This window comes from Ranitomeya imitator, chromosome 5 (genome assembly GCF_032444005.1).
Source record: "Ranitomeya imitator isolate aRanImi1 chromosome 5, aRanImi1.pri, whole genome shotgun sequence".
NCBI classification, from domain to species: domain Eukaryota; kingdom Metazoa; phylum Chordata; class Amphibia; order Anura; family Dendrobatidae; genus Ranitomeya; species Ranitomeya imitator.
In genome coordinates, this window is record NC_091286.1 from 226,479,659 (window position 1) to 226,551,747 (window position 72,089).

Genomic DNA, 72,089 nt, shown 5'->3' on the forward strand with positions numbered 1-72,089 from the left:
CTGCGCCTTCATTGATATGATGGAATCAAGAGATTTAAAGTTAAGGGGGAAAAAAAGCGTACCTACGCCTGTAATCTTTTCACACGCTCCTCTAACATCCCTTCACACTCCCTCCCCTTTTCAAATAAGTCCCCCCCATCCACCCACTCATCATACAGTACCACTATCCTAGCCAAAGTTATAGCAAAAGTATTAGTGGAAACGCGATGATTTTCCGAACTGTGACCGAATTTTGCAGACTTTGACTAAAAACACTTGTGAAGGTGAACACAAATCCGAATGTGCTACATTCATGCCAAATTTGAGACTGGCGAATATTTTCCAAACACGCTTACTCATCTCTACTTCTGGATCTCTAAATTGGACACATGGTCTGAGCTTTCCCTTTATGCCTTGGAGGGGATTGCCCTGCGGCAAGTGTACTGTCTGAACGTGTGTTTAGTATTGCAGGGCATGTGATCACAGACAGGTGCATCAGCCTGTCCACAACCAACTTTGAGAAGCTAACATTCATTAGAATGGACGAGGCGTGGATCCCACAGAACTTGTCCATACCTTTGAATGACTAGACAAGCCACACCCAGCCAATATTAGCTCTATTTGCCAATTGTTAAATTTGGGTGCCTCCTCCCCAAATAAAAAAACAAACAAACTGATTTTAGGTTCATTCTATATTCTTTTAATTCAGTTCTCTAAAAAATGTAAATATCATTCAAAAAGCACAAAGTGTTGATTACTCTCCCCTTGCCTCTTCTACCTACACAGCCATGTCCACCTCTTCCTCCACTTGGACCTATGCCTTTTGGTTCTACTAAATTGAAACAGTTAGTTTTGGTAATTCAGATTCATGTTATTTACAGTGATCTGTAGTGAGAAATGTTTGTATTTATTGATTTTACTCACTTATGTAGCACCATTAATTTTTCAGCACTTTACATGCAGTATCATCACTGTCCCCATTGGGGTTCACAACCTAGATTACCTATCAGAATGTCTTTAGAGTGTGCGAGGAAACCGGAGTACCTGAAGGAAACCTGCGCAAAAGAAGGGAGAACATACAAATTAATTGCAAATGTACTTGACAGGATTTCAACCCAGGACCCCAGCGTTGCAAGGCTGTAGTGCTAACTAGAGATAAGTGAACATTGTCGGCTCCTTCCTTATTCGGCAAGCTATAGTACTTACCGAAGAAGCTGCAGTGGGAATACCTGGAGAGCTCTTGATAATCAGGTGTCCAGTGCCTCAGCTGCATGTGTTGCGGCTGTGTGACATGTCATGATTCCAATGGCAGGGAATCACAAAAGGACAAGCACCAACGAGCTCTAGGGTGATGGAACCTGAGCTGACCGCGACCCTAAACCTGAACACACAAATAACAATAGCCGGGGAACGTGCCTACGTTGATCTTAGACGTCTCGCACCAGCCGAAGATCTAACTTCCCCTATTAGAAGAAACACAGACCTCTCTTGCCTCCAGAGAAATACCCCACAGAAATAGCAGCCCCCCACATATAATGACGGTGAAATGAGAGGAAGGCACATACACAGTATGAAAACAGATTCAGCAAAATGAGGCCCGCTAAAACTAGATAGCAGAGGATATAAAAGTAAACTGCGCGGTCAGCAAAAAACCCTTCAAAAAACCATCCTGTAATTACTTGAACTCATGTTCCAACTCATGGAACATGAGGAGCAATTACAGCCCATTAAAGCAACCAGCAGCAAAGAGACAATTATATGCAAGCTGGACAAGAGAAAAATAAAGCAAAACGTGGAACAAGAAAGTCAAAACTTAGCTTGTCCTAAAGATTACTGAAGCCAGAAGTTGAGGTAACAAAACACTCTGATAACCTTGATAGCCGGCGGGGAAATGACAAGAAAGCCCGGTTAAATAGGAAACTCCCAAATCCTAATAGAACAGGTGGACACCAGAGACAGCAGAACACAAATCACCCAGTACCATCAGTAACCACCAGAGGGAGCCCAAAAACAGAACTCACAACAGTACCCCCCCTTGAGGAGGGGTCACCGAACCCTCACGAGAACCACCAGGGCAACCAGGATGAGCCCTATGAAAAGCGCGGACCAAATCATCAGCATGAACATCAGAGGCAACCACCCAAGAATTATCCTCCTGACCATAACCCTTCCACTTGACCAAATATTGGAGTTTCCGTCTGGAAACACGAGAATCCAAGATCTTCTCCACAACATACTCCAATTCTCCCTCCACCAGCACCGGAGCAGGAGGCTCAAGCGAAGGAACAACAGGTACCTCATACCTCCGCAACAACGACCGATGGAACACATTATGAATAGCAAACGATGCCGGGAGATCCAAACGAAACGACACAGGGTTAAGAATTTCCAAGATCCTATAAGGACCGATGAACCGAGGCTTGAACTTAGGAGAAGAGACCTTCATAGGAACAAAACGAGAAGACAACCACACCAAGTCCCCAACACGAAGTCGAGGACCCACGCGGCGACGGCGATTAGCAAACTGCTGAGCCTTCTCCTGGGACAACTTCAAATTGTCCACCACATGACTCCAAATCCGATGCAACCCATCCACCACCATGTCCACTCCAGGATAATCAGAAGGCTCCACCTGACCAGAGGAAAAACGAGGATGAAACCCCGAATTACAAAAGAAAGGAGAAACCAAGGTAGCAGAACTAGCCCGATTATTAAGGGCAAACTCGGCCAGCGGCAAAAAGGTAACCCAGTCATCCTGATCAGCAGAAGCAAAACACCTCAAATAAGTTTCCAAGGTCTGATTAGTTCGCTCCGTCTGGCCATTCGTCTGAGGATGGAATGCAGACGAAAAGGACAAATCAATGCCCATCTTAGCACAGAACGTCCGTCAAAATCTAGACACAAACTGGGATCCCCTGTCAGAAACGATGTTCTCCGGAATCCCATGCAAACGAACCACGTTCTGGAAAAACAGAGGGACCAACTCAGAGGAGGAAGGCAACTTAGGCAAGGGTACAAGATGAACCATTTTAGAAAAGCGGTCACACACAACCCAGATGACAGACATTTTTTGAGAGACAGGGAGATCCGAAATAAAGTCCATGGAAATGTGCGTCCAAGGCCTCTTCGGGATAGGCAAAGGTGACAACAATCCACTGGCTCGAGAACAGCAAGGCTTAGCCCGAGCACAAACCTCACAAGACTGCACAAAAGAACGCACATCCCTCGACAAGGAAGGCCACCAAAAAGACCTGGCCACCAAGTCTCTAGTACCAAATATTCCAGGATGACCTGCCAACGCAGAAGAATGGACCTCGGAGATGACTCTACTGGTCCAACTATCCGGAACAAACAGTCTCTCAGGCGGACAACGATCAGGTTTACCCACCTGAAACTCCTGCAAAGCACGTCGCAAGTCTGGGGAGACGGCCGACAAAATCACCCCATCCCTAAGGATACCAGTGGGCTCAGAATTTCCAGGGGAGTCAGGCACAAAACTCCTAGAAAGAGCATCCGCCTTCACATTCTTTGAACCTGGCAGGTATGAAACCACAAAATTGAAACGAGAGAAAAACAGTGACCAACGAGCCTGTCTAGGATTCAGACGCCTGGCAGACTCAAGGTAAATCAGATTTTTGTGATCAGTCAAGACCACCACACGATGTCTAGCACCCTCCAGCCAATGACGCCACTCCTCAAATGCCCACTTCATGGCCAAAAGTTCCCGATTACCCACATCATAATTCCGCTCAGCGGGCGAAAATTTTCTAGAAAAGAACGCACATGGCTTCATCACCGAGCAATCGGAGCTTCTCTGTGACAAAACCGCCCCCGCTCCAATCTCGGAAACATCAACCTCAACTTGGAAAGGAAGCGAAACATCAGGCTGACGCAACACAGGAGCAGAAGAAAACCGGCGTTTAAGTTCCCGAAAGGCCTCCACAGCCGCAGGAGACCAATCAGCAACATCAGCACCCTTCTTAGTCAAATCCGTCAAAGGCTTAACAACACTAGAAAAATTAGTTATAAAACGACGATAGAAATTAGCAAAGCCTAAGAACTTCTGCAGACTCTTAAGAGATGCAGGCTGCGTCCACTCACAAATAGCCCGAACCTTGACGGGATCCATCTCAATAGTAGAAGGGGAAAAAATATACCCCAAGAAAGAAATCTTCTGGACTCCAAAGAGACACTTTGAGCCCTTTACAAACAAGGAATTAGCCCGCAGGACCTGAAACACCTTCCTGACCTGCTGAACATGAGACTCCCAGTCATCAGAAAAAAACAAAATATCATCCAAATACACAATCATAAATTTATCCAGATATTCACGGAAAATATCGTGCATAAAGGACTGGAAGACTGAAGGAGCATTAGAAAGTCCGAAAGGCATTACCAAATACTCAAAATGGCCCTCTGGCGTATTAAATGCGGTCTTCCACTCATCACCCTGCTTTATTCGTATAAGATTATACGCACCCCGAAGATCAATCTTAGTGAACCATTTAGCCCCCTTAATGCGAGCAAACAAATCAGTCAACAAAGGCAAAGGATACTGATATTTTACGGTAATCTTATTCAAAAGACGATAATCTATACAAGGCCTCAAGGACCCATCTTTTTTGGCCACGAAAAAAAAACCTGCTACCAAAGGGGACGAAGATGGACGGATATGTCCCTTTTCCAAGGACTCCTTAACATAATCCCGCATAGCAGTATGCTCTGGCACTGACAGATTGAACAAACGACCTTTAGGAAATTTACTACCAGGAATTAAATCTATAGCACAATCGCAATCCCTGTGAGGAGGAAGCGAACTGAGCTTAGGCTCCTCAAAAACATCCCGATAATCAGACAAAAATACAGGAACCTCAGAAGGAGTAGATGAAGCGATAGAAATCGGAGGTGCATCATCATGAACCCCCTGACATCCCCAGCTTAACACAGACATTGTTTTCCAGTCAAGGACTGGATTATGAGTTTGTAACCATGGCAGACCAAGTACTAGAACATCATGTAAATTATACAATACCAGGAAGAGAATCACCTCCTGATGAACGGGAGTCATACGCATGGTCACTTGTGTCCAGTACTGAGGTTTATTCATAGCTAAAGGTGTAGAGTCAATTCCCTTCAAAGGAATAGGGACTTCCAGAGGCTCAAGACTAAACCCACATCGCTTGGCAAATGACCAATCCATAAGACTCAGGGCAGCACCTGAATCTACATAGGCATCGACGGAAATGGATGATAATGAGCAAATCAGAGTCACAGACAGAATGAACTTAGACTGTAACGTACTAATGGCAACAGACTTATCAACCTTTTTTGTGCGTTTAGAGCATGCTGATATAACATGAGCTGAATCACCACAATAAAAGCACAACCCATTTTTCCGCCTATAGTTTTGCCGTTCACTTCTAGACTGAACTCTATCACATTGCATTGTCTCAAGTGCCTGTTCAGAAGACACCGCCAAATGGGGCACAGGTTTGCGCTCCCGTAAACGCCGATCAATCTGAATAGCCATAGTCATAGACTCATTCAGACCCGTAGGCGCAGGGAACCCCACCATAACATCTTTAACGGCCTCAGAAAGGCCATCTCTGAACTTTGCAGCCAGGGCGCACTCATTCCACTGAGTAAGCACTGACCATTTCCGAAATTTTTGACAATATATTTCTGCTTCATCTTGCCCCTGAGAGAGAGCTAATAAAGCTTTTTCAGCCTGAATCTCCTGGTTAGGTTCCTCATAGAGCAAACCCAATGCCAGAAAAAACGCATCCACATTAAGCAACGCAGGATCCCCTGGTGCCAATGCAAATGCCCAATTTTGAGGGTCACCCCGCAGGAAAGATATAATAATCTTAACCTGCTGAGCAGGGTCTCCAGAAGAGCGAGATTTCAAAGAAAGGAACAGCTTGCAATTGTTCCTAAAATTCAGAAAACTAGATCTATCTCCAGCAAAGAACTCTGGAATAGGAATTCTAGGTTCAGACATAGGAGCATGTACAACAAAATCTTGTATATTTTGAACCTTAGCAGCAAGATTATTCAAGCTGGAAGCTAAACTCTGAACGTCCATGATAAACAGCTAAGGTCAGAGCCATTTAAGGATTAAGAGGAGGAAAAAAAAAAATCAGCCTGGCTGCAATTAAGGCTAGGCAGCAACCTCAGAGGAGAGAAAAAAAAAAAAAAACGAGCTCTAGGGTGATGGAACCTGAGCTGACCGCGACCCTAAACCTGAACACACAAATAACAATAGCCGGGGAACGTGCCTACGTTGATCTTAGACGTCTCGCACCAGCCGAAGATCTAACTTCCCCTATTAGAAGAAACACAGACCTCTCTTGCCTCCAGAGAAATACCCCACAGAAATAGCAGCCCCCCACATATAATGACGGTGAAATGAGAGGAAGGCACATACACAGTATGAAAACAGATTCAGCAAAATGAGGCCCGCTAAAACTAGATAGCAGAGGATACAAAAGTAAACTGCGCGGTCAGCAAAAAACCCTTCAAAAAACCATCCTGTAATTACTTGAACTCATGTTCCAACTCATGGAACATGAGGAGCAATTACAGCCCATTAAAGCAACCAGCAGCAAAGAGACAATTATATGCAAGCTGGACAAGACAAAAATAAAGCAAAACGTGGAACAAGAAAATCAAAACTTAGCTTGTCCTGAAGATTACTGAAGCCAGAAGCTGAGGTAACAAAACACTCTGATAACCTTGATAGCCGGCGGGGAAAGGACAAGAAAGCCCGGTTAAATAGGAAACTCCCAAATCCTAATAGAACAGGTGGACACCAGAGACAGCAGAACACAAATCACCCAGTACCATCAGTAACCACCAGAGGGAGCCCAAAAACAGAACTCACAACAGTGACAGTCACAACACACAGGCTCTCCATGCATGTGTTGTGACTGTCACACAGCTATATGACACATGAAGCTGCTGCGCCGGACACCAGATAATCGGGAGTGCTCGAGGTAGCTGGGTTCACGCTGCAGCTTCTTCGATAAGAGCTATAGCTTGCCGAATAAGGAGGGAGCCGACGATATACGCTCATGTCTAGTGCAAACCATTGAGTCACCCTGCAGGCAAAAATAACTAATTTAATTCACTATTTCACTGTACTATTCGTATGTGCACCTTAGTGGTGGGAGACTTTAATGCATGCTGCTAGAGCTGGAATTACATGGCTTTTCCCACCAGGTTTGCCCTCCAACAGATGCTCATTAAAGGATTTAACTGCTCATTAAAATAAAAGAGCCTCGAAATTGTCATGGTTGGCTATTGTGTTTAGCAACATCAAATTCTGACTTGGTTGGGAAGTGGTTAATTTGTTTACTATTGCCTTCCTTGGATGTCTTATCCATTTTTCAGGCTGCCACCATGGATGTGTTTATTAGACTGACTTTCTGGAATAGACCTGTTTCTCCATTACTTGTGATCGACATGGAATGGAGCCCGTATAGTACAAGTGGATGATTGGGAGGGAGAGTGGCTCACTGTGCGGGCAGGTCCAGAAATAGCAGGTGGAGAAAAAACACCCCTTGCACAGCAAGGGTAAGGTGAATGGTCTCCAGAGAACACTACGGCTGCCCTGCCTCATCAACCAACAAACTCAAGGTAATGCACAGGGTCGCTCGGAAGAGGGTATGGGGTCCTATGCGATGCCTCTGTCAGGTTTTCCATTAACTCCTTTACCGGTTTATAACTTTACAGCAATCTGTAGCCAGAAATTAACCCCTTCCTGACCTGTGGCGCCACTTAGGCGTCATGAAAGTCTGTGCCAATCCGACCTGTGACGCCTATGTGGCGTCATGGCAGGATCGCGTTCCTGCAGATCGGGTAAAAGGGTTAATTGAAATTTCACTTGACCTGCAGGGTCAGAAGGAGTGGTACTTCAGCCTAGGGGGGTGGCTTCGCCCCCGTGGCTACAATCGCTCTGATTGGCTGTTGAAAGTAAAACAGTCAATCCGAGCAATTGTAATATTTCACCAATGAAAATTGGTGAAATATTACAATCCAGCCATGGCTGATGTTGCAATATCATCGGCCATGGCTGGAGACCCCAATCTCACCCCACCACCGACTGACAGTCGTCGCTGACCCCGCCAGTGTTTCCTACCCTCCTTTATGTCCTCTGCTGCCCTCCTTTCCCCTCCTCTCCCCTCCTCTCCCCTCCTCTCCCCTTCTTCCTGTCTGGTGCCCCCCCACTGTCTGATCCCACCCCCCGTACCTTCGGGTTCCCTCCTGGTGTCCCTCTGGCTTCTAGGATGGGAGCCGTTATCTTCCAAAATGGCAGGCACACTCGTAGTGCGCCCGCCGAATCTGCCGGCCGGCAGATTTGTTCATTCATTTTGATCATTGTGATAGATCATATCACAGTGTTCAAATAAAAAAAATAGTAAATAACCCCCACTTTATCACCCCCATAGGTAGGGAACATAATAAAATAAAGAAAATATATTTATTTTTGTTTTTCCACTAGGGTTATGGTTAGAACTAGGGTTAGGGTTAGGTTTGCAATTAGTGTTAGGGTTGCAATTAGGGTTATGGTTAGAATTAGAGTTAGGGTTAGAATTAGGCTATATGCACACGGTGTGGATTCGACTGTGGATCCACAGCCGATTGGCCGCTGCAGAATCGTAGCAATTTTTCATCACGTTTACAGTACCATGTAAACCTATGGAAAACCAAATCCGCTGTGACCATGGTGCAGAAAATACCACTTGATATTTTCTGGAGCATGTCAATTCTTTGTGGGGTTTCTGTAGCATTTTACACCTATTCCTGTATAGAAATCTGCTGGGGAAATCCGCACAAAAAACACTGGAAATCCACGGTAAATCCAAAGCTAAAACGCAGTGCGTTTTACCTGTGGAATTTTCAAAAACGGTGCTGAAAAATCCGCACACAAATAGGCAACGTGGGCACATAGCCTTAGTGTTAGGGTTGGAATTAGCGTTAAGAATAGAGTTAGGGATGTGTTGGGGTTAGGGTTAGGCTTGCGGTTAGGGTTATGGTTGGGATTAGGGTTAGGGGTGTGTTGGGGTTAGGGTTGGGATTAGGGTCATGGTTAGAGTTGGTATTAGGGATAGGGATGTGTTGGGGTTAGTGTTGGAGTTAGAATTGAGTGGTTTCCACTGTTTAGGCACATCAGGGATCTCCAATTATTGATTACAGCCAATCTTGCGTTCAAAAAGTCAAATGGTGCTCCCTCCCTTCCGAACCCCGACGTGTGCCCAAACAGTGGTTTACTCCCACATATGGGGTACCAGCATACTCATGACAAACTGGACAACAACTTTTGGGGTCCAATTTCTCCTGACACCCTTGTGAAAATAAAAAATTGTGGGCTAAAAAAATCATTTTTGAGAAAAGAAAAATGATTTTTTATTTTCACGGCTCTGCGTTATAAACTTCTGTGAAGCACTTGGGGGTTCAAAGTGTTCACCACACATCTAGATACATTCCTTGGGGGGGTCTAGTTTCCAAAATGGGGAAACTTGTGGGGGGTTTCTACTGTTTAGGCACATCAGGGGCTCTGCAAACACAATGTGACGCCCACAGACCATTCCACCAAAGTCTGCATTTCAAAACGTCACTACTTCCCTTCTGTGCCCCGACATGTGTTCAAATAGTGGTTTACCCCCACAAATGGGGTATCAGCGTACTCAGGACAAACTGGACAACAACTGTTGGGGTCGAATTTCTCCTGTTATTCTTGTGAAAATAAAAAATGTTGGCTAAAAAAATATTTTTGAGGAAAGAAAAATTATTTTTTATTTTCACTGCTCTGCTTTATAAACTTTTGTGAAGCACTTGGGGGGTTGAAAGTGTTCACCACACACCTAGATAAGTTCATGGGGGTCTAGTTTCCAAAATGGGGTCACTTGTGGGGGGTTTGTACTGTTTAGGCACATCAAGGGCTGTGCAAATGCAACGTGATGCCTGCTAACCATTCCATCAAAGTCTGCATTTCAAAACATCACTGCTTCCCTTCCGAGCCTCGACGTGTGCCCAAATAGTGGTTTACCCCCACATATGGGGTATCAACATACTCAGGACAAACTGGAAAACAACTTTTGGGGTCCAATTTCTCCTGGTTCCCTTTGTGAAAATAAGAAATTGCTGGCTAAAAACTCATTTTTGAGGAAAGAAAAATTATTTTTTTATTTTCACGGCTCTGCGTTATAAACTTCTGTGAAGCACTTGAGGGATCAAAGTGCTCACCACACATCTAGATAAGTTCCTTTGGGGGTCTAGTTTCCAAAATGGGGTCACTTGTGGGAGAGCTCCAATGTTTAGGCACACAGAGGCTCTTCAAACCCGACATGGTATCTGCTAACGATTGGAGCTAATTTTTCATTCAAAAAGTCAAATGGTGCTCCTTCCCTTCCGAGCCTTGCTGTGTGCCCAAATAGTGGTTTACCCCCACATGTGAGGTATCAGTGTACTCAGGAGAAATTGCCCAACAAATTTTAGTATCCATTTTATCCTGTTGCCAATGTGAAAATAAAAACATTGAGGCTAATCGAACTCTTTTGTGAAAAAAAAGTACTTTTTCATTTTTATGGATCAATTTGTGAAGCATCTCTTGGTTTAAAGTGCTCACTATGCATCTAGATAAGTTTCTTGGGGGTCTAGTTTCCAAAATGCGGTCAATTATGGGGGAGTTCCAATCTTTAGGCGCACAGGGGCTCTCCAAACATGACATGTGTCCGCTAAAGATTGGAGCCAACTTTTCATTCAAAAAGTCAAATGGCGCTCCTTCCTTTCTAAGCCCTGTCATGCGCCCAAACAGTGGTTCCTCCCCACATATGGGGTATCGGCGTACTCAGGACAAATTGGACAACAACTTTTGAGGTCCAGTTTCTTCTTTTACCCTTGGTAAAATAAAAAAATTGTTGCTAAATATCATTTTTGTGACTAAAAAGTTAAATGTTTATTTTTTCCTTCCATGTTGCTTCTGCTGCTGTGAAACACCTGAAGGGTTAATAAACTTCTTGAATGTGGTTTTTGGCACCTTGAGGGGTGCAGTTTTTAGAATGGTGTAACTTTTCAGTATTTTTAGCCATATTGACCCCTCAAACTGACTTCAAATGTGAGGTGGTCTCTAAAAAAATGGTTTTGTAAATTTTGCTGTAAAAATGACAAATCGCTGGTCAAATTTCAACCCTTAGGGTATGTGCACATGCTGCGGATTTTGCTGCAGTTTCCCATGCGTTTACAGTATAATGTAAACCTATGGGAAACGAAATCCGCAGTGCACATGCTGCGGAAAAAAACGTGCGGAAACGCAGCGGTTTACATTCCGCAGCATGTCAATTCTTTGTGCGTATTCTGCTGCGGGTTTACACCTGCTCCAATAGAAAACTGCAGGTGTAAACCCCCAGCGGAATCTGCAATAGAAATCGTGAAAAATCCACAGCAAAAACCAGAGCGGTTTTGCACTGCGGATTTATCAAATCCGCTGCGGAAAAATCCGCAGCCCTCACAGATATGTGTGCACATACCCTTATAACTTCCTAGCAAAAAAATTTTTTTTTCCAAAATTGTGCTAATGTAAAGAATACATGTGGGAAATGTTATTTATTAACTACTAGCTGAAGAGCCCGGCGTTGCCTGGGCATAGTAAATATCTGTGGTTAGTTATAGCACCTCACTTCTCTTATTTTCCCATCACGCCTCTCATTTTACCAATCACATCTTTCATTTTCACCCTCATATCTCTCATTTTCTCCCTTACACCTCTCATTCCCCCCTAACACTTGTCATTTCGACCTCACATCTGTCATTTTCCGATCACTCCACTATTTTCCCTCACTCCTCTCATTTTGCAATCACACCTTTTCATTTTCACCTCACACCTCTCATTTTCACCTCAGTATATACATGTTTGTCATCTCCATTATATATAGTATACACCTGTATGTCATCTCCTGTATATAGTATATACCTGTATGTCATCTCCCCTGTATATAGTATATACCTGCTGTGTGTCATCTCCCCTGTATATAGTATATGTTAGGTCTCGAGTTCCTGCTTCTGCACAGGGGGAATCTCGAGCCATCTCCGCTGCGGTCTCCCATTCTTATCCAGCCGCAGTGGAGTCTGCTCAGCAGGGACGTCGGTCCCAGCGTCTTGCTCAGTCTCACTCTGTACAGAGAGTTACTGCTGCTTCTTCAGCTTCTGCCATTAAAGCCAGTGCTGGTCAGCAGCAAGCGGACTTCTCTGGGACTAAGTCCTTGTCTGCACACTCTGAGCATGCCCAGGGCAAGATCTCCCGTTGGAGATCGAGGGTCATGTGCTCAGGCTCTGCAGCACATTCCATTGGTCCTCTTGGCAGGTCGTGGAAGGGCAAAGTTTCTGTGGCCACTTCCTGTGCTGCAACTATATAAACTGCGCATGACCGCACGGCCATGCGCTAGTGTACAATTGTTAATGTGTGTATGTTGTGAGTGCAAGTCGTCCTTGGATACCCCTACCCTATTGAATGTCTGTTCGCGGAAGGTGTATGGTTGCTATCTAGCGCCCGACTTATCCTACAGCACTAATCACACATTACAGCGTCCAGTTGCTGTGACCGCTAGTACGGCGCCGTGAACTTCCTCTGTGCTTTCCTTACCTAAGCCTGGGTGGTTAGTGGCGTTCGTCAGTGCGGCACCACATGCACTCTTGTGCCTTAATATTGTTGTTTAGTTTCCTTACACACCCAGTTGTGGTGTTGTGCCAGCAAGGGTCTAATCGGAGTTCAATCCTAGTTGGGGTTGAGTTCGCTGACTACTTGTTCGCGCTCTATGTGCGGTACCGCGGTCCTGTGACGCAACAGGATCGCTTCCTTCACGCTGGGTGAAGTTTAACCCACGTGTGTATACTTATGAGTACCGCCATATAGTCCGTCATTACTTGGCAGCATGTTCCATCTCTACACGGTGGACCCCGGGCTGCGAACGCACCATACTCTATCTGTCTTATCATTTGGTGCGTTCCGCTAGCCCTAACATTACACTAGCGCCAGGGTCTGGCTAGTAATGACGGACAAACAGCAATCCTTGCGGTATATCCAGCAGCTGGAGGGTAGGTTGGCGGCTCTTGAGAGCGCAACCTCAGCTGTGGATGTTACCGCAGTAGCTGTACAGGCTGCTAGCGTGGCTGCAGCAACCCTGTCCATTGCCACCCCTGCTCCGACATTTTCTCGCCTACCGCTGCCAGAAAAATTTTCTGGTGATAGCAAATTTTGTAGGGGATTTGTGAGTCAGTGCTCTATTCACCTCGAGCTCCTGGCTGCACGTTTTCCCACAGAGCGGGCTAAGGTGGGATATATAGTGTCTCTCTTGTCGGACAGGGCGTTGGAATGGGCTACGCCGCTGTGGGAGCGTGGCGATCATGTGGTGCAGAGTGCTCCGCTGTTTCTGAGCACTCTGAAACAGGTCTTTTTAGGACCTCAAGTCACCCATGATACTGCACTCCAACTGCTGGCATTAACTCAGGGTGAGTCCTTGGTCAGTCATTTTGCCATCCAATTCCGCACTTTAGCTTCTGAGCTGGATTGGTCGGATAAAGCTCTTATCCCCATATTTTGGAGGGGCCTGGCTGACCACGTTAAGGACGCTCTGGCCACTAGGGAGGTTCCTGCCACACTGGAGGAGTTAATAACTGTCTCCTCTCGAATTGACCTCCGTTTTAACGAGCGGAGGTTAGAGCGAGCCCAGTGTAGGCAGAGGTTTCGGCTGGCTCCTACCTTCGCCAAACCTCTGGAATCTCCAGTCCTGGTTCCTGAGTCACATGAGGCCAGGGAAGTGTCACAAGCGGGATCTAAGTCCCGGACCGCTTGTGCACTCAAGGTCTGTCATGTTTGCCAGCAGTCAGGACATCTAGCCACCAGATGTTCTCAGCGGTCGAGGAAACGTCAGCGTCTAGTGGTAGTAGGTGGAGGTGCACTAGACACGTCGACGTTTGCCTCTAAATTGTCCTTTAAGGGGACAATTACTATAGGCTCATTCTCCCACTCAGTAGAGCTCTACGTGGATTCTGGGGCGGAGGGCAATTTTATGTCTTCTGCCTTCGCCCAACGTCACGCAATACCCCTGGTTATGCTAGCTCAACCAGTAATGGTACGAGTGGTGAATGGGTCGACACTGCCCTCACAGATAACACACCAGACCATCCCTTTTACTCTGTCCATGTCGCCATCTCATCAGGAGATTATATCTCTGCTCGTCATTCCTGAGGGAATTGATGAGGTCCTGTTGGGAATACCTTGGCTACGGTACCACTCTCCTCATATCGAGTGGTCCTCTGGCAGAATCCTGGGATGGGGCGAATCTTGTGGGGGTAGGTGTCAGAGGGAGTGCGTTCAGGTTGCTACTACAGAGGTACCCGCAGATCTTTCCTCTCTCCCCAAGCAGTATTGGTCTTATGCAGACGTGTTCTCCAAAAAGACGGCGGAGATCCTTCCGCCCCATCGCCCCTATGACTGTCCTATTGATCTCTTGCCTGGTGCTGAGCCTCCCCGGGGTCGAGTCTATCCGCTATCTCTCCCGGAGACGGAGGCAATGTCACAGTACATCCAGGAAAATCTGGCAAGAGGATTCATTAGGAAGTCAGTGTCACCTGCTGGGGCAGGGTTCTTCTTCGTGCAGAAGAAGAATGGGGAATTGCATCCATGCATAGACTACAGGGGTCTTAATGCCATCACCGTTAAAAATAAGTATCCTTTGCCCTTGATATCTGAGCTCTTCGATAGGCTTCGGGGAGCAAAGGTATTTACTAAACTAGATCTGCGGGGTGCTTACAACCTGATTCGCATCCGTGAGGGGGACGAATGGAAGACGGCTTTTAACACCAGGGATGGGCACTATGAATATCTGGTGATGCCCTTCGGGCTCTGTAATGCCCCAGCCGTTTTCCAAGACTTTGTGAACGATATCTTCCGGGATATGCTTTCCACCTCGGTCGTAGTCTATCTGGATGATATTCTCATCTACTCTCCAGATATTGACTTCCACCGGAGAGATGTTTGCAAAGTCTTCGACCTCCTACGGGCAAACTCCCTCTATGCCAAGTTGGAGAAGTGTATGTTTGAGCAGGAGTCCTTACCTTTCCTGGGCTACATCATGTCTGCCCAGGGATTGGCTATGGATCCTGCCAAACTACAGGCTGTGATGGACTGGCAGGAACCCCATTCTCTTAAAGCGGTGCAGCGCTTTATGGGGTTCATTAATTATTATCGCCAGTTCATTCTGCACTTCTCAACTTTGGTAGCTCCCTTGGTTGCCCTCACCAAGAAGGGGGCGAATCCCAAATTGTGGTCTGAGGAGGTCTCCAAGGCCTTTAACTCTATAAAGTCACACTTCGCTAGCGCTCCCATCCTACATCGCCCCGATGTTGATAAGCCATTTATCATGGAGGTGGATGCCTCTTCTGTTGGTGCTGGAGCAGTCCTCTTCCAAAAGGATGCTCAAGGTCGGAAGCATCCTTGCTTCTTTTTCTCCAAGACCTTCTCACCAGCAGAGAGGAATTATTCCATCGGGGACAGGGAGTTGCTAGCCATGAAGTTGGCTTTCTCGGAGTGGAGACATCTCTTGGAGGGAGCACGTTTTCCCTTCCAAGTCTTCACAGACCATAAAAATTTGGTGTACCTGCAGACAGCCCAGTGGTTGAATTCTCGCCAGGCCAGATGGTCCTTATTCTTCTCCCGGTTTCATTTCACCCTCCATTTTCTTTCTGGGGAGAAGAACATTCGGGCCGACGTTCTCTCTCGCTCCGTTGTGTCATCAGCGGAGGAGGAGCCTCGGCTTATTGTCCCCACCGAGAGCTTGAGAACTGTGGCCCCGGTTTCGCTAGAGTCTGTGCCCCCGGGCAAGACTTTTGTACCATCCAGTTTGCGACCGGAGGTTCTCTCTTGGGCACACTCGTCCAGGGTGGGTGGACATTTTGGTACCAAAAGGACATCTGAGTTACTGGCGAGGACGTACTGGTGGCCGCATATGGCTCGTGATGTCGCAGAGTATGTTCGGGCGTGTGTCTCTTGCGCCAAGAACAAGACTCCTCGGCAACGGCCAGCTGGTTTGCTTTATCCTCTGCCGGTGGTGGACAGGCCCTGGGAGATGGTCGGGATGGACTTTGTGGTGGGCTTACCCAAGTCTCGTAACTGCACCATTATCTGGGTGATCACCGACCATTTTTCCAAAATGGTGCACTTGGTGCCTCTTCCACGGCTACCTTCTGCACGGGCGTTGGCTATCTTGTTCATCAAACATATCTTTCGCCTACACGGTATGCCAGACAAAATTGCTAGTGACCGGGGTCCCCAGTTTGCGTCTCGATTCTGGAGAGAGCTTTGTCGTCTACTCAGTATTGAGTTGAATCTCTCTTCGGCATATCATCCCGAGACGAATGGGTTGGTAGAGAGGGCCAACCAGACCTTGGTCACATATTTACGACATTTTGTTTCTGCCAGGCAGGATGACTGGGCATCCTTGCTACCGTGGGCAGAGTTTGCACTTAACAATGCCGTAGCCGACTCCACCGGTCAGACTCCATTCCTCCTAAATTACGGCCAGCATCCGCGTGTTCCTGTGCCCATGCCTGTGTCTTCTGCTGACTCCTGGGTGGCAGACTGGGCTGTGGAGGCACGGGACATTTGGGACCGCACGCAGGATGCCATTCGGGCCTCCAAGGAGAGAATGAGGTCCTCCGCCGATGTTCATCGGCGCCCCGCTCTGACCTTTGCTCCTGGCGACTTGGTGTGGCTCTCCGCCCGTAACATCAGGCTGCGAGTTGAGTCCACTAAGTTTGCTCCTCGCTACTTGGGTCCCTTCAAGGTTCTCGAACAGGTTAACCCTGTGGTCTACCGTCTGGCCCTTCCTCCACGCTTGGGTATCACCGACACCTTTCATGTGTCCCTCTTGAAACCCGTATACATGTCCTGGTTTTCCGAGTCATCTGCCGGGACATCGGGTTCGTCTACGGACGATTACGAGGTGAACGCTATTTTGAGGTGCAAGGTGGTACGCGGCAAAAAGTTCTATCTGGTGGATTGGAAGGGTTATGGCCCAGAGGACAGGTCATGGGAGCCTGCTGAAAACATTCGGGCCCCACAGCTCATTGCTGCCTTCGAGCGTAGCAAGGCCCAAGGAGGGGGGGGCCCTAGGGGGGGGGGTAATGTTAGGTCTCGAGTTCCCGCTTCTGCACAGGGGGAATCTCGAGCCATCTCCGCTGCGGTCTCTCATTCTTATCCAGCCGCAGTGGAGTCTGCTCAGCAGGGACGTCGGTCCCAGCGTCTTGCTCAGTCTCACTCTGTACAGAGAGTTACTGCTGCTTCTTCAGCTTCTGCCATTAAAGCCAGTGCTGGTCAGCAGCGAGCGGACTTCTCTGGGACTAAGTCCTTGTCTGCACACTCTGAGCATGCCCAGGGCAAGATCTCCCGTTGGAGATCGAGGGTCATGTGCTCAGGCTCTGCAGCACATTCCATTGGTCCTCTTGGCAGGTCTTGGAAGGGCAAAGTTTCTGTGGCCACTTCCTGTGCTGCAACTATATAAACTGCGCATGACCGCACGGCCATGCGCTAGTGTACAATTGTTAATGTGTGTATGTTGTGAGTGCAAGTCGTCCTTGGATACCCCTACCCTATTGAATGTCTGTTCGCGGAAGGTGTATGGTTGCTATCTAGCGCCCGACTTATCCTACAGCACTAATCACACATTACAGCGTCCAGTTGCTGTGACCGCTAGTACGGCGCCGTGCACTTCCTCTGTGCTTTCCTTACCCAAGTCTGGGTGGTTAGTGGCGTTCGTCAGTGCGGCACCGCATGCACTCTTGTGCCTTAATATTGTTGTTTAGTTTCCTTACACACCCAGTTGCGGTGTTGTGCCAGCAAGGGTCTAATCGGACTTCAATCCTAGTTGGGGTTGAGTTCGCTGACTACTTGCTCGCGCTCTATGTGCGGTACCGCGGTCCTGTGACGCAACAGGATCGCTTCCTTCACGCTGGGTGAAGTTTAACCCACGTGTGTATACTTATGAGTACCGCCATATAGTCCGTCATTACTTGGCAGCAGGTTCCATCTCTGCACGGTGGACCCCGGGCTGCGAACGCACCATACTCTATCTGTCTTATCATTTGGTGCATTCCGCTAGCCCTAACAGTATATATCTGTGTGTCATTTCCTCCTGTATATAGTATATATAAAAAGACCTGGGTGTATGGGTGGATGACAAACTCATATTCAGTGCCAGTGTCAGGCAGCTGCTACAAAGGCAAATAAAATAATGGGATGCATTAAAAGAGGCATAGATGCTCATGAGGAGAACATAATTTTACCTCTATACAAGTCACTAGTTCGACCACACTTAGAATACTGTGCACAGTTCTCGTCTCCGGTGTATAAGAAAGACATAGCTGAACTAGAGAGGGTGCAGAGAAGAGCAACCAAGGTTATTAGAGGACTGGGGGGTCTGCAATACCATGATAGGTTATTACACTTGGGGCTATTTAGTTTGGAAAAACGAAGGCTAAGGGGTGATCTTATGTTAATGTATAAATATATGAGGGGACAGTACAAAGACCTTTCTGATGATCTTTTTAATCATAGACCTGAAACCGGGACAAGGGGGCATCCTCTGCGTTTGGAGGAAAAATGGTTTAAGCATAATAACCGATGAGGATTCTTTACTGTGAGAGCAGTGAGACTATGGAACTCTCTGCCGTATGATGTTGTAATGAGTGATTCATTACTTAAATTTAAGAGGGGACTGGATACCTTTCTGGAAAAGTATAATGTTACAGGGTATATACACTAGATTCCTTGATAGGGCGTTGATCCAGGGAACTAGTCTGATTGCCGTATGTGGAGTCGGGAAGGAATTTTTTTCCCCAATGTGGAGCTTACTCTTTGCCACATGGGTTTTTTTTTGCCTTCCTCTGGATCAACATGTTAGGGCATGTTAGGTTAGGCTATGGGTTGAACTAGATGGACTTATAGTCTTCCTTCAACCTTAATAACTATGTAACTATGTAACTATGTAACTATATACCTGTATGTCATCTTCTATATAGCATATACCTGTATGTCATCTCCTCCTGTATATAGTATATACCTATAGGTCATCTGCTCCTGTATATAGTATATACCTGTGTGTCATCTCCTCATGTATATAGTATATACCTGTAGGTCATCTGCTCCTGTTTATAGTATATACCTGTGTGTCATCTCCTCCTGTATATAGTATATACCTGTAGGTCATCTGCTCCTGTATATAGTATATACCTGTGTGTCATCTCCTCCTGTATATAGTATATACCTGTATGTCATCTCCCCTGTATATAGTATATACCTGTATGTCATCTCCTCCTGTATATAGTATATATCTGTGTGTCATCTCCTCCTGTATATAGTATATATATGTGTGTCATCTCCTCCTGTATATAGTATATACCTGTGTGCCATCTCTCCTGTATATAGTATATACCTGTGTGTCATCTCCTCCTGTATTAGACCGCATTCACACGTTATTTGGTCAGTATTTTTACCTCAGTATTTGTAAGCTAACTTGGCAGCCTGATAAATCCCCAGCCAACAGGAAGCCCTCCCCCTGGCAGTATATATTAGCTCACACATACACATAATAGACAGGTCATGTGACTGACAGCTGCCGTATTTCCTATATGGTACATTTGTTGCTCTTGTAGTTTGTCTGCTTATTAATCAGATTTTTATTTTTGAAGGATAATACCAGACTTGTGTGTGTTTTAGGGCGAGTTTCGTTTGTCAAGTTGTGTGTGTTGAGTTGCGTGTGGCGACATGCATGTAGCGACTTTTGTGAGATGAGTTTTGTGTGGCAACATGCGTGTAGCAACTTTTTGTGTGTCAAGTTGCATGTGACAGGTTAGTGTAGCAAGTTTTGCGCATGGCGAGTTTTGCGCGTGGTGAGTTTTATGTGTAGTACCTTTTGAGTATGTGCAAGTTTTGTGTGAGGCAACTTTTGCATGTGTTGCAACTTTTGTGCATGTGGCAATTTTTCCGCGTGTGCAAGTGCTGCGTGTGGCGAGTTTTCCATGAGGTGAGTTTTGCACTTGTGGCGAGTTTTGCGTGAGCCTAGTTTTTGCATGTGGCGAGTTTTGCGCGTGGCGAGTTTTGAGCGGCGACTTTTGTGTTTCGACTTTTATGTGGTGAGGTTGGTGTATGTGTGGTGAAATGTGTGCTGAGGGTGATATGTGTTCAAGCACATTTTGTGTGTGTGTTTATAATTTTCATAATTTTTGACAAAATTCCATTTTTTTTCACAAATAACCGCAAAAATTATAGACCTAATTTTACCAATAACATGAAGGCCAATATGTCACGAAAAAAAATCTCAAAATCGCCACAATCCGTTGAAGCATTCCTGAGTTATTACCTCATAAAGGGCAGTTTCACTATACAATGCAGGTGTACACGACCATTGTGGTACAGAACCTCATCATCAAAATAATCTGCGGTAATCTGCCCCCTCCCACCTCCCATAGGGGTGGAGCTGCATATTCATTACTGTAATAAGCGGCACCACGTGACCGCTCAAACAGGAAGAGCTGCGACGCTGAGAGGATGTAAGCTGTTGTGAGTTCTGTTTTTGTGCTCCCTCTGGTGGTTACTGATGGTACTGGGTGACTTGTCTTTCCTGGGTCTCTGGGTTCCACCTGTTCCATCAGGATATGGGAGTTTCCTATTTAACCTGGCTTTGCTGGCATTTCCTCGCCGGTTATCAATGTATCCAGTGTGTCTTGTTACCTCTGCTCCCTGCTCCTAGAACCTTCTGGTCAAGCTAAGTTTGGATTTTCCTGTTTTGGTGTTTTGCTTTATTTGGTTTTTAGTCCAGCCTGCAGATATGTGATTCTTGCTGCTGGTTGCTCTAGTGGGCTGAAATTGCTCCTCATGTACCATGAGTTGGCACATGAGTTCAAGTAATTTCAGGATGGTTTTTTGAAGGGTTTTTCGCTGACCGCGCAGTTCACTTTTGTATCCTCTGCTATCTAGCTTTAGCGGGCCTCATTTTGCTGAAACTGTTTTCATACTGCGTATGTGCTTTCCTCTCATTTCACCGTCATTATATGTGGGGGGCTGCTATTTCTGTGGGGGATTTCTCTGGAGGCAAGAGAGGTCTGTGTTTCTTCTAATAGGGGAAGTTAGATCTTCGGCTGGAGCGAGACGTCTAGGATCATCGTAGGCACGTTCCCCGGCTACTTTTATTTGTGTGTTAGGTTCAGGGTCGCGGTCAGCTCAGGTTCCATCGCCCTAGAGCTTGTTTGTATCTGTGCTTGTCCTTTAGTGATCCCCTGCCATTGGGATCATGACAGTATAACCGGCCCACAAAGTGTTAATTGTATTGGCTGAAGTAGGAGGATAAGTAGTCTAAGGAAGTTTTTTTTTTTTCTTTCTCTTTCCCTCAGAGTTTGCTGCCTAGCCTTATTGCAGCCTGGTTACTTCCTCCTCCTCTTAATCTTTGAATGGCTCTGATCCCAGCTGTTTATCATGGACGTCCAGAGTTTGGCTTCCAGCCTGAATAATCTTGCCACTAAGGTTCAAAATATACAGGATTTTGTTGTACATGCTCCTATGTCTGAACCTAGAATTCCTGTCCCAGAGTTTTTTTCTGGAGATAGATCTCGTTTTCTGAATTTCAGGAACAATTGCAAGTTGTTTCTTTCTTTGAAATCTCGCTCCTCTGGAGACCCTGCTCAGCAAGTCAAGATAATTATATCTTTCCTGCGGGGTGACCCTCAGGATTGGGCATTTGCATTGGCACCAGGGGACCCTGCGTTGCTTAATGCGGATGCGTTTTTTCTGGCATTGGGTTTGCTCTATGAGGAACCTAACCAAGAGATTCAGGCTGAAAAAGCTTTGTTGGCCCTCTCTCAGGGGCAAGATGAAGCAGAAATTTATTGTCAAAAATTTCGGAAGTGGTCGGTGCTTACTCAGTGGAATGAGTGCGCTCTGGCTGCAAAGTTCAGAGATGGCCTTTCTGAGGCCATTAAAGATGTTATGGTGGGGTTCCCTGCGCCTGCTGGTCTGAATGAGTCTATGACTATGGCTGTTCAGATTGATCGGCGTTTACGGGAGCGCAAACCTGTGCATCATTTGGCGGTGTCGTCTGAACCGTCACCTGAGATAATGCAATGTGATAGAATTCAGTCCAGAAGTGAACGGCAAAAGTATAGGCGGAAAAAAGGGTTGTGCTTTTATTGTGGTGATTCAGCTCATGTTATATCAGCATGCTCTAAACGCACAAAAAAGGTTGATAAGTCTGTTGCCATTAGTACTTTACAGTCTAAGTTCATTCTGTCTGTGACTCTGATTTGTTCATTATCATCCATTTCCGTCGATGCCTATGTGGATTCAGGCGCTGCCCTGAGTCTTATGGATTGGTCATTTGCCAATCGCTGTGGGTTTAGTCTGGAGCCTCTGGAAGTCCCTATTCCTTTGAAGGGAATTGACTCTACACCTTTGGCTATGAATAAACCTCAGTACTGGACACAAGTGACCATGCGTATGACTCCCGTTCATCAGGAGGTGATTCGCTTCCTGGTACTGTATAATTTGCATGATGTTCTAGTACTTGGTCTGCCATGGTTACAAACTCATAATCCAGTCCTTGACTGGAAATCAATGTCTGTGTTAAGCTGGGGTTGTCAGGGGGTTCATGATGATGCACCTCCGATTTCTATCGCTTCATCTACTCCTTCTGAGATTCCTGTGTTTTTGTCTGACTATCGGGATGTTTTTGAGGAGCCTAAGCTCAGTTCGCTTCCTCCTCACAGGGATTGCGATTGTGCTATAAATTTAATTCCAGGCAGTAAATTTCCTAAAGGTCGTTTGTTCAATCTGTCAGTGCCAGAGCATACTGCTATGCGGGATTATGTTAAGGAGTCCTTGGAAAAGGGACATATCCGTCCATCTTTGTCCCCTTTGGGAGCAGGTTTTTTTTTCGTGGCCAAAAAAGATGGTTCCTTGAAGCCTTGTATAGATTATCGTCTTTTGAATAAGATTACCGTAAAATATCAGTATCCTTTGCCTTTGTTGACTGATTTGTTTGCTCGCATTAAGGGGGCTAAATGGTTCACTAAGATTGATCTTCGGGGTGCGTATAATCTTATACGAATAAAGCAAGGTGATGAGTGGAAAACCGCATTTAATACGCCTGAGGGCCATTTTGAGTATTTGGTAATGCCTTTTGGACTTTCTAATGCTCCTTCAGTCTTCCAGTCCTTTATGCACGATATTTTCCGTGAATATCTGGATAAATTTATGATTGTGTATTTGGATGATATTTTGGTTTTTTCTGATGACTGGGAGTCTCATGTTCAGCAGGTCAGGAAGGTGTTTCAGGTCCTGCGGGCCAATTCCTTGTTTGTAAAAGGCTCAAAGTGTCTCTTTGGAGTCCAGAAGATTTCTTTCTTGGGGTATATTTTTTCCCCTTCTACTATTGAGATGGATCCCGTCAAGGTTCAGGCTATTTGTGACTGGACGCAGCCTACATCTCTTAAGAGTCTACAGAAGTTCTTGGGCTTTGCTAATTTCTATCGTCGTTTTATAACTAATTTTTCTAGTGTTGTTAAGCCTTTGACGGATTTGACTAAGAAGGGTGCTGATGTTGCTAATTGGTCTCCTGCGGCTGTGGAGGCCTTTCAGGAACTTAAGCACCGGTTTTCTTCTGCTCCTGTGTTGCGTCAGCCAGATGTTTCGCTCCCTTTTCAGGTTGAGGTTGATGCTTCCGAGATTGGAGCGGGGGCGGTTTTGTCACAGAGAAGCTCCGATGGCTCAGTGATGAAGCCATGCGCGTTTTTTTCTAGAAAGTTTTCGCCGGCTGAGTGGAATTATGATGTTGGTAATCGGGAACTTTTGGCCATGAAGTGGGCATTTGAGGAGTGGCGTCATTGGCTAGAGGGTGCTAGACATCGTGTGGTGGTCTTGACTGATCACAAAAATTTGATTTACCTTGAGTCTGCCAGGCGTCTGAATCCTAGACAGGCTCGTTGGTCACTGTTTTTCTCTCGTTTCAATTTTGTGGTTTCATACCTGCCAGGTTCAAAGAATGTGAAGGCGGATGCTCTTTCTAGGAGTTTTGTGCCTGACTCCCTTGGAAATTCTGAGCCCTCTGGTATCCTTAGGGATGGGGTGATTTTGTCTGCTGTCTCCCCAGACTTGCGACGTGCTTTGCAGGAGTTTCAGGCGGGTAAACCTGATCGTTGTCCGCCTGAGAGACTGTTTGTTCTGCATAATTGGACCAGTAGAGTCATCTCCGAGGTCCATTCTTCTGCGTTGGCAGGTCATCCTGGAATATTTGGTACTAGAGACTTGGTGGCCAGGTCTTTTTGGTGGCCTTCCTTGTCGAGGGATGTGCGTTCTTTTGTGCAGTCTTGTGAGGTTTGTGCTCGGGCTAAGCCTTGCTGTTCTCGGGCCAGTGGATTGTTGTCACCTTTGCCTATCCCGAAGAGGCCTTGGACGCACATTTCCATGGACTTTATTTCGGATCTCCCTGTCTCTCAAAAAATGTCCGTCATCTGGGTTGTGTGTGATCGCTTTTCTAAAATGGTTCATCTGGTACCCTTGCCTAAGTTGCCTTCCTCCTCTGAGTTGGTCCCTCTGTTTTTTCAGAATGTGGTTCGTTTGCATGGGATTCCTGAGAACATCGTTTCTGACAGGGGATCCCAGTTTGTGTCTAGATTTTGGCGGACGTTCTGTGCTAAGATGGGCATTGATTTGTCCTTTTCGTCTGCATTCCATCCTCAGACGAATGGCCAGACGGAACGAACTAATCAGACCGTGGAAACTTATTTAAGGTGTTTTGTTTCTGCCGATCAGGATGACTGGGTTACCTTTTTGCCGCTGGCCGAGTTTGCCCTTAATAATCGGGCTAGTTCTGCTACCTTGGTTTCTCGTTTCTTTTGTAATTCGGGGTTTCATCCTCGTTTTTCCTCTGGTCAGGTGGAACCTTCTGATTGTCCTGGAGTGGACATGGTGGTGGATAGGTTGCATCGGATTTGGAGTCATGTGGTGGACAATTTGAAGTTGTCCCAGGAGAAGGCTCAGCAGTTTGCTAATCGCCGTCGCCGCGTGGGTACTCGACTTCTTGTTGGGGACTTGGTGTGGTTGTCTTCTCGTTTTGTTCCTATGAAGGTCTCTTCTCCTAAGTTCAAGCCTCGGTTCATCGGTCCCTATAGGATCTTGGAAATTCTTAACCCTGTGTCGTTTCGTTTGGATCTCCCGGCATCGTTTGCTATTCATAATGTGTTCCATCGGTCGTTGTTGCGGAAGTATGAGGTACCTGTTGTTCCTTCGCTTGAGCCTCCTGCTCCAGTGCTGGTGGAGGGAGAATTGGAGTATGTTGTGGAGAAGATCTTGGATTCTCGTGTTTCCAGACGGAAACTCCAGTATTTGGTCAAGTGGAAGGGTTATGGTCAGGAGGATAATTCTTGGGTGGTTGCCTCGGATGTTCATGCTGATGATTTGGTTCGCGCTTTTCATAGGGCTCATCCTGGTCGCCCTGGTGGTTCTCGTGAGGGTTCGGTGACCCCTCCTCAAGGGGGGGGTACTGTTGTGAGTTCTGTTTTTGGGCTCCCTCTGGTGGTTACTGATGGTACTGGGTGACTTGTCTTTCCTGGGTCTCTGGGTTCCACCTGTTCCATCAGGATATGGGAGTTTCCTATTTAACCTGGCTTTGCTGGCATTTCCTCGCCGGTTATCAATGTATCCAGTGTGTCTTGTTACCTCTGCTCCCTGCTCCTAGAACCTTCTGGTCAAGCTAAGTTTGGATTTTCCTGTTTTGGTGTTTTGCTTTATTTGGTTTTTAGTCCAGCCTGCAGATATGTGATTCTTGCTGCTGGTTGCTCTAGTGGGCTGAAATTGCTCCTCATGTACCATGAGTTGGCACATGAGTTCAAGTAATTTCCGGATGGTTTTTTGAAGGGTTTTTCGCTGACCGCGCAGTTCACTTTTGTATCCTCTGCTATCTAGCTTTAGGGGGCCTCATTTTGCTGAAACTGTTTTCATACTGCGTATGTGCTTTCCTCTCATTTCACCGTCATTATATGTGGGGGGCTGCTATTTCTGTGGGGGATTTCTCTGGAGGCAAGAGAGGTCTGTGTTTCTTCTAATAGGGGAAGTTAGATCTTTGGCTGGAGCGAGACGTCTAGGATCATCGTAGGCACGTTCCCCGGCTACTTTATTTGTGTGTTAGGTTCAGGGTCGCGGTCAGCTCAGGTTCCATCGCCCTAGAGCTTGTTTGTATCTGTGCTTGTCCTTTAGTGATCCCCTGCCATTGGGATCATGACAGTAAGCGCCAAGGTAGCTGGGTAAGTATTTTAATGCCAGCGGGGGGAGGGGGGCGCATGGGGGGTGGGAGGGGGCAGATTACCGGCAACTTTATTTTAAAAACAAAAATAAATAAGAAAAAAAGGTTATTCATTCCTTCTTTCCAGCAAATGCTGCTGGGAAGAAGGGATGAATACCGGCTTCAGCACCACATGCAGGGGACAGCGCTTAACTCTAGCGCGGTCTCCTGCACGGTCCGTGTGGTCCTCAGTTGGCACACGGGCGGCACACAGCTGCCGCACGTGTGCCACACTGATGTTCAACGTAAGCACACGGACACACGGACACGGATAATTCCGGTACCGATTTTTCCGGTACCGGAATTATCTGGATGTGTGAGACTGGCCTGACATAGCTTTCTGGTTTAAGGCCATAAAAACGAAAAGTGTGAAAATGTAAAAAATGTCAAAATTGGGGTTGAACGACTTTTCTTTTTATAGGATCGGGTCGGGTTTCACGAAACCCAACTTTTTCAAAAGTCGGGTCGAGTGAAATCGGCTGATACTATAGAAAAGTCGGGGTCGGGGAGAGGAATCTCTCCTTCAGGCCCTGGGATCCATATTTAAGTGTAAAATAAAGAATCAAAATAAAAAATATTGATATACTTACCCTCGGACACGCCCTGGTTCTCACCGGCAGCCTTCCTTCCTAAGAATGAGCGCCTGAAGGACCTTCGATGACGTCACGGCTTGTGATTGGTCGCGTGAGCGGTCACATGGGCGTCACGCGACCAATCACAAGCCGCGACGTCATCGAAGGTCCTTCAGGCGCTGATTCTTAGGAAGGAAGGCTGCGGGTTAGAACCAGGGCGCGTCCGAGGGTGAGTATATACCTATTAGGAATATACTCACCCTCAGACGCGCCTTCGGACGCTTCCTTCCTAAGAATTAGCGCCTGAAGGACCTTAGATGATGTCGCGGCTTGTGATTGGTCGCGTGACGCCCATGTGACCGCTCACGCGACCAATCACAAGCCGCAACATCATCGAAGGCCCTTCAGGCACTCATTCTTAGGAAGGAAGGCTGCCGGTGAGAACCAGGGCGCGTCCGAGGGTGAGTATATCAATATTTTTTTATTTTTATTCTTTATTTTACACTTAAATATGAATTCCGATACCGATTCCCGACATCTTAAGCATATCGGAACTCGGTATCGGAATTCCGATTCCAGATCAGAAGATCACCGACACAGGGGTCGGGTCGGGTTTCATGAAACCCGACTTTGCCAAAAGTCGGCGACTTCTGAATCTGGCCGACCCGTTTCGCTCAAACCCTAGTCAAAATGTTTTCACTATCATGAAGTACAATATGTCACAAAAAATCCATCTTAGAATAAATGGAATACATTGAAGTGTTCTAGAGTTATTAGATGATAAATTGACATTGATCAGAATTGTAAATACTGACCTGGTCAGGAAGGTGAAAATAGGCTTGGGGGTGAGGATTTTTCTATTCGGTGCTAGATGGAATTTCTCCCTGCCCAATTTCTTGCCTTTTTAATGTTGTTCATCCAAGATTGCCAACCCAGAGGATTCTGTGCACTGATTTCATGGACTTGTAGGGACATTAAGATATTGTAAGGACATATGGTATAAGCTAATTTTTTTATTTTTTACAAAAATGAATATGTTTTTGCTTCTCCATATTCTGAGAGATATAAGTTTTTTCATTTTTTGCCAACAGTTGTATTTTGCAAGGACGAGTTGTAACATTTCATTTGTAACATTTGAGGCTTCTTAACATTTTTATGTAGCCTTACTTTATATAATTTTTGGGGAGAAAAAAGGAAAAAAAAAACACCAATTCAGGAATTTTTTACTGCATAAGTGATAAAACAACTTTTGCTACTTTTGCACACTAAAACAATCTTTTTCTAAATACAACATAATATGCATTTTCAGTGATACTAAGTCTTTTACATATGACTTTTTGTGTTGCAGTATGATTCCAACGTTTGTTTGTTTTTTATGTGATTCAACATATAGGTAAGATTACATTTTTATAGGGTCATTACAAACAAATTAATATCAATTATATGTACATTATTCGATTTGAATTTTCAGTGATCTGATTGCTTATCTTTAGATTTTCTGTGGATTAGACTTGTCATTACTACATGTGACCTGTTATATTCTATTTGTACTAGATCCTAATAGGCCTTCATAGTGGGCAGACCTAGAAGCTGATGGTTGGCCTGAGGTTGCTGTATTAAACATGGGCAACCTACAATCACTATGTAGGAGGGGCAAATGACATGAAAGAGGGAGCCTGCATTTCTCTATCTACAGCCCCCAACGGGACTACTTCAACCCTCAAGGGACCTGTGCCCTCCAGCCCTATTTCTACTGATTTAAGTAAGGTTTGAAAAAGACCCTGTGGGTCGAAACATTACCTACGAAACACTGCGGTGATAATTTTTGTTCTGGTGTCTATAATAAAGAAAGCTACGTTTTTCAGCTCAACCAATACTCTGAAAATTCCTTTTTTGAGTGCGACTGTTGCTATATAGGACTATACTCTGGAGTACCCCTCCGTGTTCAGTCTGCACCACCACTAGCGAGAGTGCTCATCTTTTTCTTTCCTACATATGCTATAGCTGGCCTATATATAATGTTTGTATCTGGTTAGAGGCACTCTCTTAACTTATTTATATGTTTTATGTATGTTTAAATAAAATTTGACTTTTTAATAAAAAAACAAAGACACTTTTTGTGACTTAAAATAGTTTAATGACTATCTGGTCAGTATGTTCAAGGATCTAGTGAAGTGTTGCCCACCTTTGATGTAAGAAAATGGGCTTGGGTTGTATGTTTACCATATTACGTGGGCTGTGTTATATACTACATGGCTGTGGTATATACTGCGTGTCTGCTTTATACTACATGGCTCCTATATACTACGTGGCATGTGCTATATACTAAGTGGCTGCTATATACATGCATACATACATATTCTAGAATACCCGATGCATTAGAATCGGGCCACCATCTAGTGTGAAAATAAAAGCTCTGAAATTACAATTCCATTTTGGAACTCATTCCCTTCAATAGCTGAGCAGTCTACGTTGAAATGTCAATCTCCTTTTTCCACCACAACTATATTAGAATCTGAATAATATTAACTAAAATATGCTGCAATTACTACTAAGATCATAAAATGAGCAGAAATCTATTTATAAATAGATAAATTGGGGAATACACTAAAAATGGGGCTGAAATGTGTGTTTCAGGTCAAACAAAATAAGTGAAAAGCAATGACTGGAAATGTCTGGCAATCATTGCTGCTGTCTGTGAAAGCAAAAAGCACAGTGCCAACACATTTTGAAAAAAATGTCTTTTAATGGAAGTATAAAACAAACTGTACATATTTTTCACGAAAAAAATCTGTAGTAGCAAGTTGTGAATCATTTTATTTTGTTTCTGGCTAGACACAAATAAAATATATCGATGTCAAATCCAAAATATCTGTTTTCATTCTTTCATGTGAAGTACAGTAGCTGTTGTGAGGAATTAATTAATAGTATAGATGTGAGTGTTATGAGAACTAATAGACATCCATGCATTATAAAATTGTATATAAACAGATCAAAGATAAAAACAAAATGAGCAAATACCCTGCAGTACATAAATAGCAATAGGGCATGAAAATAACATAGAGAACTAAGTTAACATTGTTTTGATCCTTAAAAACGAAAAGCCATCCCACCACATCAAGGTGACCCTAGCCAGCACGGTTCTAACCTCTAGAATAAAAAAAATCTTACCACATCTCAAATTATGTAAATGTGAATAAGGGCCAAGCATGACCGAGACCCCGAGTAATGGACACCAAGTTATGGGAAGTAATGTAAATGTAATGTCCAGATCAAAGAAAAGGGAGTCCACAAAGAGTGCAAAAACCTAAAGCAAAAAATCAAAAGATATGAACTGGAATATAAATTGGTATCCATGCAGCGTGTAGGCGCATGTTCACACTGGCCACTAAACAGACAAAACCTAAGATGAAAAAATGATCAAGTACTCTACTGTAAGTAAATAAATAGCAATAGGTAATAAAAATAATATAGGGTACTTAGTTAACATTGTTTTTATTTAAAAAATGTAACAATGATCCTACTCAGGACAGTCCTAACTAGAGATAAGCAAACCTTTCAAGGTTCAGATCGGTTCACTGAACATGTTCGGCGAACGTATCCGAATCCCATTCAATTCAATGGGAGGCAAAGCCAAACATGTTAGGAGTCGAGTTCCTGCCGCTGCACAGGGGGAATCTCGAACCATGTCCGCTGCGGTCTCCCATTCTCCTCCAGCCGCAGTGGAGTCTGCTCAGCGGAAACGTCAGTCTCAGGGTCTGGCTCAAGCTGATACTGTGCGCTTGGTTACTCCTGCCTTTCCAGGCTCTGTCTTTGTAGACAGTACTGATCAGCAGCGAGCAGAGGTTTCAGGGACTAAGTCCTGCTTTTCCCATACTGAGCATGCCCACAGGACGACCTCTCATTGGAGATCGGGGGTCACACGCTCAAGTCCTGTAGCAGCTCCCATTAGGAAAGTCCTTGAGAGCTACAGCTATAAAAGGTTTGATAACGTGTGTGTAGATAAATGTCTGTCGATGGATGAAAGCTCCTTAATCATTCCCATTCCTTGTGTTGATGACTGCTCGCAAATGGTGGAAGCTACCTAGCGCCCGACAGTGCTACCTGCACACTTAGCACACATTTCAGCATCTATTCGCAGTGCCCGTCTGTACGGGACCATGCGTAATCAGTGCAGCGCCTTCCAGACAGCCTGTCAGTGTAGGGTGGGTATTCCAGCTGGACTCAGCATCTGACTCAGGGCGTCCTCAGGCACGGGCTCAAAAGCCACACAGGGTCAGAGTGAGTCCAATCACCAGTTTAGTGGGGGTGATTCATAGGGATCCCACTAGTGTCTTTCAGCTGCACTCTGTGACTGCTAACAGGGTGCGGCGTATTTACGGCGACTCTGTGAAGCAACAGAGTTCGCTTCCATTTCACACTGAGTGAGGCCTAACCCACGTGTGAGAAAGCGTCCATCCGCTATTACTCTGCAGCAGGTGTCATCTCTGCACAGTGGACCCCTGACTGTGAACGCACCTCATATTCTCTAATATTATCATTTGGTGCATTCTGCCAGTCCTAACAAAACATATATACAACACCTTATGGGGGGACAAAATGTTCCCAAACAGCTCAAATTAGGGGCGGACACCACAAAGATTGTATCAATTGACCCAGATTTTAAGATTTTATAATGGTACAGAATCAGTCAGCCATGGGATGGGCCATGCATGAGGTATCAGGGTATGGGCCAGCATTTAGAGTTTTGAATTGAAGTTTCAATGAAGATTAGGCAGGTGAAGGATAGGTGTAAGCCTGCTTTGCTGGGAACCCTGATACCTCATGCAACAGCTCAAATAATTTTTTTCCCAGCCACACTCAGGTGGCACAAATATCAGCTTGGTAGAGCACTAGAAAAATGTAACACAGATAGTTGACTGAAAGTAAATGCAGGCCTGCCTGTCTGGGAGCCCAACTGTTACAGGCAACACGCATTTCAAAAAATATTGCCACACATCACTAAAGTGGCATCAATTTCCCCACAGTAGAAACAGAATAATGGGGCTATGACACCCCTTTTACTAGAGGCAACCCACCAGATGGAGACCCAACTTGGAGTCCCCACATTATAAAAAATCATTATCATATACCACTAAAGTGGCATCAATTTTCCCAGAGTAGAAACAGTATAACGGGTCTCTGACACACCTTCCACAACCGGCAACCCATCAGATGGAGACCCAACTTAGAGTATCCACATTTCAAAAATGTATTGTCACACACCACTAAAGTGGGATCAATTTCCCCACAGTAGAAACAGAATAATGGGGCTGTGACACCCCTTTTACTAGAGGCAACCCACCAGATGGAGACCCAACTTGGAGTCCCCACATTATAAAAAATCATTATCATATACCACTAAAGTGGCATCAATTTTCCCAGAGTAGAAACAGTATAACGGGTCTCTGACACACCTTCCACAACCGGCAACCCATCAGATGGAGACCCAACTTAGAGTATCCACATTTCAAAAATGTATTGCCACACACCACTAAAGTGGGATCAATTTCTCCACAGGAGAAATAGTACAATGAGGCTCCTAGACACCTTCCACTATAGGAAACCCAACAGATAGAGTCCCAATTTTGAGATTTCACATTTCAAAAAATTGTTTGCAACATTAGCAGCCGTAACTACAGAAGGCACAGAAGCCATGACAAAGGGGGCACAGACTGCAATAAGGCGAGATCAATGCATGACACTAAAACGTCACCATCGCCTTGTCTGCTGAGTCTGCCACTGGGGTGAAAAAGTCATTGGAGATCCATGACTTGTTCATTTTTAAAGTTAGGCAGTCTACACTTTCAGGGGTCAGCTGTATGCACTTATCAATCAGGACACCACCAGCAGCACTGAATTCATGTTCTGAGAGAACGCTGGCTGTTGAGCATGACAAAACCTCCAAGGCATGACAGACGAGCTCAGGCCACTCTTCTAATTTTAGAGAAAAAAACATGAGCAACGCAAGGCACATGTGTGAGGTCGCCCCGACATAAGGCCACCACCAGGTTTGAACCCTTATTGAACACAACCTTACCTGGATCAAGTTTTAGTGGAGATAGCCATTGCTCTAACTTGGCCTGGATAGCTATCAACAACTCTTGAACTATGTGACTGCAATTTCCAAGGCATATTAATTTGAATGCTGCCTAATTTCAGTGAGTCATGGCTGCGCTGTATGGAGGTAGGTGGATTCTATTGTTGGAATGCGTGTCTGATTAAAGGAGAGGTTGAGGGCACAGGTGGAAACCCTAAAGGAGGTGGAGGAAGTGTTTCAGAAACAGTGGAGGAAGTGTTAGATACAGAGGTTTGTCCCACAAACCTTGGGAAATAAAAGACTTGTGGAGCAGCCCCTTGACCGCCTGCCCTCACAGCCACCAGAGTGAAACAGTTCCCAGTCAGCAAGATGTATCGTCCCTGCCCATGTTTGCTCGACCAGGTGTCAGTGGTGAAATGTACCCTGACAGACATAGATTTCTTCAGGGAGTGGGTGATGCTGTCTTTGACATGCTGGTGTAGGGCAGGCACAGCTTTCTTAGGGAAGTAATGGCAACTGAGCAACTGGTACTGGGGAACTGCAATGGACAACAACTTTCGGAAACTGTCTGTATCCACCAAAAAGGCAGCATTTCCACAGCCAACAGATTGGAGATGGTGGAGTTTATGCTCTTAGTTTTGGCATGTGTAGGGGGAAACATTCTTTTACGTGACCACAACTGTGGGACGAAGGGCAGGCTGATGTGCTGAGAAAGGGTGCAGTAGATGAACAGGACAAACTTCTGGACTAGGAGTGAGGTTCAAGGGGAAATATTATGGGGGATGGAGAAAGATGTGTTGTGATAGGTGACAGAAAACAGCAGGCATGTCCACTTCCATAGCAACTGATGGGCTACCATTCACTCCAACTGTCAAATATAAAATACAGTCTGTATAGAGTCTTGTGATTGGGTGCAAGGAAACACAGAACACACAGGCTTGTTTAAGTAGTTCTTGTATTACTTTATACAAGTAAGGGTTAACACAGTTGCAGGAAGCATACAAGACAGGCAGAAATAAACTTTAAGTCCATCTAGTACCAAATTCTACTAGACCCAAAAGGATTTCCTGGGCCAGATGCCGTTAAAAATAGTACTTAGGTACACAGGCGGTGGGTGGCTGGGCTTCTCTGCTGACTAGCAGACACTGAAGCTTTGGAGCAGACCTCTGAATCCAAGGCCATAGTATGAGTAAACAACTCTGCAGACGACCCCACCCACCTGGAATTGATGATGGCAACGTCATGTAAAACTCAGCAAGGGGACTAAATAAAAGAGTCTCCATTTTTTCCAAAAATTTGACCACCGGCACCACTTAAGTGGCATCAATTTCGACAGAGTTTTTTAAAACGTTTGGTGAGGTGATTTTCAAAAATCATCAAGCTTTTAGTCTCCCCAAGATGACACAGGGGTAGAAAAGTCCTTGCGGATCCAGGATTTGTTCATCTTGATGAACGTCAGTCTGTCTACATTGTCACTGGACAGCCGCGTGCGCTTATCTGTCAGCACACCACCAGCAGCGCTGAACACACGTTCAGAGAGAATGATGGCTGCAGGGCACGAAAAGATCTCCAAGGTGTGAGTGGCAGAGGCGTAGCTAGAGCTTTTGCCGCCCGGGGCTGTTCCCGAGATTGGCGCCCCCCCCCCCCTCCCCCGGCTCAATACACACAAAGGTTACCAAAAATGGTTTTCCTGTTTTGTAGAACTTAAACTGGGCCTAATGGTGTCACCCCCACATGCCAAACCTGTGACTTAATACCACCACACCATGACCAGACCACATAGTGACCGAATAATACTACATACAAGGGACAAATACCACCGCACCATTTCCAGACCACATATTACCACCACATAGTGACTGAATACTACAATACTGATCAGTAATAAAAAAAACAAAACACAATACTATCACCATAAGTGCCAGTATTCACAGGAGATCTGTACTTAGTATGCAGTGTCTGCGTAGAGGTAATACACTGGTGGTATTATACACAGGAGCTCTGTATATAATATATAGATAATACAGTGATCACTGGTGACATTGTACACAGGACCGCTGTATATAGTATACAGTGTATAGTGTCAGTGTATAGGTAACACTTACTCACCAGTGACGTCTCTAGGTGAAGTCCTTCATCTTTCATCCAGCACAGACCGCCATCATTCCTTCCAGCCAGGACTCGTTTCTGCAGGAAATAACACAGTTATCTCGAGCTCCGCTTGCAGAACACATTACTTAATTTTTCACAACTTCTACATTACACCACATGAAGAAAAAAAGGCGACATAGTATCACTCTGCACAGTAACAGGACCGCCCACCCCCCCATTTAAAACAGTATACTCAAAAAATAAAATAAATACATCACTGCAGTAATAGTATCCCTTAATTACCCCCTATGGTAATAATATTCCCCACCCTGGCCCGTTTATCTCATTCCTGGCTCCAGCCATATGTTCTCGCATCCTGCCCTCATGAGTATCCATTCTATACCATATGATCTCCCCATCCTGCCCCACCAGCCTCCATCGTATCCGTCCTGCCCCATGATCCAATCCTGCCCCATGATCCAATCCTGCCCCGTGTCTCCAATCATGCCCCGTATCTACATTCTGCCCATGCCTCAAGTCCTGCCCCCAGTGTGTCCAGCATATTACCCCCATGTTGTCCAGCATTGCCCCAGTGTGTCCAGCATATTACCCCCAGTGTGTCCAGCAATCTGCCCCAGTGTCCAGCATTGCCCCAGTGTGTCCAGAAATCTGCCCCAGGGTCTCCAGCATTGCCCCAGTGTGCACAGCAATCTGCCACAGTGTGCACAGCAATCTACCACAGTGTGCACAGCAATCTGCCACAGTGTGCACAGCAATCTGCCACAGTGTCCAGCATTGCCCCAGCGTGTCCAGCAATCTGCCCCAGTGTCCAGTATTGCCCCAGTGTCCAGAAATCTGCCCTAGGGTCTCCAGCATTGCCCCAGTATATCCAGAAATCTGCCCCAGTGTGTCCAGAAATCTGCCTCAGGGTCTCCAGTATTGCCCCAGTGTGTCCAGCATTGCCCCAGTGTGTCCAGCATTGCGCCCAGTGTGTCCAGCATTGCCCCCAGTGTGCACAGCAATCTGCCCCAGTGTGCACAGCAATCTGCCCCAGAGTGCACAGCAATCTGCCCCAGCGTGCACAGCAATCTGCCCCAGCGTGCACAGCAATCTGCCCCAGCGTGCACAGCAATCTGCCCCAGCGTGCACAGCAATCTGCCCCAGCGTGCACAGCAATCTGCCCCAGCGTGCACAGCATTGCCCCAGCGTGTCCAGCAATCTGCCCCAGTGTCCAGAAATCTGCCCCAGGGTCTCCAGCATTGCCCCAGTATGTCCAGAAATCTGCCCCAGTGTGTCCAGAAGTCTGCCCCAGGGTCTCCAGCATTGCCTCAATGTGTCCAGAAATCTGCCCCAGGGTCTCCAGCATTGCCCCAGTGTGTCCAGCAATCTGCCCCATGGTCTCCTGTATTGCCCCAGTGTGTCCAGCATTCTGCCCCATGGTCTCCAGTATTGCCCCAGTGTGTCCAGCATTCTGCCCCATGGTCTTCAGTATTGCCCCAGTGTGTCCAGCATTCTGCCCCATGGTCTCCAGTATTGCCCCAGTGTGTCCAGCAATCTGCCCCATGGTCTCCAGTATTGCCCCGGTGTGTCCAGCAATCTGCCCCATGGTCTCCAGTATTGCCCCAGTGTCTCCAGCATTGCCCCCAGAGTCAGACATAAAGAAAAAAAAAATCCTCACCTCTCCCGTTCCTAGCGCAGGTCCGGTGCAGCCAGTCAGCGTCTCTCCGGCTCTGCAACGCTCAGGACAGAGAGGCTGAGCGGCGCGCACGGTGATGACGTCATCGCGCCCTCTGCCCTGAGACGTCGCAGAGTCAGAGGGCGCTGAAGACGCTGCAGCTGCCGCAGGAACCAGGAGAGGTGAGTATTAGAGCGGGGGCCGGGGGTGGGGGGAGCCTGGTCTTGGCGGCGGACAGCAACGCCCGAAGATTTAAAGTGCCCGCGTCTTTTTTTTTTTCTTCCTCCTCCTGCAGCGCCGGCCGCCCCCCGCATTGTGCCGCCCGGGGCGGCCCGCCCCCCCCCCGCACCCCTTTTCCTACGCCACTGGTGAGTGGCGAGCTCAGGCCATTTTTCAAGATTGGAAGCCCAAAATGAGCAAGGGTCCAGTTCTACAGTCATGGCATCGATATTAACTTGGAGATACTCTTGTACCATCCTCTCTAGGCGTTGGCTGTGCGTCAGACTTCTTGTCCCCTGTGGCCTTGCAAAGGATGGTCTAAAAAAATTTGGAAATGATTGGAAAAAATTGCTGTTACGGTTTGAGTGATGACTCGATAGTCCCACGGTTGGCAAGTTAGAACTCAGAGATTCACTACGTGAACCACTGGTGTTTTGTGGAAAAGCAGATGTTAGATTCTGTAACACTCTCTGCTGATACTCCTGCATGCGTGAATCCCTTTCTATGGCAGGAATTATTTAGCAAAATTTGCTTTTGTACAGGAGATCTAAGAGTATGGCAACCCAGTAGTCGGCATTACTTCGGATTCTGACAATCCGAGGGTCATGTTGCAGGTAGTGCAGCAAGAAGGCACTCATGTGTCTTGTGCATCCAGGAGGACCAAGTTCTTGTTGTCTTGATGGTGGTGAGGTGAGAATCATGCTTCCTTCGTCTGCCCTCTCCCCTCAACCTCGCACAACAGAAATTTGATCAAGGTCTCCCTCATCTGATGAGTCTTCCATGCCCAGCGCCAGTTCATCCTCCACTTATTCCTCACCTCCTGCACCTTCCCCAACAGTTTGGCTGCTACCATGCGCCCTCGGTAATCCCTCTCCCCTAGCCTCCAATGCCAGCCGCCATGGTGCTGCCAACCTTCTTGACCTTGGAGATATGATCCCTTCCGCATACAACTCCTCCTGTTCCTCCTCCTTCTCCTCCTCTTGTTCCACCACCTGACTCTGAACACTGTGTAAGGTGTGCTCCAGCATGTAAATCACCGGAAGGGTCATGCTGATAATGGCACCGTCAGCACTAAACATTTTCGTTGCTATTTCAAAACTGTGCAGAAGGGTGCATAGGTCCCTGATCTGAGACCACTCCTGCAGCGTGATTTGCCCCACATCTTGATCTCGTTGGCCCAGGCTATACGTCATAACGTATTGCACCAGGGCTCGTCGGTGCTGCCACAGTCGCTGCAACATGTGCAGAGTGCATGTGGGATCATCGAATTTCAGCCGGTGAACTGGCATGCCCAACGACTTCTGTAGAGATGCAAGTTGTCGAGCTGCGGGATGCGAATGGCGGAAGTGAGCACACAGCGACCGTGCCCTCTGCAGAAGCCCATCTAGTCTGGGATAGTGGGATAAAAATTTCTGGACAACCAGGTTCCAAACGTGAGCCATGCAAGGCACGTGTGTGACATTGCCCCAATGAAGGGCCGCACCCAGGTTTGCAGCATTGTTGCACACAGCCTTCCCTGGCTGCAGGTTGAGTGGAGACAACCATTGATGGAACTCGGTCTCCAGAGCTGACCACAACTCCTCTGCTGTGTGACATTTCCCAGACATTTCAATGTAAACACAGCCTGATGCCGTTGAGCCCTGGTGACAGCATAGTGAGGAGGTGTGCAGGATTCCTTCTGCGCAGTTACAATTCGGGTGGCATTACCAGACAGTCTTTGGGTGCAGGTGGAGGACCGAGAGGAGGTTGAGGAGGCAGAAGCAGTGGAGGAACTTCTAGATACAGAGGATCGACGAGCATCTCGTGGGGACGGCAAGACTTGGACAGCAGCACCTTCTCCTGATGTCGCCGTAGTTACCCAGTGCCCAGTCACCAACATGTAACGCCCCTGTCCATGTCTACTCGTCCAAGTGTCTGTGGTGAAATGCACCCTGTGACACACAGAGTTTCTCAAGGAAGCAGTGATGTTGTGTGCGACATGCTGGTGTAGCGCAGGCACAGCTTTCTTTGAGAAGTAGTGGCGACTGGGCATCTGGTACTAGGGCACTGCGATGGACATAAGGTCTCGAAAATCCTCCGTATCCACCGGGCGGAAAGGCAGCATTTCTGTAGCCAACAGCTTGCTGATAGAGAAATTCAACCACTTAGCTTTGTCATGGCTAGGAGGAAATGGTCTTTTATTTGTCCACATCTGAGGGACTGAGGGCTGGCTGTCGTGCTTAGAAGGAGTTGAGTAGAACGTCCCTGGCAAACTGCTGATCTGTGAGGAAGGTGCAGGCGGAGATGTTATGTTGCCTTGATCAAAATGTGGTGTTGATGTCGGAGAGCGCTCAACACCAGCAGGTGTTTCCACTAGCAAATGTCCTGATGACCTGCCAATCACACTGGCTGTTGCGGGTAAAGAGGCGGAAGGTCTGCATCCAAAACCATGTATGACTGCTGTCCCCACAGTCACAGAGGATGAAGAGGACGTGGATGCACTTGATGGGGCAGATGGTGGTTGACCCGGCCCACTAGGCCGCATTGTAGCACAGTTTGCTTCCCACTGCAACTTATGCCTCATATCCATGTGACGGTTCATGCATGAAGTACTCAACCTAGTGATTTTTTGGCCTCTACTGAGATTTTGTTGACAAATCTTACAGACAACATGAGTTGGGTCATCCTTTGCGATGTCAAAAAATGCCCAGGCTATGCAAGGCATAGAGCCCATGCGACCTGAAGAGCCACCATGACTTCTGGTCTGAGGCACAGTTGGGGTTGAGGATGCCCTTGTTGACGTACTTCCAGTACTCCGCCTCTGTCCAGGATGGTGCACCATTACCTCTTCATCAGACTCGTCATTAGCATCCTCCTCCAACTCCTCTGCTGACCTCATGGACTGGTGGACTGTGGGTTGACAGTAAGTGGGGTCTACAACCTCGTCATCATCATCTTGTGTGTTCACACACCCACCATCCTCAAACCAACCTCTTCCTGCCCTGACCGAAAAGTCAAGTTTTCGTTCCAATCAGGTATCTCAGTCTCATCATCATCTTCCTCATTGTCTCCACCAACAGGAGTTACAGTTTGGGAACGAGGGTCTACATTATGCTCAGAACCTTCTTCATCTGGGCCTGGATCCGACTCACAAAGATTCTGGGCATCAGTGCAGATCATTTCCTCATCTGGATTCACAGAAGCTCTGGAGCAGACCTCTGATTCCCAGGCTATAGTATGCATAAACAACTCTACAGACTCAACCATGTGTGTTACCCCATGCTCAGACGGGCAGCTGGAGACTTGGGAGCTATGAGGAAGCAAGTTCGATTGGGGTGACAACTCTGAGGACTGGAGTAGTTGTGATGTTGAAGTTGACATGGAGGAGGGCCCACTTGAACAAGCACTTGATATCCGTTCAAGCACCTGCTGTTTTTGTGCCTCATCTGGAATTTTTGGCGATGCTTGTAGCAATGGTCGTAAGAATGGGATCATATCAGATTGTCCACAAAAAGAAGTAGACATCTTACTTTGGCTGGAAGATGGTCTTTCTTCTGCAGATGTTACTGTTGCTTTACCACCTACCCCACGGACACAACCTTTTTTTCCCTTTCCAACACGCCTATTCCCCTTTCCACCATCAGCAGGCCTTTTGCCACTCATTTTAGTGCTTAACTAATTGGCAACTCTGTATCTGTAGTTGTTAGCACAACAACTGATGGATGAAAACCGAGCAGAACTGAGTGGCCAAACTGTGGTACTAGGCCCAAAACTATTAACTGGATTAGAAACAGTCAAAATTGAGAGACACAGGCAGTGTAGTTTGTTTCACAGGCGGGCTACTCTGCTGACGTGCAGACACTGCTCCTAGGCCCAAAACTAATAACAGGATTAGATGCAGTAAAAATTGAGATACACAGGCGGTATAGTTTGTTTCACAGGCGGGCTACTTTGCTGATGTGCAGACACTGCTCCTAGGCCCTAAACTATTAACTGGATTAGATGCAGTCAAAATTGAGAGACACAGGCGGTGTACTTTGTTTCACAGGCGGGCTGCTCTGCTGATGTGCAGACACTGCTCCTAGGCCCAAAACTAATAACAGGATTAGATGCAGTAAAAGTTGAGATACACAGGCGGTATAGTTTGTTTCACAGGCGGGCTACTTTGCTGATGTGCAGACACTGCTCCTAGGCCCTAAACTATTAACTGGATTAGATGCAGTGAAAATAGAGATACACAGGCGGTATAGTTTGTTTCACAGGCGGGCTACTCTGCTGACATGCAGACACTGCTCCTAGGCCCAAAACTAATAACTGGATTAGATGCAGTGAAAATAGAGATACATAGTGTTAGGGCTAGCGGAACGCACCGAGTAAATATAGATGTTTTATTGTTATAGATGTGTTCGCAGCCCGGGGTCCACCGTGCAGGAGAACTTGCTGCTAGTAAACGGCGGCACTATATGGCGGTATGAACTAGCGCTGTTATTTCACAGAGTAGCCGTGAAAGCAAAGCACTGCACCCTGTTAGACTTCAAAGAGGCACAGGCTAACTACCCAACTGAGAGCAGTCAGTGGTTATGCATGCACACAAAACTCCTCGCCACAGGTGTCAGCATTCTAGGGGCTTATTTCAGCCGGGTCCCTGAACACAATCTTACATGACCACACTGGCGCAAAGCACATAACTCAGAAAGGTACTAGCGGTCATGCGAGCTTTAAATAGTTGCAGCAAGTACATGACATTCCTAGAAGGACCAATGAGAGGTTGCCACAGAGCCTGAGCACCTACAGGACCTTCCTGAAGGACCAATGGATTTAGCTCCAGTATCTGAACATGTGACCCTCGATCTCCACTGAGAGATCTTACTCTGGGCATAAATTATTAAGTGGATTAGATGCAGTGAAAATAGAGATACACATGTGGTATAGTTTGTTTCACAGGCGGGCTACTCTGCTGATGTGCAGACACTGCTCCTAGGCCCTAAACTATTTACTGGATTAGATACAGTGAAAATAGAGATACACATGCGGTATAAATTGTTTCACAGGCGGGCTACTCTGCTGATGTGCAGACACTGCTCCTAGACCCTAAACTATTTACTGGATTAGATGCTGTGAAAATTGAGATACCCAGGTGGTGTAGTTAGTTTCACAGGCGGGCTACTCAGATGACTATCAGACAATGCTACTAGCCCAAAAGGATTGGCTGAGCTAGATTACACCAAATGCTGTGATAAACACTTGCACAGCACTGGCACAGACCTGCCTGGCAAACAGTGCTATGAACTGCAGTAACTTACCCTGAAAAGGGCTGATATTACAACTAGTCCCGACTCCTCCCTACTCCCTAAACCTATCTCTCTGACAATTCGCTACAAAAAAACACTCTTTGTCTGTATAGCACCCACAGCAGCAGCGGTGCCGTCTAACACTAAGCTGCAGCAGTGAGGAAATGGTGGCGACGGGGCAAATGGCTGGTTCTTATAGGACAAGGACATGTGACATAGACAGCCAATGACACATGCCCTTGCTTGTGTGCATCACATGCACATTGCTGTGTGTGTGCGCACTGCTGATAGGCTGATAGACTGCACGGCCCCACTGTAAATGCGGGAAAGAAAAAAAAATGGAGATCGGCGTTATTTCAGCACAGATCTATCCCCCGCCCCCTATACACTGAAACAGTCTATTAACAATGATAAACAGTTTTAATGTGCAAATCAAGTGAGGCTTTTGCTGAATGAACAGTTATCGAACAGAAACTCGAACAGCCGAATTTTAAGCAAATTGTTCGGGTTCATCGAACGACTCGAACACCGCCCAAAACAGCTCGAATTTGATATTGGCGAACATTTCGACTCGAACACCTCTCATCTTTACTGGCTGTAGCAGAAAGGAACATCTTAACCCTGGTGTCCTAGTGGCGGTGGATGATGAGATGTTGAGGAATGACTCATTAAAAACTAGGCCCAAGTTAGAGGATCGGGTCTCCTAGACTTGTATTGCCCATAAACTAAGTTTATGGGCTGACAAACATTTCCCCCTGGGGGGTAAATTATTTTTTGGTTTCAAATTAGTAACGGGCATCATAAAAACACCCTTGCACAAAAATTTTGTGACTTTTGCATCACGGAATATGTTCACCCTGGTGTTCTAGTGGTTGTGGATGATGAAGTTGAGGATAAGGAGGAGTATAACACCAAACAAACCAAATTTGGAAGCATATACAAATGTGTGGTTGTGAAGAGGTGCACGACCTGTCCTCTGCTTTTGACATAGTGAACCATTCCCTGTTGCTGCGGACCCTCTCATCCCTTGGCATCACAGACTTGGCCCTATCCTGGCAGCACGGACCGGGCAGCACGGTGGCGCAGTGGTTAGCACTACAGCCTTGCAGCGCTGGGGTCCTGGGTTCTAATCCCACCCAGGACAATATCTGCAAAGAGTTTGTATGTTCTCTCCGTGTTTGCGTGGGTTTCCTCCGGGCACTCCGGTTTCCTCCCACATTCCAAAGACATACTGATAGGAATTCTAGATTGTGAGCCCAATCGGGGACAGTGATGATAATGTGTGCAAACTGTAAAGCGCTGCGGAATATGTTAGCGCTATATAAAAATAAAGATTATTATTATTATTATACCTAACTGACCGGACATTCAGCTTCTCCCATTCACACACCACCTCCTCACCTCGTTCCCTATCTGTCAGAGTCCGGCAAGGTTCAGTTCTAGGGCCCCTGCTCTTCTCCATTTACACTTTTGGCCTTGGACAGCTCATAGAAATTCACAGTTTTCAGTGTCATCTCTATGTTGATGACACACAGATTGACATCTCTGGACCACCCTACTAACCATAATCCCTCAATGTCTGTCCGCTATTTCATCCTTCTTCTCCACTAGATTTCTAAAACTTAACATGGACAAAACAGAATTCATCATCTTTCCCCCATCTCACGCGACCCCCCAAATGAACCTATCCATTACAGTAAATGGCTGCCCACTCTCCCCAGTCCCACAAGCTCGCTGTCTTGGGGTAATCCTTGACACTGATCTCTCCTTCAAACTACATATCCAAGCCCTTTCCACTTCCTGCTGCCTTCAACTCAAAAATATTTCATGGATCTGTACATTCCTAAACCAAGAATCTGCAAAAAACCTTAGTCCGTGCCCTCATCATCTCCCGCCTCGACTACTGTAACCTCCTGCTCTGTGGCCTCCCTTCTAACACTCTCGCACCACTCTCGTACTTTCCTGCATGCAACCTCCGATCCTCACAAGATCTCCTTCTCTACTCCCCTCTTATCTCCTCTTCCCACAATCACATACAAGATTTCTCTCGTGCACCATCCCTACTTTCTTTTACAACATATCAGACACTCACCTACCTTCAAAACCTTCAAAAAGAACCTGAAGACCCACCTCTTCCAACAAGCCTACAACCTGCAGTAACCACTGATCGACCGAACCACTGCATGACCAGATCTATCCTCACCTAGTGTATCCTCACCCATGCCTTGTAGATTGTGTGCCCTCGCGGGCAGGGTCCTCTCTCCTCCTGTACCAGTTGTCACTTGTATTGTTCAAGATTATTGTACTTGTTTTTATTATGTATACCTCGCCTCACATGTAAAGCACCATGGAATGAATGGCGCTATAATAATAAATAATAATAAGAAGAATGAGAATACACCTCCACAAAAAAGGCAATGTATTTGAGGTCATGTTTCGCTGTTTTAATTCAGTGGTGTACAGAAGTCTTGCCCAATTCAGCCCTTGTTCATTTTTATGAGTAAGCCTGTCAGCATTTTCAGTTGACAGGTGGATGTGCTTATCTGTTATAATTCCACCAGCGGCACTAAAAACCTGCTCTGGCAGAACTCTAGCAGCAGGGCAGGCCAGGACCTTCCATGTGTTCAGCTTGGATACTCAATAATTAAAAGGCAGATAGGAATCTTAGAGGACATTTGTACGATCAGCAAGGTATTTCCTCAGCATCTTACCAAACATTGCACTACTTGTGACAGCACCCCTTGCCTCTGTGCCGTCATGATAGAAAGGTCTGTGAAAGCTGTCCCAGAACTTTGCCATTGTTACCCTGCCTGTGCTGGATTGTACTTCTGTCTCTCTTGCTTGGACTCCTTGGTTGTACTACAAACTCTAATATCTGCTGCGTGTTTTCTCAGATGGGAATTTTTTTAGTAATTCTGCTACAAGTGGCCTCTGGTACTGCAACAGTTTATTACACCTGTCTGCCTCTGGTATAAGAGATTAAAAGTTCTCTGTGTAGCGTGGGTCTAGAAGTGTCACATCCAGTAATGCGTGACACCGAAAAATTTAATAATGCGAGAGTCATGGGAAACACTACACAACATAAAGTCAGCCATGTGTGCCAGACTGTTAACAGGCAAGACTTCCGTGTCCTCACCAACAGGACAACTGACCATGCTGTCCTCCTCCTCCTCATCCTCCTCCTCCTTCCTTTCCTCAGACCATCCAGGCTGAACAGACGGTATGACAGCTGTGCTTGTAGTGCCGTCTATAGCGCATGAAAGTAGCTCCTGATCTTCCTCCTCCTCCTCTTCCTCATTGTCTATCAATTCACGTTGGGACAACATGAGGCTGGGCTGAGGTGTAATCACCCTGTATGGTTCCTTGCTCCATGTCCTTGTTCTCCGCCTGCAATGCATCCTCTTTAATTGTGAGCAGAGAGGTTTTCATAATGCAGAGAAGCGGGATGGTGATGCTAATTATGGCATCATCGCCGATCACCATCTTGGTGCAGTCCTCAAAGTTTTTAAGGATGGTACATGTGTCTGACATCCATGTCCACCCCTGAGTTCTTATGTGTGGAGTCTGAACTGAATACCGATGGCCATATTGATGTTGGTAGTCAACAACTGCCCTCTTCTGCTCACAAATCCTTTCCAACATATACAGTGTAGAGTTCCAACGCGTGGAGACATCATACACCAGTCGGTGAGCCTGAAGATGCAAATGCTGCTGAAGCACAGCAACGGTGGCTGAAGCTGTAGCTGACTTTCTAAAATGGGCAGACAGGCAGTGTAATTTCACTAGCAGATGGCCAGTCAAGGAACGTGTGTGAGCTCACCTTGCCTCAGAGCCGCCACTGGCCTCTGGCCATTGTCACACACGACCATGCCTGGTTGTAGGTTCAGTGGTGTCATCCAAAAATCTGACTGTTCTTTCAGCACTTTCCACAACTCTTCAGCATTGTGCGGTTTGTCACCTAAGCAGATTAGCTTCAGCACAGCCTGTTGCTGCTTGGCTGAGGCAGTGCTGCAGTACTTCCAGCCTCTGACTGATGTGTTCATTTCAGAGATGGAGGCTGAAGATGAGGAGGCGGTCCAGGAGCTGTAGACTGTGGGGGCATTCCTGATTGATGTAGGTCTCACAATCCTCGGCGTCAGAAGGATGTGTTCCATCCCAAAGTCCGACTGGGTCCCAGTTTCCACTATGTTAACCCAATGTCCGGTCAGTGAGATGTACCATCCCTGCCCAAAAACACTTGTCCACGTGTCCATGGATAGGTGGACTTTCCCAGTAACAGCATTGTTGAGGGCACGTGTAATGTTGTGGGACACGTGCTAGTGTAATGCCAGTACTGAACACCGAGAGAAATAGTGGCGACTGGGGACCAAGTTCCTTGGGACTCCCGCTGCCATCAGGTTTCAGAAAGCTTTTGTCTCAACCAGCCTAAAAGGCAACATGAAAGGCAGATGAGAAATGTGAGAATTTAGTACTGTGGCCTGTGGGGCGTTGGCTGCGTATTTCCGCTTGTGTTCCAATGACTGGTGTATAGACAACTGAAGGCTGCGCTGGGACAGGCTTGATGATTGTGCTGGTTGACTGTGGGCAACAACAGGTGCAGGACACGAGGCATCTTCACATGCAACGTGGACTGGGGATTGGCTTCTGCGCAAAACAGTGGAAGAAGCATCGGTGTCACCTGCTGTTAAGGCTAGCGGAATGCACCGAATAAATATAAAGATATTAAAAGGTGCATTAGCAGCCCGGGGTCCACCGTGCAGAGATGAAACCTGCTACTAGGTATTGGCGGCACTATATGGCGGTACTACACCAGAATAAACATGGGTTCCATCACCTGGCATGAACTGATGCAAACTGAAAGAAAAAAGAAAGTGCTGTGCCCTGTTAGAAGTCACAGGGTGCAGCAGATAGGACACTAGTGGGATCCCTGAAACTCACCCCCACTATGCTGCTGATTGATCTCGCTCTGATCCTTGGTGGCTTTTGAGCCCGTGCCAGAGGATGCCCTGAGTCAGATGTTGAGATCAAGCGGGAGTTCCCACCCTACACTGACTGGTTGTCAGGACTGATTAAAGATTTCTGCACAGAGTGCATAGTGCGTACAGCGCCGCTCTGGCAGACGCCACTAACCACCCTAACTAGGGCTAGGAAAGCAAACTGATTTTGCTCGGTGCCGCACTGGCGGTCGCTGCTGGTTTGACGCAGTAGGATCATGCAATTGTGCCTAGGATAGCACTGTCAGGTGCTAGGTAGCTACAACATTCGCAAGCATTCAACAACATTAGGAATGGCAATGATTAAGGAGCAATCACCAGAACAGGCATACATCCACACACACGATAACAGGTTTATACTAGTGCATGGCTGCATGGCTTTTTTATAGCAGAAGCTATTCAGGACCTTCCTAGTGGTCCAATAGGAGCTGATACAGGACCTGAGCATGTGACCCCGACCTCCAATGGCAGGTCAACCCTTGGGCATGCTTAGAAGAAGAAAAACAGGACTTAGTCCCAGGAGCGCCCACTAACCGCTGATCAGTACTGGTTACAATGGCTGAGCCTGGAAGGACAGCAGTAACCAGCTGCACGGTATCAGTTTGAGCCAAACGCTGGGACTGACGTCTCTGCTGAGCAGGCTCCACTGCAGTTGGAGGAGAATGGGAGACCGCAGCAGAGATGGTTCGAGATAACCCCTGTGCAGTGGCGGGAACGCAATGCCTAGCATTACCCCCTCCTAAGGCCCCCCTCCTTGGACCTCACTACGCTCAAAGTCAGCAATGAGCTGCAGAGCCCGAATGAGCTCAGCAGGCTCCCAGGACCTGTCCTCAGGGCCATGACCCTTTCAATTCACCAAATAGTATCTTTTGCCACATACCACTTTACACCCAATGTTGGCGTTCACCTCGTAATCTTCCATGGACCAACCCGATGTCCCGGCAGATGATTCAGAAAACCGGGACATGTGAACGGGCTTTAGGAGGGACACATGAAAGGAGTCGGTGATGCCTAGGCATTGAGGAAGGGCCAGATGGTAGACCACAGGGTTAACCTGTTCCAGGATCTTGAAGGGACCCAATTAGCAAGGTGCAAACTTAGTGGACTCAACTCGCAGCCTGATATAACGGGCGGAGAGCCACACCAAGTCACCAGGAGCAAAGGTCAGAGCGGGCTGATGTGCATCGGCAGAGATGCAGAGATCCCTAACAATGGCAGTGTAAAATTATAACATATCACATATCAGGTTGGGAACACATGGAGAAATTGTCCAAAAATATAGCATAGAGACCTAAATGGAAAACATACCAGTAATGTAACAGGGGAGTTGTGGCATCTCTTACCCACCCCGACGTGCATTTTGGAATAGTCCTTCTCCAGGGAGCCTGCCATGACAAGGCCATAAAGCTATTTATAGCTGCCAGGAGTTGAAGTTAACCAATCCGTACCACTCACCGCACTGACAAGACACGCTGACCGGCACCAGAAAGCACGGGCCCATGCAATCCAGCGCAAGGCATCGGACCGGAAGTGAGGGAGGAAATCCGGATATGGACGGGTCATGTGCGGAACTACAGCAGTGGCCATGTTGGATAAGGGCAAATAGGTAAATAGCGCCGCAGATATATATATAGAAATACAACAGCTAGAAAACAGCAATAAATATACGTGCATACACATAAGCGATGTAACAAAAGACATGCAATTAAGAGATGCATAAGGCAGATTATGATATGTAGAACACAATTTATGGTCACTATGCTGTAGCCAATAATCAACACATATCCATCATTAGGCAGGAAACAAAAAATAGGAGAAATAATCTATAATCTATAGTAGTAAACATGTCACAAAATGCTAAGTGTGCACTTATATGTATGTATATCACACCAAATATAAGGAATATCAAAAAGATTTTAAAAAATCAAAGCAAAAATAAAATAGCAAAACAAACAAAGAAAAACAAGCAATCACAAACAACAACATATGGCAAATGACGGGCATACAATATAATGCATGGAAAAATATCTCAAATGTATACAGTATATACACAAATGTGTATCTATATATATATATATATATATATATATATGATGTACACGACAAGATTGTCACAGATTCATCCAACGACGAGGAGATTCCATTGTAGCCAACATGTAGGTGTCATGGCCAAAGAAAAACAGAATACTACAAGTAAAAAAAAAAAAAATCTAATATTTTTGATTGTTTAAGGTTTTTATGACACATTGACTTGGATGACCTTGAGATATATACCCTATTTAATGGATGTCTGTAGTTAGGTAGCTTCAAATGAATATTGGGGTTACTCATATGTTCTTAAACGGAAGGCTGAAAGAAATTGTTCGTCAGGTCCTATCATCCAAAAATATTAAACTTAATGTATTGTTGGCAAAGTTGTCTCTGAAATTCATTGGCCTCTATGAAATTTTGGATGTGGTTAATTTAGTGGCTTTTAGGTTTCTAGCGCGAGCTGTGAAGACCGATCACCTGATCAGGGTCCTCCATTCTAGGTTTCCTGGGAAACCTAGGGGTCCGGTGGTCCCCCTCTAAGAGTGAGTACTATTACAATTCTTCCACTCAGTATGGTAATTGGCAGTTCAGCTGTCCAATCTGTGGCAGGATAGTGTTGAGCTGAAAATATTGTGATAGACAGTTCAGCAGTCCAATCCGAGGTTTGGGCTTGCTGAGTTGTCAGTGTGGTTAGTGACAGTCCAGTCACTCAATCAGGGCCAGGGTGTGCTGGGTTTACTACAGATGTCTCCTGTTTGGAATGATTACAAAGCTATTTAACTGTCTGTGTACCTCTTATCTCTGCCAGTTGTAGCTCTGCTCAAGCGGTGTGTGTGTGTCTGCTCTGTGCTTTAAGTTCTAATATTCTGTTCTTTGTAGCACAACAGTGGATTTGTCTAAGGCCACCCTTTTGCCTAGCTCCTTTGTCTTGATCAGGTACCTTCTTGTCACAAAGACAGTCCAACTCCAGTTCCTTCACTTCACCAGAAGACAAGATGATTTCTGCTTCCCTTGTATTGCCAGCCTACATGCTGCTATACAGCGATGTCTACAGAGCAGCATGAGAATGATCTGGCTGCTGTGTCTTAGGAGACAGGAGAAGGAATTAACTGCAGGAACATCCACTTGGTCATATGTGCTGCACTTCTGATCTCCTCTCTTTCTGCTGATAGGCACATCATTAGAAGAATATGGATCAGAGAGGAAGCGCTGGGGAGTTATGAAAACAGAAATACCACCTATCGGGAAAATCCTACATGTGTGTCTGTTTGCAGCTAGCTAGACATTCAGGGCAAGACACTTTTGATCTGGGGCCCAGGTCAGAATCTAAGTGCCTAGTGATGTCTCAAAGTGTTCAATTTTTGTGAAAATTCGAATTTCAGGAAATTTGACTCAGACTTGATCTCCCATGGCTCTATCCATTCATCTCAAATGGCACTCCTTTCATGATTAATTCATGTTTCTCCACCTTCATTTTGAGAATTTACCACAGGTTCTCAAAATAATTAGGCTTCCTCCCCAACATTATTTGAATAAACTTCAGAATAGAGTTATTTCTAAATAAGCTTATTGAATTGCTTCTTTTTCTTAAAATTACCTTTTTTTTTTTGTTACATTCTAGTAAATCTATGTTTTCAGCCATTCACACCAGATCCCAGTTTCTAAATTGCAAGGTTTGGTGTCATATAAAAGGCACATTATAATTTCAATTGCCTTTCATTATGTATTGTAATTCCTTGACACTATTTGAATACACCACCAATGAGCAGAAGGCAGTTTCTCATATATGCAAAAGTTAAAATGGATGTGTAAATTATTATGCTAAGCTAGGAGCTTCATTATTGTGCTGGTGAAATTATGTAGTAAGTGAATCCACACATGAATACAAATATTTGACCTTAATGAAACATTGTCCTACAATCTCATATCATTTTCCAAGAGAATGTTAAAGTATGCATCCCAAATTAATCATAAAACCAGAGCAGTCTTTCTGATGCATCTGTCGGTATCTCATCTTAGAATATTTAATAGTCTCTTTAAATTTTTAACATTTTGCAGCAAAAGAAAAATTGTGCAATTACGTTAACTGCCTGTATTAAATTGTACTAACAGAAGAAGCAAAAATTATAAGTAAATAAGCAATGCTACCATGGGGTCACAAAAAAAATTGTGTAACCCAAACTTTTCATCCTTTCGTAATTATAACTTGAGCAGCATAAACAGATAATACATAACTGCTCTTGTTTTATCCTTTCTAAATGGAGATACCTTGGGTTTTATTCCACGTAATGTCGTATTTTATAATTTATGCATTTTTCCATTGCTTTAAAATGAGTTCCTTGTAGTTGGAGGGCATACACAAGGAAAGATTTTACCAACAACGGTGCAAATAAAAAGTTCAGCAGCAATTTATCTTTCAAAGTTAAAGCAGAGCATGCAAACCAGGGGCGAAATGTTGTCTGTAGGTGAGCAACCACATCAGAGAGGAGGAAGGAATCAAAATGGCAGACAAACCAGAAATAGCACTAAAATATAAATATAAGATATACACAAATGTTTTACGCAAGGACAGCTACACTATTATTTAATATTTAACCTATGGTATGCTACATAGGTAAAAAAAAAATGCTGGAGAGCCGCTTTAAACAAATACGGTAATCTATAAATGTTATAGACGTTGAGACAAACTCCTGAAGAATTTTAGCAATTAACAATCCTGCAAAATGATGTAACTATGTCAAGACTTCGGTTTTGTTTTCTGCAATCTACTATAGTTACTTCAAAATGATGGCAGTGGCGCAGGCTATCCGCAGCAGGAGCCGGTTGTGAGACTGGACATAGCGGCGAACTGGGCATTTTAACCCTTCATATGCTGCTGTCAGTAGTGAATCTCACAGAATTACTGTTTCTATGCCTCACAAAAAAATAAAAATGAATACCAAAAAGCATGTCAATCAAAAAGTAATACACCTCAAAAAAGTCCTCATGTAACTTTGTATTCAGAAAAATGAAAATGTTAGGACTCTCACACTATGACAACCAAAAAAAAGTCTTGGAAAAAGCAGATTTCTTGTGCAAAAGTAGGAAAACATAAATATATAAAACTGTGTATTCCTGCAATCATATCAACATACAAATATTTACCATTAGAGATGAGCTGCTCCATCCACAGAGGGTCAAGTTTGAGCTGAATTTTCCAAAGCTTGCGGTTTCATGTGAATTCAAACATTTTGAAATTTCATTTAAATTTGCAAAAAAAAAAACCTTGCCATGCCACATTTTTCATACAGTTGAAGCATCAGGGAACAGGCTAATGTTATTTTGTGTTGCCTCCCCATAGTGCTCAGCCGCTATTACAACTCATGGATTCTCAGTACATGGAAGACATGTAGGTCAGGTGTATTATTATTATTATTATTTATTTATTTATTTATATAGCACCATTAATTCCATGGTGCTGTACATGAGAAGGGGTTATATCAAAATACAAATATCACTTACAGTAAACAAAACTAACATTGACAGACTGGTGCAGAGGGAAGAGGACCCTGCCCTTGCGGGCTTACATTCTACAGGATTATGGGGAAGGAGACAGTAGGTTGAGGGTTGCAGTAGCTCCAATAGTATTGAGGTGGCCATGTGGTCTTTACAGGCTGTAAGCTTCCTTGAAGAGGTGGGTTTTCAGGTTTCTTTTGAAGGATCCAAAAGTAGTGGATAACCGGATGTGTTGGGGCACTGAATTCCAGAGGATGGGTGATATTCGGGAGAAGTCTTGGAGGCGATTGAGTGAGGAGTGAATAAGCGTGGAGGAAAGGAGGAGGTCTTGGGAGGACCGGAGATTACGTGATGGAAGATATTGAGAGATTAGTGTGGAAATATACAGAGGAGAAAGGTTATGGATGGCTTTGTAGGTCAGTGTTAGTAATTTAAACTGGATATGCTGGGAAATTGGGAGCCAGTGAAGGGATTTGCAAAGAGGTGAAGCAGGAGTGTAGCGAGGAGAGAGATTAATTAGTCAGGCAGCAGAGTTAAGGATGGACTGGAGGGATGCGAGTTTGTTAGAAGGTAGGCCACATAGGAGTATGTTGCAGTAGTCGAGGCGGGAGATGATTAGGGCATGCACAAGCATTTTGGTAGAGTGTAGGTTGAGGAAAGGACGGATTCTGGAAATATTTTTGAGCTGGAGGCGACAGGAGGTGGCGAGAGTTTGGATGTGCGGTTTGAAGGACAGGGAAGAGTCAAGGGTTATTTAGAGGCAGTGGATTTTGGGGACAGGGGAAAGTGTGATTTCATTTATTTTGATAGATAGATCAGGTAGGGAAGATATTCATGATGGAGGAAAGATGATGAGTTCAGATTTGTCCACATTGAGCTTGAGGAAGCGAGAGGAGAAGAAGGAGGATATGGCTGATAGACACTATGGGATTCTGGAGAGCAGAGAGGTGACATCTGGGCCAGAGAGGTAGATCTGAGTGTCATCGGCATATAGATGGTACTGGAAGCCATAGGACCTTATGAGTTGTCCCAGGCCGAGTGTATAGAATGAGAAGAGTTAGGGTCCTGGGACAGAGCCTTGGGGGACTCCAACAGAGAGGGGGCGAGATGAGGAGGTAGTATGGGAGTAGGAAACGCTAAATGTGTGGTTGGCAAGGTATGAGGAGATCCAAGATAGGGCAATGTCTTTGACCCCAAAGGAAGAGAGGATCTGTAGTAGGAGGCAGTGGTCAACTATGTCGAAGGCAGAGGACAGGTCTAGGAGGAGGAGTATAGAGATGTGTCTGCTAGCTTTGGCTGTAAGTAAGTCTTTAGTAATTTTGGTCAGGGCAGTCTCAGTGGAATGGTGGGGACAGAAGCCAGATTGTAGGTTGTCGAAGAGAGAGTTAGATGCAAAGTGAGAGGAAAGTTCAGAATGGACATGTTGCTCTAGGAGTTTGGAAGCAAATGGGGCGATAGCTGGACATAGCGCTTGGGTCAAGGGGTAGCTTTTTGAGGATAGGTGTGATTGTGGCATGTTTGAAGGCAGAAAGGAAGGTACCAGAAGTTAGTGAAAGGTTGAAGAGATGGGTTAGGGATGGGATTAGTGAGGTGGTGAGGTTGGGGAGGAGGTGTCATGGGATGGGGTCAAATGCACAAGTGGTGAGGTGTGATTTGGAGAGAAGCTGTGCAAGCTCCCCTTCAGAGATTTTGGAGAGTGAAGTTATGGGGTTTGGGCATTGGTCTGGCATACAAAGGGGTTGTGGTGGTTGGACAACAAAGACTTGCCTTGTTTGGTCTATCTTATTTTTGAAGTGCGTGGCAAAGTCCTCGGCAATGATTAGGGAAATCGGAGGGGGCAGTGGTGGGCGGAGGAGGGAGTGTTGAACAACTGTTTGGGTTGTGGGATAAGGAAGATATGAGGGTTGTGAAGTAGGTCTGTTTAGCAGAGGTGAGAGCTGATTTGAATGCCAGTGTTGCTTGTTTGAGTGCAGTGAAATCATCTTGTGAATGCGTTTTTTTCCAATGCCGTTCTGCAATTCTGGACACTTGCCAAAGCTTTTTAGTGTTGGTATTGTGCCAGGGTTGTCTATTGGTTCGTTGCACTCTGCTATGCATGACAGGGGCGACTGTTGTGAATTCTGTTGTCAGGCTCCCTCCTGTGGTCATGAATGGTACTTCGACTGGTTCTGTCCATGGACTTTCTCTGGTGCCTGTGGGTGTTTCTGAGTTTCCTTCCACAGGCTAATTCGTTAGTGGGCTGCTCTATTTCACTCCACTTAGATCTTTGCCCCATGCCAGCTGTCAATGTTGTACTATGGCTCCAGTTCGCTCCTGGATCGTTCTGAGTTCCTGTTGCTCCAGCAGAAGCTAAGTTCCTCTGTGCTATTTTGCTTGTTTGCTATTTTTTCTGTCCAGCTTGCTTTTGTCAATATTGCCTTGCTTGCTGGAAGCTCTGGGACGCAGAGGGGCGCCTCCCGCACCGTGAGTCGGTGCGGAAGGTATTTTTCCCTGCATTCTCTGCGTGGTCTTTTGTAGGTTTTTGTGCTGACCGCAAAGTAACCTTTTCTATCCTCGGTCTGTTCAGTAAGTCGGGCCTCACTTTGCTAAATCTATTTCATCTCTGTGTTTGTATTTTCATCTTTACTCACAGTCATTATATGTGGGGGGCTGCCTTTTCCTTTGGGGAATTTCTCTGAGGCAAGGTAGGCTTTATTTTTCCATCTTCAGTGCTAGCTAGTTTCTTAGGCTGTGCCGAGTTGCATAGGGAGCGTTAGGCGCAATCCACGGCTATTTCTAGTGTGTTTTGATAGGTTTAGGGATTGCGGTCAGCAGAGTTCCCACGTCCCAGAGCTCGTCCTTATTATCAGTAACTATCAGGTCCATTATTTGTCCAAACCACCGGATCATAACAGTACAGCTGGCCAAAAGTATTGATGCATCTCAATAGAGGGATAAGTGAAGCTCTGAGACCATTTTTTTTTCTTTGCAGCGTGTTCTGTCTCACTTTTCCCCTTTACCTCTGGGTGGTTCAGAACACAGGTGTAGACATGGACATTCAAGGTCTGTCTTCTTTGATGGATAATCTCACTATAACTGTGCAAAAAATTCAAGATTCTGTGGTTCAGAATCCGATGTTAGAGCCTAGGATTCCTATTCCTGATTTGTTTTTTGGTGATAGAGCTAAGTTTTTGAATTTCAAAAATAATTGTAAATTGTTTCTCGCCTTGAAACCTCACTCCTCAGGTGATCCTGCTCAACAAGTAAGGATCATTATTTCTTTGTTACGTGGCGACCCTAAAGACTGGGCATTTTCCCTTGCACCAGGAGATCCGGCATTACGTGATATGGATGCGTTTTTTCTGGCGCTCGGATTGCTTTATGACGAACGTAATTCAGTGGATCAGGCAGAGAAAATCTTGCTGGCTTTGTGTCAGGGTCAGGATGAAGCAGAGATATATTGTCAGAAGTTTAGAAAGTGGTCTGTGCTCACTCAGTGGAATGAATGTGCCCTGGCAGCAATCTTCAGAAAGGGTCTCTCTGAAGCCCTTAAAGATGTCACGGTGGGATTTCCCATGCCTGCTGGTCTGAATGAGTCTATGTCTTTGGCTATTCAGATCGATCGGCGCTTGCGTGAGCGTAAAACTGTGCACCATTTGGCGGTACTATCTGAGCATGGGCCTGAGCCTATGCAGTGTGATAGGACTTTGACCAGAGCTGAACGGCAGGAACACAGACGTAAAAATGGGCTGTGTTTTTACTGTGGTGACTCCACTCATGCTATCTCCGATTGTCCTAAGCGCACTAAGCGGTTCGCTAGGTCTGCCACCATTGGTACAGTACAGTCAAAATTTCTATTGTCCGTTACTCTGATTTGCTCTTTGTCTTCCTACTCTGTTATGGCATTTGTGGATTCAGGCGCTGCCCTGAATTTGATGGACTTGGAGTATGCTAGGCGCTGTGGTTTTTTCTTGGAACCCTTGCAGCATCCTATTCCATTGAGAGGAATTGATGCTACGCCTTTGGCCAAGAATAAGCCTCAGTACTGGACCCAATTGACCATGTGCATGGCTCCTGCACATCAGGAGGATATCCGTTTTTTGGTGTTACATAATCTGCATGATGTGGTCGTTTTAGGGTTACCATGGCTACAGGTCCATAATCCAGTATTGGACTGGAAATCTATGTCTGTGTCCAGCTGGGGTTGCCAGGGGGTACATGGTGATGTTCCATTTTTGTCAATTTCGTCTTCTACTCCTTCTGAAGTTCCGGAGTTTTTGTCGGATTATCAGGATGTATTTGATGAGCCCAAAGCCAGTGCCCTACCTCCTCATAGGGATTGCGATTGTGCAATTAATTTGATTCCTGGTAGTAAGTTTCCTAAGGGCCGATTGTTCAATTTATCTGTGCCAGAACACGCCGCTATGCGGAGTTATATAAAGGAATCCTTGGAGAAAGGCCATATTCGCCCATCGTCATCACCGTTGGGAGCAGGGTTCTTTTTTGTGGCCATGAAGGATGGTTCTTTGAAACCTTGTATTGATTACCGTCTTCTTAATAAAATTACAGTCAAATTTCAGTATCCTTTGCAGTTGCTGTCCGACCTGTTTGCTTGTATTAAAGGGGCTAGTTGGTTTACCAAGATAGACCTTCGAGGGGCGTATAATCTTGTGCGTATTAAACGGGGCGATGAATGGAAAACAGCATTTAATACGCCCAAGGGCCATTTTGAGTACCTGGTGATGCCATTCGGGCTTTCCAATGCTCCATCAGTATTTCAGTCTTTTATGCATGACATCTTCCGAGAGTACCTGGATAAATTCCTGATTGTGTATTTGGATGATATTTTGGTCTTTTCGGATGATTGGGAGTCTCATGTGAAGCAGGTCAGAATGGTCTGCCAGGTCCTTCGTGCTAATTCCTTGTTTGTGAAGGGGTCAAAGTGTCTCTTTGGAGTTCAGAAGGTTTCATTTTTGGGGTTCATTTTTTCCCCTTCTACTATCGAGATGGACCCTGTTAAAGTCCAGGCCATTCATGATTGGACTCAGCCGACATCTGTGAAGAGCCTGCAAAAGATCCTGGGCTTTGCTAATTTTTATCGGCGGTTCATCGCTAATTTTTCTAGTGTTGCTAAACCGTTGACTGATTTGACCAAGAAGGGTGCTGATGTGGTCAATTGGTCTTCTGCGGCCGTGGATGCTTTTCAGGAATTGAAGCGTCGTTTTTCTTCTGCCCCTGTGTTGTGCCAGCCAGATGTTTCGCTCCCGTTTCAAGTTGAGGTTGATGCCTCTGAGATTGGGGCAGGGGCTGTTTTGTCGCAAAAAAGTTCTGATGGCTCGGGAATGAAGCCATGTGCTTTCCTTTCTAGAAAGTTTTCGCCTGCTGAGCGCAATTATGATGTTGGTAATCGAGAATTGTTGGCCATGAAGTGGGCATTCGAGGAGTGGCGTCATTGGCTTGAAGGAGCCATGCATCGCGTGGTGGTCTTGACAGATCACAAAAATTTGACTTATCTTGAGTCTGCCAAACGGTTGAATCCGAGACAGGCTCGATGGGCGTTGTTTTTCTCCCGTTTTGATTTTGTGGTTTCGTACCTTCCGGGCTCTAAGATTGTGAAGACTGATTCCCTGTCAAGGAGTTTTGTGCCTGACTCTCCGGGTGTTTCTGAGCCGGCAGGTATTCTAAAAAAGGGGATAATTTTGTCTGCCATCTCCCCTGATTTGCGGCGGGTGCTGCAAAAATTTCAGGCTGATAGACCTGACCGTTGCCCAGCAGAGAAACTGTTTGTCCCTGATAAATGGACTAGTAGAGTGATCTCTGAGCTTCATTGTTCGGTGTTGGCTGGGCATCCTGGAATCTTTGGTACCAGAGATTTGGTGGCTAGATCCTTTTGGTGGCCGTCTTTGTCACGGGATGTGCGTTTTTTTGTGCAGTCCTGTGGGACTTGTGCTCGGGCTAAGCCCAGCTGTTCTCGTGCTAGTGGGTTGCTTTTGCCCTTGCCGGTCCCGAAGAGGCCCTGGACGCATATTTCTATGGATTTTATTTCGGATCTCCCCGTCTCTCAAAAGATGTCAATCATTTGGGTGGTTTGTGATCGCTTTTCTAAGATGGTCCATTTGGTACCCTTGTCTAAATTGCCTTCCTCCTCTGATTTGGTGCCATTGTTTTTCCAGCATGTGGTTCGTTTACATGGCATCCCGGAGAACATCGTTTCGGACAGAGGTTCCCAGTTTGTTTCGAGGTTTTGGCGATCCTTTTGTGCTAGGATGGGCATTGATTTGTCTTTCTCCTCGGCTTTCCATCCTCAGACAAATGGCCAAACCGAACGAACTAATCAGACGTTGGAAACATATCTGAGATGCTTTGTTTCTGCTGATCAGGATGATTGGGTGTCCTTTTGCCGTTGGCTGAGTTTGCCCTTAATAATCGGGCCAGCTCGGCTACTTTGGTTTCGCTGTTTTTCTGCAATTCTGGTTTCCATCCTCGTTTCTCTTCAGGGCAGGTTGAGTCTTCGGACTGTCCTGGTGTAGAAACTGTGGTGGATAGGTTGCAGCAGATTTGGACTCATGTGGTGGACAATTTGACATTGTCCCAGGAGAAGGCTCAATGTTTCGCTAACCGCTGGCGCTGTGTGGGTCCCCGACTTCGTGTTGGGGATTTAGTTTGGTTGTCATCTCGTTATGTTCCTATGAAGGTTTCCTCTCCTAAGTTTAAGCCTCGTTTCATTGGTCCGTATAAAATTTCTGAGGTTATCAATCCTGTGTCATTTCGTTTGGCCCTTCCAGATTCTTTTGCCATCCATAATGTGTTCCATAGGTCGTTATTGCGGAGATACGTGGCGCCTGTGGTTCCATCCGTTGACCCTCCTGCTCCGGTGTTGGTTGAGGGGGAGTTGGAGTATGTGGTGGAGAAGATTTTGGATTCTCGTATTTCGAGATGGAAACTCCAGTACTTGGTCAAGTGGAAGGGTTATGCTCAGGAGGATAATTCCTGGGTTTTTGCCTCTGATGTTCATGCGGCCGATCTGGTTCGTGCCTTTCATTTGGCTCATCCTGGTCGGCCTTGGGGCTCTCGTGAGGGTTCGGTGACCCCTCCTCAAGGGGGGGGGGTACTGTTGTGAATTCTGTTGTCAGGCTCCCTCCTGTGGTCATGAATGGTACTTCGGCTGGTTATGTCCATGGACTTTCTCTGGTGCCTGTGGTTGTTTCTGAGTTTCCTTCCACAGGTGATGAGGCTAATTCGTTAGTGGGCTGCTCTATTTAACTCCACTTAGATCTTTGCCCCATGCCAGCTGTCAATGTTGTACTATGGCTCCAGTTCGCTCCTGGATCGTTCTGAGTTCCTGTTGCTCCTTCTTCTAAACAGCAAGAGCACAAGAAGAGGATTCAGAGATCCTCCAAAAAATAGAAAAAAACAGCAAAACAAGGCAGAGCTTCTTACCTGCCTAGGCCTCTAAACAAATGCACTATCAGGATGCAGTGGACCCATGTGGTTAAGATGGAGACAACACAGGTGCAGCATAACCGATGAGGCAGCCACTCTCAACCTACCAAACTAATGGAGGGGGTGGCTGCTTGGCACAATGCTGCACATAAAAGACTTGTATGTGGCGCTGTTCACACAATGGAGATGCACAGCATCCAGGCAAGCCTAGTAGTGACACCCTTCTATTAGATCAGGCGGGCCTGCCCAGCGCTATCCAAATGCACCCCATGTGAACAGACACCACAGTTTACAAGACAAAAATGGGCCCAACTGCACCCCGAAAAAAATGCAAAAAACACAAAAAAATATAAGAAATTTTTTTTTTGTGAGGTATTAGTTTATACTTTGGCCAAAATACGCAAGCTCGTAACCCGCGTCAAGGGTCCCCACGCTTACGAGTCCTAATTCTAAACAGCAAGAGCACAAGAAGAGGATTCAGAGATCCTCCAAAAAATAGAAAAAAACAGCAAAACAAGGCAGAGCTTCTTACCTGCCTAGGCCTCTAAACAAATGCACTATCAGGATGCAGTGGTCCCATGTGGTTAAGATGGAGACAACACAGGTGCAGCATAACCGATGAGTTCCTGTTGCTCCAGCAGAAGCTAAGTTCCTCTGTGCTATTTTGCTTGTTTGCTATTTTTTCTGTCCAGCTTGCTTTTGTCAATATTGCCTTGCTTGCTGGAAGCTCTGGGACGCAGAGGGGCGCCTCCCGCACCGTGAGTCGGTGCGGAAGGTATTTTTCCCTGCACTCTCTGCGTGATCTTTTGTAGGTTTTTGTGCTGACCGCAAAGTAACCTTTTCTATCCTCGGTCTGTTCAGTAAGTCAGGCCTCACTTTGCTAAATCTATTTCATCTCTGTGTTTGTATTTTCATCTTTACTCACAGTCATTATATGTGGGGGGCTGCCTTTTCCTTTGGGGAATTTCTCTGAGGCAAGGTAGGCTTTATTTTTCTATCTTCAGGGCTAGCTAGTTTCTTAGGCTGTGCCGAGTTGCATAGGGAGCGTTAGGCGCAATCCACGGCTATTTCTAGGTTTAGGGATTGCGGTCAGCAGAGTTCCCATGTCCCAGAGCTCGTCCTTATTATCAGTAACTATCAGGTCCATTATTTGTCCAAACCACCGGATCATAACAGGCGACCGTGTCAATAGCTGATGCAAGAGTGGCATTGTAGAAAGCAGTGGCAGTGTCTGTGTCATGGAGTGAGGATATAGAGGACAGTGGTAGGATAGAGTCAGAGAGTGTGTGGGTGTCAAGGTGTGTGAGGTTCCTGCATGGGTGCGCATTGTGCTAGACATGGGTGACAGGTGAGGAGGACAATGATAAGAAAGTGAGTAGATGCTGGTCAGATAGAGGGAGAGGGGAGGTTGTGAAGTTAGATAAGGAGCATAAACGGGTGAAGACCAGGTCTAATGTGTGTCCGTCTGTGTGGCTGGCTGAGGAGGACCACTGAGTAAGTCCAAAGGATGAAGTAAGGGACAGGAGTTTGGAGGCTGCTGACTGGTGGGTGTCAATGGGGATGTTGAAGTCACCCATGATGATGGTGGGAATGTCAGCAGACAGAAAGTGAAGGAGCCAGGTGGAGAATTGGTCAATAAAGGCAGTGGTCGGGCTCGGAGGTTGGTATATGATGGCCAATTGGAGGTTGTAGGGGGAGTAGATGCGGACAGAGTGGACTTCAAAAGAGGGGAGGATAAGGGATGGTAGAGGTGGGATTGGCTTAAACGTACAGTTTGAAGAAAGGAGAATGCCCACTCCTCCACCATGTTTGTTGCCAGGGCGAGGAGTGTGGGTGAAGTGGAGGCCATCGTAACATAGTGCAGCAGGGGATGCTGTGTCAGAGGGTGTCAGCCATGTTTCAGTGATGCCCAGAAAGAAAAGATTACGAGAGGTAAAGAGGTCGTGAATCACGTGGAGTTTATTGCAGATGGAACGGGCATTCCATAGTGATCCAGAGAGAGTGTGCAGGGGGGTGGGCATCATGGGCACGGATTTGAGGTGGGCAAGATTTTGGGTGTTTATATTGGGTTGGGAGTGATAGGAGGGGGTAGTAATAGGATGTATGAGCTGTGGGGGCCCAGGATTGGGAGATATGTCTCCAGCAGTGAGGAGAAGCAGAGAGAGACAGAGCAGGTGGGAGAAAGAGAGTGGGCGGCTTGTTTTGTATTTTATTAGGAGAGATCTGAGGTTGAGGAGCAGGTCAGCAGAGGAGGTCAGGTGGGGAGGCAGGAGGGAAGGAGAGATTATTACTTTGTTAGGGGGTGCAGGGGTATGAGGATAGCGAAGGACAGTGAGGAGTAAGGGAGTCAAAACTGTTAGAGCGTATGTCAGCATGATGAGGGAAAGGGAAAGAAGTTAGTCTTACCTTCTGTTCACTTCTGGCTCATTTCTGGCATATTTCTGCTGTAATATTTTCTGTTATCCTTTTAGAGACATTCTTATAGAGACAGACCAAGGTCCAGACAGACCTGTGACTCAGAATTTATAACAGACTAAGTGCTCATAAAATAGGCCAGGTGTGATCAGGAGGGAGGGGCAGCAGGAAGACTGGTCACAGACACAGGAGGGGATTAATTAGAAGTCAGAAGGGAAAATGCAAGAGGAAATAGATCCAAATTGAAAGATAGAGCCAAACTGTGTATTGGCATCAAGGAATTAAAATGAGAAAACAAGCAGGGGAAGGGGAAAAAAACAGTAATAGCAGCCAGCAGACATACCAGGAATATTTGGGTGAGGAAGATCAGGATAGTTGGGTGATGGTGATGGGATTTGGGGTGCAGCCAGCAGACATACCAGGAAAATTTTGGGTGAGGAAGATCAGGATAGTTGGGTGATGGTGATGGGATTTGGGGTGCAGCCAGCAGACATACCAGGAATATTTGGGTGAGGAAGATCAGGATAGTTTGGTGATGGTGATGGGATTTGAGGTGCAGCCAGCAGACATACCAGGAATATTTGGGTGAGGAAGATCAGGATAGTTGGGTGATGGTGATGGGATTTGGGATGCAGCCAGCAGACATACCTGAGGATGAAGCAGATAACATAGTAACATAGTAACATAGTTAGTAAGGCCGAAAAAAGACATTTGTCCATCCAGTTCAGCCTATATTCCATCATAATAAATCCCCAGATCTGCGTCCTTCTACAGAACCTAATTGTATGATACAATATTGTTCTGCTCCAGGAAGACATCCAGGCCTCTCTTGAACCCCTCAACTGAGTTCGCCATCACCACCTCCTCAGGCAAGCAATTCCAGATTCTCACTGCCCTAACAGTAAAGAATCCTCTTCTATGTTGGTGGAAAAACCTTCTCTCCTCCAGACGCAAAGAATGCCCCCTTGTGCCCGTCACCTTCCTTGGTATAAACAGATCCTCAGCGAGATATTTGTATTGTCCCCTTATATACTTATACATGGTTATTAGATCGCCCCTCAGTCGTCTTTTTTCTAGACTAAATAATCCTAATTTCGCTAATCTATCTGGGTATTGTAGTTCTCCCATCCCCTTTATTAATTTTGTTGCCCTCCTTTGTACTCTCTCTAGTTCCATTATATCCTTCCTGAGCACCGGTGCCCAAAACTGGACACAGTACTCCATGTGCGGTCTAACTAGGGATTTGTACAGAGGCAGTATAATGCTCTCATCATGTGTATCCAGACCTCTTTTAATGCACCCCATGATCCTGTTTGCCTTGGCAGCTGCTGCCTGGCACTGGCTGCTCCAGGTAAGTTTATTATTAACTAGAATCCCCAAGTCCTTCTCCCTGTCAGATTTACCCAGTGGTTTCCCATTCAGTGTGTAATGGTGATATTGATTCCTTCTTCCCATGTGTATAACCTTACATTTATCATTGTTAAACCTCATCTGCCACCTTTCAGCCCAAGTTTCCAACTTATCCAGATCCATCTGTAGCAGAATACTATCTTCTCTTGTATTAACTGCTTTACATAGTTTTGTATCATCTGCAAATATCGATATTTTACTGTGTAAACCTTCTACCAGATCATTAATGAATATGTTGAAGAGAACAGGTCCCAATACTGACCCCTGCGGTACCCCACTGGTCACAGCGACCCAGTTAGAGACTATACCATTTATAACCACCCTCTGCTTTCTATCACTAAGCCAGTTACTAACCCATTTACACACATTTTCCCCAAGACCAAGCATTCTCATTTTGTGTACCAACCTCTTGTGCGGCACGGTATCAATAAGTTGATAAGTTGTCAGATTGATAGCAATAACAAAGCATAGCAAAAATAAAAATAAAAATGAAGCATTTATAGCAGGGGGTTATTTTTCTGGCATATTTCTGCTGTAATATTTTCTGTTATCCTTTTAGAGACATTCTTATAGAGACAGACCAATAGGCCCTTGTAGCATTCCAAATCATATAAAAACATTCAAGTTCCCATCTCTTTATTTTGTAATGTCCCCCATCCTGCGCCCCTTCCAGGTACTATATACAGTGGGGAAAATAAGTATTTGATTTTGCAAGTTTTCTCACCTAGAAAGTATGGAGCGGTAAGAATGTTAAAAAAAATCCAGAAAATCACATTCTATGATTATTACCTAATGAATTAGCATTTTATTGCATGAAATAATTATTTGAAACAATAGAAAAACAGAACTTAATATTTGGTACAGAATCCTTTGTTTGCAATTACAAAGGTCAGAAATTTTCTTTAGTTCTTGATCAAGTTTGCACATACTTCAGCAGTGATTTTGGCCCACTCCTCCATACATTCTTCTCCAGATCTTTCAAGTTTTGGGGCTGTTGCTGGGCAACATGGAGCTTCAGCTCCCTCCAAAGATTTTCTATTGGGTTCAGGTCTGGCGACTGGCTAGGCCACTCCAAGACCTTAAAATGCTTCTTATAGAGCCACTCCTTAGTTGCCCTTGCTGCGTGTTAAGGGTCATTATCATGCTGGAAGACCACAACCCATCTTCAATGCTCTTACTGAGGAAAGGAGATTCTTGGCCCAAATTTTGCGATATATGACCTCATCCATCTTCTCTTTAATATGGTGAAGCCATCTTGTCCCCTTTACAGAAAATCACCCCCGAAGTATAATGTTTTCCACATCATGCTTCATGGTTGGAATGGTGTTTTGGGGGTTATACTAATCCTTCTTCTTCCTCCAAACATGGCAAGTGGAGTTGATACTAAAAAGTTCTATTTTGGTCTCATTTGACCACATGACCTTTTCCCATGCCTCCTCTGGATCATCCAGATGGTCATTGGCAAACTTCAAAAAGGCCTGTACATGTGCTGGTGTGGACAGGGGGACCTTGCGTGCCCTGAAGAATTTTCATCCATGATATTGTAGTGTGTTACTAATGGTAATGTTTGAGACTGGATCCCAGCTCCTTCTAGGGCACTGACTTGGTCCTCCCATGTAATTCTGGGCAGATTCTCAGAATCATCTTTACCACATGTGTTGAGACCTTGCATGGAGCCCCTGACCGAGACAGTCATCTTGTGTTTCTTTCATTTTCTAATAATTGTGCCAACAGTTGTTGCCTTCTCACCAAGCTGTTTTCCTATTGTCATGTAGCCCATCCCAGCTAGCTTTGTACAGGTCTACACTTTGTTCCCCATCCTGGTATATATCTGTACCCTATCCTGGTAAATATATATGATGCCCATCATGGTATATGTCCACCAATCTGCCTCTGTTTTGAGGCATAAAAAAAGAAATTCAAATAATGTTTCCTCCGCTACCCCACTGCACGGCATCCTCTTCCAAAACTGGCAACTGAATTCAGCATGCAGACGATGGGTAGCACATGACTTCACTGCCATGTGCCCCTAGTCATATGCACGCCAAAATCAGCTGCCAGCCTGTGATTGTCTTACAGCGTGTATTGCAGCACGGGGACCTGGTGGAACTGTGCACTGCAATGTGTTAGCTGAATGTGCATCCTCCGACGTACAGCCAGCTAAAGTATCCGCTGGCATCAGTGAGTCCCTCACCCACAGGGGCTCAGTGGGTCACAGTCTTGTGTAAGCTCTTGTGGTTAGCAGGGTCCTCTATCTCTCCTGTGGAGTGTAAGCTCTTATCCACAGCAGAGTCCTCTCTAATTCTCTCACTCCCTCCTATAAAGTTCAAGCACTTATGGTCAGCGGGAGACATTCACTCTTTTTCTCTCTCCTGTAAATTGCAGGTTCTTCTGGTCAGCTGGGTTCTCCCTCTTCTGCACCACGTGTATTTTCCAAGCAATCACATGCGTTCCAGGTTTGAGATATGCACAAATTTATAATATTCTAATTTTTGGGGAAAAAGAATCAAAGTCAGTGAATTTTAATTTTAAAAGATCTGCTCATCAAGTATGCTGCATGGTGAACTCCATAAATAAAATAAAATTAAAAACAATTTTACATTTATTTTTTGTTCATGTCTCCTACAAGGAAAATGAATCAAAAAGTGATGACAGAGTTCTATGTACCTAAAAATAACAGCATACTACAACTTGTCCCAAAAAATGAAGCTTTCATACAACTTCATCTACTAAAAAACTAAAAAAGTTATGGGTAACAGAATATAGTGACTAGTGATGAGCGAGTGTGTTCATTACTCGGGTTTTCTGAGCTTGCTCTAGTGTTCTCTGAGTATTTTGGGAGTGCTCATAGATTATGTTTGAGTCCCCGCAGCTGCAGGATTTGCGGCTGCTAAACAGCCTGAATACACGTGGGGATTCCCTAACAAACAGGCAATCCCTGCATGTATTCAGGCTGTCTAGCAGTCGCATATCACACAGCTGCGGGGACACAAACATAATCTACGTGCACACCCAAGATACTCGGAGAACACCGGAGCATGCTCGGAAAACCCGAGTAACGAGCACACTTGCTCATCACTAATAGTGACCAAAAAGCTTCATATTTTTATACGCAAAAGTGACAAAACACACCCATATAAATTTAGCATTGGATTCGGTATAACATTCTGTAGAATAAAGGTATCATGACATTTACAGTGGGTACGGAAAGTATTCATAACCCTTTAAATTTTTCACTCTTTGTTTCATTTCAGCCATTTGGTAAATTCAAAAAAGTTCATTTTTTTCTCATTAATGTAGACTCTGCACCTCATCTTGACTCAAAAATAAAGAAATGTAGTAGTTTTTGCAAATTTATTAAAAAGAAAGACTGAAATATCACATGGTCATAAGTATTCAGACCCTTTGCTCAGACACTCATATTTCAGTCACATGTTGTCCATTTCCTTGTGATCCTCCTTGAGATGGTTCTTCACCTTCACTGGAGTCCAGCTTTATTTAATTGAACTAATAGGATTTGATTTGCCTTGCGCAGGCGTGTACTACGGAGGACATAGAATAAACTTCAATCCAATATTGCGGCCAGCATGCAGCCAGCGGGTAAGGAAAGGGTGAATCAAACATCTGAAAACTCCGCCCATATGACCGAAAACCGGTCCCGCCAAATTCAGGTGACAGGTTCCCTTTAAGCTTGTCTATAGTAGTGTTACATGATGTGTTACTATTTTTCAGTCACATAAGTATACATTTTTTTTTGCTAACTTCGAACAAACAGCTGTATTCAAATTTTGTCAGGTTTAATAATGAGTAATGACTAGATCTTTAAACTCCGCCCATATGACCGAAAACTGGTCCCGCCAAATTCAGGTGACAGGTTCCCTTTAAGCTTGTCTATAGTAGTGTTACATGATGTGTTACTATTTTTCAGTCACACAAGTATACATTTTTTAGGATTAATTTCATGCAAATGCAGCAAAATAGAGTCCAGATTGCTGCCATTTTTCTGACTATTAGTGGGGCTGAAAGATGTGAAAAAAATTAAAACTCACCTCACTGCAGCTCTCTCTGGCCCCTTCTTTACATCTGCATCATATACTATGTTCTCTTCATCAAGCTTTCCTCTGCTTTGGGTCTTCAGGTGACGAATGGTCCTCTGAGATAGCAAAGTCTGGACATGCATTGCCATGGGCATAGTCATGGTGTGACTTGACATCAAAGGTCTACTTGAGGCCAAAAGCCTTTTTACAGAGAGAAGATGGAGGAATAAGGCATCACATGAAGTATACAAGTAGAGAAGAGACCGTGGTAAGCTGCGTGAAATACCGAATTGGGGGTTTCAAAGTGGGACATATTAGCATCAAGGTGAATGGGGTTTTTTAGGACTCCTTTACTGGACTACTACAATTTTGCAAAATAACAGCCAGTTAAACACTGAAATTCAGACTTTTTTAAAAAAATTCTGAGTCAATTTCTTTGCTAACTTCGAGCAAACAGCTGAATTCAAATTTTGTCAGGTTTAATAATGAGTAATGACTAGATCTTTAAACAAGCACACAAAATTTTTATGAGCTAAACGTGTGTCGATGTTTATGTAGTATAATGTAGGTGTATTAATACACTCATTGATAGCTGTCTTCCATGATTTCCAGCCAATTTCACATGATCTATTGCTAGGTTATTTATAACCAACGATGCATTTGTTGGGAGAAAAGCATCCAACCCTTTATTAAAAGTTGATATAGTATATGTCAAGACAAGTAGCGTTGATCAAATCTTTTGAAATTTGAATTTTCTGGATTTAAGTAATTTTTTCCAAAAACTTGATTTCCAGCTAATTGATTTGCTGTGAAGACTTTAAGGCTATGTTCTCACGCTGCGGATTTTACTGCGATCCGCAGCGTTTCTGCAGCGGTTTCCCATGCGTTTACAGTACCAAGTAAACCTATGGGAAATGCAATCCACAGTGCACATGCTGCGGAAAAAAACGCAGTGGTTTATATAGCATGTCAATCCTTTGTGCGGAATCTGCACCGGTTTTACACCTGCTCCATACATAGAAAACCGCTGGTTTAAAACCGCGGTGGAATCCGCACAAAAACCACAGTAAATCCGCGATAATTCTGCAGGAAATCCGCAGATAAAAAGCAGTGCCTTTTACCTGCGGTTTTCACAAATCCGCTGCGGAAAAATCCGCAGACCTCAGGAATACGAGTGCACATGCCCGAAATGTCCTGTAAAGATTGTAAAACACTAAGCTCTCATAGGACTGTGTGGAACCATGTTCGATATTTTTAAGTGAAACACTTTAGAAATGACAAAGTGACCTCTCTATATAAACAGATGGTAGCCCTCGTAACCAACAGCCACTTTAACCATATACAGTGCTAACAGAAATGTTTGCCTTTTATAACTGTAAAAAATATCCCATTATCATCACAGATGCCTTTTTGTGGTGCATATGGAAGAAGCAATGGCTTTTTCACGAAGGAAGGGTGCAAAGATTATCCCTTACGGGGGATTACCAGTAGGTTTGTGGTTAGCTGAATGAAAAAGTGATTGCTTTTTTTTTAAGTTGTCTCAAAAACATCTCTGCTGTGAGATCAGCAGACAGCAAAACATTTGCTATCTAGATACAGTAGAAGATATGCAAGTTCCTAACAAGCCGTACAAATATTTTTGCTATTTTGGGATCTGTCCAAGGTTTGCAATTTACACATTGAAAACAATTCTGTATTCATAAACTGTGCAAGAATTTTCCATTTAGTTAGGGAGAAGAAACAAGTAAAGAAGTAATAGATTCTCAGTTTGAATTTAAAAAATAAGACTTTTTAAATAATTTTTAGGGATCTGCAACAGGTTTGCCCTGCCCTAACAAACAGCATTACTCACATGTATTCAGCCTGTCTAGCAGCCGTAAGTCATGCAGCTGAGGCAAGGAAAACTAGATCTCTGAGCACTAACAAATACTTGGAAACCACCCGAGCAATGATTATACTCGCTCAACGCTAATAATTACAAATACAGATTTTTGCTCTAAGATTCACTATGGTGTAAGTGTGTTAATATAGTCAATGATCGCCATCTTCTCCATCTTCTCGAGTCCCGAGTCAATGATTCAAACTCTGTGAATCACTCTATGTAAAACTACAGAGCCTTGCTTTGTGGCTCAATAGTCTTTCATCGCAAAAGCCACTTTTGGGTCACACAAAGCGCATTGTGATCTGAAAGAGTTTAAATCATCATTATTTAACTCAGTAGAGGAGTGAAATATCACAGGACACCAGAGAAGATGGCGATCGGTGAGTACTGTACATTAAACACTGACACTACACTACTCAGGGCAGCACGGTGACTCAGTGATTAGCACAGCAGTCTTGCAGCGCTGGAGTCCTGGGTTCCAATCCCACCTTGGACAACATCTGCAAGGAGTTTCTATGTTCTCCCCATGTTTGCGTGGGTTTCCTCTGGGCACTCTGGCTTCCTCCCACATTCCGAAGATATACTGATAGGGGATTTAGATTGTGAGCCCCATCAGGGACAGCGATGATAATGTGTGCAAAATTGTAAAGCGCTGCGTAATATGTTAGCGCTATATAAAAATAAAGATTATTATTATTACTCTAACATTTTCATAGGTTTTCAGAGTAAAACTATTAATGGGAATGTTTCTTTAAAGAGTCTTATCTTTTGGAGTCATTTAAATGCAATCAGTCAGAAGGTTTTTGCTTGTAATCTGAAAACAGCATGAGGTAGGAGCTGAGACACAAATTTAAGCATTGTGTCATTTATTTAGCTGTGTGCTGTTATTTCTATACAGTGAAGTTTTTAGGTCCAGTAGATTATCAGTGCCCGGACCACAGTGCACGTAAGGGTACCGTCACACAGTGGCATTTTGATCGCTACGACGGCACGATCCGTGACGTTCCAGCGATATATCCGTGACGTTCCAGCGATCTTGCAGTGTCTGACACGCTCCTGCGATCAGGGACCCCGCTGAGAATCGTACGTCGTAGCAGATCGTTTGAAACTTTCTTTCGTCGTCTAGTGTCCCGCTGTGGCGGCATGATCGCATGGTGTAACAAAGGTGTGCACGATATTGTATACGATATGTGCATAGTAACCAACAGCTTCTACATCGCACATACGTCATGAAATGATCGCTCCAGCGTCATGCATTGCAAAGTGTGACAGCAGTCTACGACACTGGAGTGATATTGTTACGATGCTGGAGCGTCACGGCCGTCGTAGCGATCAAAATGCCACTGTGTGACGGTACCCTAAGCCCTGGTCCTTCCACGTTACCTCCTCTGATAAGCAGTAGTGATGAGCGAATATACTCGTTACTTGAGATTTCTCGAGCACGCTTGGGTGACCTCAAAGTATTTTTTAGTGCTCGGAGATTCAGTTTTTGTTGATGCAGGTGCATGATTTACAGCTGCTAGCCAGCATAAGTACATGTGGGGGTTGCCTGGTTGCTAGGTAATCCCCACATGTAATCAAGCTGGCTAACAGATGTAAATCATTCAGCTGAGGTGAGGAAAACTAAATCTCCGAGCACTAAAAAATACTCGAAGGTCACCCAAGCATGCTCGGGAAATCTCAAGTAACGAGTATATTTTCTCATCACTAATAAGCAGCTTAAGGTACCGTCACATTTAGCGATGCTGCAGCGATCCAGACAACGATCCCGATCGCTGCAGCATCGCTGTTTGGTCGCTGGAGAGCTGTCACACAGACAGCTCTCCAGCGACCAACGATGCCGGTCCCCTGGTAATCAGGGGTGTGACGCCGATTCAGCGATGTCTTCACTGGTAACCAGGGTAAACATCGGGTTACTAAGCGCAGGGCCGCGCTTAGTAACCCGATGTTTACCCTGGTTACCAGCGTAAACGTAAAAAAAACAAACACTACATACTTACCTTCCGGTGTCTGTCCTCCGGCGCTGTGCTTCTCTGCACTGACTGTGAGCGCCAGCCGGAAAGCACAGCGGTGACGTCACCGCTCTGCTTTCCGGCTGGCCGACGCTCACCTTTACTGCCAATAGACGATG